Genomic DNA, 70,772 nt, shown 5'->3' with positions numbered 1-70,772 from the left:
AGTCCCCTCTCACCCTGGCAGCCCAGTTGGACTCGAGCGCTGATCTGATTAAAATTCTGAGAAGTGGAGGAGCTCACCTGGATTTCAGAACCAGAGATGGCATTACAGCATTGCACAAAGCAGTGCAGACGCACAATGACGTAGCTCTTACTGTGAGTTAATGGTGAAATTCCTTTGTGTGTCTAAACTATGTGCATGTAAATGGTTGAGTGGGCCAAATTTCCATGAAAAAAAAAATAATGTGCTGAATTTAATTTGGAAAACAAGATTCTTTCTGTATTTTACCAGAAGAGCTATGAAAACATACATTGTTCTTATTAAAATCTTTCGCTAATTTAATGTGCCAGTTATGAGTGTTATTTATGAATGGACAAACATTTTAATGGGAAGACCAAAATGAAGTTCCCTTCATTAGTCTTTCTGTATATTTGATCTTATCGTAACTATGATTAAGGAGGTCAATCTTAACACTCTGTCCTGTCACCTACATTAATTCTTATATCTTATTTGTTTATTTTTAAAGTACAAGTTTTGGGAAAATCACTAGAATGTGCTCAGTGTCCTCATGCTATTAGTATAGCCGCCATTTAGCTATTTTTGTTTTTGCTAATTCCATGCTAAAAACTCAATCATGTTACTTTTAGTCCTGTTACTCAATACATAATAATAGGTAACAAGTAACAGGAATGAGTACCAGTAACAGGACTGAGTTCCAGTAACAGGACTGAATGCTAGTAACAGGAGTGGGTGCCAGTGACAGGAGTGAGTGCTAGTAACGGGAGTGAGTTCCAGTGACAGGACTGAATGCTATTAACAGGAGTGGGTGCCAGTGACAGAAGTGAGTTCCAATAACAGGAGTGAGTGCCAGTAACAGGAGTGAGTTCCAGTGACAGGACTGAATGCTAGTGACAGGAGTGAGTTCCAGTAACAGGAGTGGGTTCCAGTAACAGAAATGACTATTGTCCCCTAGTTGATTGATTGATTTAATAATGTGAATATTAGTTAGTGTAAACCACCTTTTTACAATACAATGTGCATGCATATATATAGTGATTTTATATATATATTTTACATGCAGTCAACCGTTTCTTTAAAAAATATATTTTCTTGAGAGAAAATTAAAGGAAGTAGTGGACTTTTAAAATGTCACATGAGTTTTGGTGACAGGACTGAGAGAAATGTAACATTCTTTGGATTAGAATCCTTGTAAAAACTAAAAAGTAAAGCTGCGTAAATTTGATCAGTACACGTTTTGAATAGTTAAATATATGTGTTACTAGATTCAGAATTGAAAAAAGGTTAAAATGTATTAATAAAGTTTAATTGTAAGAGTAACAACAAGCAAGTGGCACCCAATTCTGAGAAATGGCCTGTAAATTGAAGTTCACTATTAAATCTGACAAGTTTATTTTGGTTTCTGAGACTACATCTATGTCTGTCAACCTATTTCTCTCCTTCTCCTCCTCCTCTGCAGACACTGCTGGATCTGGGTGCATCTCCAGACTATAAGGACAGTCGTGGGCTGACTCCTCTGTACCACAGTGCCATGGTGGGGGGGGATCCATACTGCTGTGAGCTCCTGCTGTATGACCACGCTCAGCTGGGCTACAGTGATGAGAACGGCTGGCAGGAGATCCACCAGGTAGCGCATTTATAAACTTATGCATTCTCCTCATTTTATCCGAAGCGGAGGGCTGATGCCTGGGGGTGTGTTCGGGACTTTGCTTCTCAGGCTTGTCGCCATGGGAACGTGCAGCACCTTGAGCACCTGTTGTTCTACGGAGCAGAGATGAGTGCGCAGAATGCCTCAGGAAACACAGCACTGCACCTGTGTGCTCTCTACAACCAGGTACACACATACTCTCTCCCTCTCTTTCTCTATCTCTCTCTCTCTCTGTCTCTCTCTCTCACACACATACACACACAACAATATGTAAAAGTATGTAGACAACAATTCCAATTATTGGGTTCTGCTCTTTCAGCCACAATCATCCTTCATTCAACAGGTTTTATTACAGACAAATCAAACTTACAGCTCTGGAAAAAAAATAGAGACCACTTCAGTTTCTAAAATAAAACAGTTTCTCAGATTTTGCTATTTATAGGTACATGTTTGAGTTAAATGAACATTGTTGTTTTATTCTATAAACTACAGACAACATTTCTCCCAAATTCCAAATAAAAATATTGTCATTTAGATCATTTATTTGCAGAAAATAACAAAAAAAGATGCAGAGCTTTCAGACCTCAAATAATGCAAGAAAACAAGTTCATATTCAAGTTTTAAGAGTTCAGAAATCAATATTTGGTGGAATAACCCTGGTTTTTAATCACAGTTTTCATGCATCTTGGCATCATGTTCTCCTCCACTAGTCTTACACACTGCTTTTGGATAACTTTATACCACTTCTGGTGCAAAAATTCAAGCAGTTCAGGTTTTCAGTTTGGCAAAATCAAAGAAATTCATAGATTTTAAGTGGTCTCTTATTTTTTCCCAGAGCTGTATAACCATATCTTGCACTAGAATGGGTCATACTGGAATTTTTAATGACTTTTACCCTGGCACTCATATGGAATAGCAAATAAATGCTAAACAAATCAAAATCAAGGGCTACCACGCAGAACATGACCACTGAGTAATGCATAAAATGAATGGAAAGCAACATTGTCTGTCTATTTGTCTGTTTATCCTTGCTTGCAATACTTATTTTAAATACTAATCCCAAATCCAAAACTGTATTTGAAATTTCTGATGTGAAACCCTCATGGATTGAGTTCCCATAGCCATGGAATTCAAGCACAATATTAAGCATAACTGGAGTGGTGTAAAACACACCTTCATTGGAGATGTGGCGATGTGTTCTCCAAAGGGATGAATCACAGAATCACACTAAACCATCTGGCTGTCTGACGGGCAAATCTGGTTTTGACAAATGCAAGGACAGTGCTTCTTGGAAAAATAGAATTGTGCCAGCTAAAAGATGAAGGAGGGAGATGGAAGAATTGGGGCATAGGGCTAATTTAGGCCCCTTACAGTTTCAGCTATGATTTAATGTTACTGCTGCTAAATCTATGTTTCTGTGCGTAATGTGAGACCCATGGAAAACCACCAAAAGTCGCCACCAAAAAAAAGTCACACACTCTAATATTTGGTTGGACCGCCTTTAGCATTGATTGCGACACACAGTCACTGCGGCATTGTTTCTATAAGCTTCTGCAATGTCTCAAGATTTATTTCAATCCAGTGTTGCTGGATTAATTTTTCACCAATAGCAGCAGCATTGATAATGGTAGAGTCTGACCGCTGCACAAAGCAGCTCTTCTCCATTCAGCACATCCCAAAGATTCTCAATGAGAATAAGTGACCTCTTTACTTAATCATCTGTATGTCCAAATCAGTCATGCTTATACTGTACCTGTAAATGCTCTGTACACTTGAACACCCTTTCCGTAATTATGCTGCATTTAACAAGATGTATATACATGTCTTCAACCCTACACCAGTATACCCTTTCCTCTCTCTGTGGCCTGAACCCGGCCCTTTTCTCCCTCCTCCTATTCCCCACCTTCAACCCCCATCTCCTCCCTGCAGGACAGCTGTGCCAGAGTGCTGCTGTTTCGAGGGGCAAATAAAGAAATCAAGAACTACAACAACCAGACAGCGTTCCAGGTAGAATTTTTAAATAATGCTTTTATGTTTGGTAACACTATTAGGGTTAAAACCTAAATTAGTACAGGCATGTGAGAATAGTGACATTAAGTATTATATGGTACGTTTTCTTGCCAGAGTGCAATGTGCATTACTTAATATTTTTTTATTACACTGACATGCCAAAAGTCATGGAACAGGAATTTGTATAGCAGGGGTTCTCAACTGCTCTCAGCATGGGACCCACATTGTCTCATGGTCATTAAGTCACAACTCACTTTTATAGAATACAAACAAAACACATTTATTTAAAAAAATAGCCTTCAGAAGCACATTATACATACATATGCATGCAAAGTGAATTTGCAAGCATTTATTTAAGAAGCTGAGGAGTTACTACAATAAAATTAATAAATCAACAAGGCCACAAAATGAGATATTTCATTTTCTTTTTTTTCCTCCCAATATAAAAGATGAGTACAAAATCAGATGAGCATGATTTTTTTTTGTATTTATTTTTTAAAAGCTGTCAGCAACCATTTTGGGTCCCGATCCACCTGTTGGGAATCGCTGTAGTATAGTATGCCATGACTTTTGCCATTCCCCAACAGAAGCTGCACTGAGCTGCGTGTAACATACTGTATCGTATGCATTTATACAATTTTATTAGATTTTTTTTGCAGTAGTGTATTCTTGAAAAAAAAAATATTCAGTGTTTTACCATATTGGCAAGAGTATCGTTATCAAGAAAAAAAAAAGAAATGTGATATTATTTTGGGGTCATATCGCCCAACCTTATTGCTGTTTCATGATTTTTCATTATATATGCTATAATACTAAAGATATGCATTAACTTTCAGGTGGCCATTATCGCAGGGAATTTTGACCTGGCGGAGATCATAAAGATCCATAAAACCTCAGATGTAGGTAAGTAAGAACTAATTTGGCCTTCTTATCTTTAGACCTTACATTGTGAGGTCAGGATATATTTACTAATGAACTCCCATATATGGCTCTTACAAGTGGTCCTTTCAGCATCTTTGGTAAACCTGACTCACATGCACAGGTGAAAGCAATCGAAATGCTGCTTTTTGGCTGAGTTTGTTCCATTAAGTGGACCTGAACAGGGAACCTTTTAACAATAATGGAATCGATGAGCACATAAAAAACACTCAAACATGTAATTGACTGCTTGGATTGCTGCATTATTCCCTGAGAGAGTGAAACTCCACAAATCATTATCAGCTTTACTATTAGAGATACTGTAAAAATTCGTACTCAGGATTGAATGTTTCTAAGAATAATAATCCCTATACAGTATAATTTTGTCAGTAAAAGAGAATACTGCTTTTACAAAATTTCCTAACAAGTTTACATCTTATTAACTAAATCACATTTATGTTAAACGTGCCAAAGAATTAATTTACTGATAATCTTACTGTTATTTTACACTATAAGGTGCACTTAAAATCTTTTAATTATCCCAAAAATTGCCAGTGCATCTTAAAATCCTTTGTAAGGAGCAGTAAAGCCACTCTGCTGTAGTACAATGTTATATAACCTCGGCTAGCACTGCTGGAGCAGCATTAGCATTAGTCGCTAACCGCGCTAAGCGCTAGCTCTTTAGCCATTCAGTGGTGAGTAGATTGGGTTGTAGCCTGCTGCTAACCCCGGCTAGCAATGCTGGAGCAGCTTTAGCATTAACTGTGCTAAGGGCTATCTCTTTGCTGTTAAAACACTTCGGGTTTGTCAGTGTAGCGCTGTCAGGGAATTAGAAACTTACCACGGCTTGTGATAGCAGTTAGCTGCTAATGATAATATTGTTGCACCCAGCTATAGTGAAAATCTTACTGTAAATAAACAGAAGCGATTTACTCACCCAAATAAACAGTTTTCAGGAGAGATATCTGTGTAGATTAACATCCTGCACTCGTTTGAAAATGGCTAGGACTGCTAACTGCAGCTGGCTAGCGGTGCTACCTGGTGCTGGGAATTGCTGCTAACTGGGTCTGGCTAGCGCTGCTAACCATGGCTGACTAGCCTAGCACTGCTAACTACAGCTGGCTATGTTGCTAACCGGGTCTGGCTAGCGCTGCTAACCAGCGTTGGGAATTGCTGCTAACCAGGTCTGGCTAGTGCTGCTAATCGCAACTGGCGAGCACTGCTAACTACAGCTGGCTATGTTGCTAATCGGTGCTGGGTAGCACTGCTATAGTCTGTAAAATATGGTATTAAACTTCACCAAAATAAATAAATAAATAGTTTTTCTTTATGAAACACCTTTAAATTTGATATATTAAAGACTAAAGGTTTCTCATTGCTCCAACCCAGCCAGAATAAAATGAATTAAATAAATTAAATTTACAGATTTTTTTTTGTAACGTCTTTATAATCTGTGTGTGCTCTCCTTGTAAATCTCAGTGCCCCTCTGTGTGATCTTGATGTAATCTGTGAGTCATCTGTTTGTAATCTCTATATGGTCTGTTGGTGTGGTTGTGTGGGTGTGTGTATGTGTGTGTTAAATACTATACCTGTGTTTCTGTGTATTCTCTGTATCGTGAAGTTTTTACTGCTCAATCTCTGGGTTGTCCATGCATTTTTTCTGTAACACCTGTTCCGTCCCTTTTCGCATTTTTTTGTTACCCTTTTGTGTAAACTTTGACTGCTGAGTGGGTATTATTCTCCATGCCTTAAGTTGGTATCAGACAATTTTGTTTTATTGAACAGGTTAGCATACTGATACTAATAAACCATACATATCTGATTTGCTTCTTATCATTTGAGGCATGCAGAATAATGCCCCAAGTATTTCACATCTATGTCCACTCCTGTTTGTGAGTGTGCAGTTGATGTGGGTGTGGGTGTGTGCGTTGTGTGTACATCTGTGTGGTGTAAACTCCTTGTGACCTGCATGTTTGCCCCCTTCTACAATTGCTCGGTGTTGTGCGCCGGGATCTCAGAGAATACACAGACATCTGACTCTGTGTAAACGTACGTGACCCTGGGTCGATGGTGTGTATGTGTGTGAGACTGTCTCTCTGTCGCAGTGCCTTTCAGGGAGAGCCCCTCATACTCATCACGGCGCCGCGGGGTGTGTGTGTCGCCACGCCGTTCCCTGATGCGTTCGGCCAGTGACAACGCTCTGGACGAGAGTCTGCCCGCGCCCTCGCCAGCCCCCTCCTTGCACAGCCTGCCTCCACTGGAGCCTGACGACACATCGCCTGTCCAGCGCAGCCCACAGGGGGTGCACACACACACGCGCAGCCTCAGGAGACAGACCCGTGGACACCTCAGGTGGGCCTAACCTGCCTTGTTGTGTTCATAAACTCTTGTTGGTTTAAGAATTTTGACTTTCTAAATTTGCAGAGTTTCTGCTGGTCTTTAAAATGTCTTATATTGTCTCAAATTTACTGTAAGTTTGCTGTAGGTATTACATTTTTAGGTGGTGTGTTTAATGCCGGTGAGAAAACACATACATTAGCTGTGAGTTACCAAGGAGAGAACTAAGGTTAGCGTAGAGCTAGCTAACGTTACTGGGGAGAGAACTAAGGTAAGTGTAGCGCTAGCTATCATTAGCAGCGAGTTAGCTACGTTACCGGGGAGAGAACTAAGGTTAGAATAGAGATAGCTAACATTAGCTGTGAGCTAGCTAACATTACCGGGGAGAGAACTAAGATTACCGTAGAGCTAGCTAACATTAGTGGTGAGTTAACTACGCTACGGGAGAGAGGGGAGAGGGTTAGCAGAGAGCTATCTAACATTAGTGACGAGCTAGCTAACCTGCTAACTTTCTACATCACAATGGACGAAAAATTGGAAACATTAAGTTTTTAAGTCTTAAATTATATTTATTGAGGTCTTTAAAACATAAAGAACATAAAGAACCCTGATTTGACTACAGATGTATAAGTATGGTGTCACATCAATGTCAAAAGTCGGGGATGCAGAAATATCAGGTGAAAAAAATGAACCTGTCTGTTTTAACATTTTGTGTGTGTAAATTTACTTCTCACAAGCGCAAATTTGAAACGGGAGCAAAAAATGGAATCGTGTGCGCGCTGAACAAAATATCGCTCCCGAGCTTCACTTTTCTCCCTCTCGGGTGTTGTTTTTTTATATAAGGCTCGATGGCCTTATATATATGATTCTATTTATTTCGAATTTTCAGATTTCACGGTGGCAGTTTAATAGAAATGTGTGTTTGTATGTGTACATGTTTATGTGTGTTTTGCAGCCCTGGTAGTCCTGTGCAGAGGGAGCCCAGTCCCCCTGCTGTATCGCGAGGGACAAAACGTAGACTGTACAGTGCTGTTCCTGGTCGTACCTTCATTGCTGTCAACTCACACACTCCGCAGGGTGAGGGTGAGATCACACTCAACCGCGGGGAGAGGGTCAAAGGTCAGTCTGTCTTCCAATATGTTAGGAGCACCCATCCTGAGTGTTCCAAAACAGGTTGCCACACAATATACATACATATACGTTTTGTAATAAGGATCTCATTACTCATAACATCAAATTAATATGCTTGAATATATACAATAAGATATACTGTGAGTAAACATGAATTAATCGGATCATTTCAGAAGACTCATGATTCATGCCTGCATGCTAAACATTAGGTTTGTTGATCATATTTTTGAAAAAGTATTTAAGTGGTCCAGCAGGCTACGCGCTGCCACTATCAAATCGCTGGTTCAAATCCAGATCATGCAGCTTGCCATCAGCTGCCTTAGTCTTGAGAGAGCACAATTGGCCTGGCTCTCTCTGGGTGGGTAGATGGTGCTCTTTCCCCTCATCACTCCTAGGGTGATGTCGATCAGCACAAGGCTGCGTCTGTGAGCTGATGTATCAGAACCGAGTCACTGCGTTTTCCTCCGAGCACACTGTGATGCTACTCAGCAATGCTGCATCAATGCTGCAATGCTTCACATGTGTCGGAGGAGGCATGTGTTAGTCTTTACCCGCCTTGTGTTGTGGCATCACTAGTGATGGGGGAATATACAGCTGAGTAGCGGTTGATTGGGTGGGACAATTGGCCTAGCTAAATTGGGAGAAAAATGGGAGAAAATTAGAAGAAAAAAAAAAAAAAAAAAGGATTTAAGGTTTTCATAGAACTGTGGTAGAAACTGACTTAAATGCACAAGAAGTAGAAATTCAAGTAAAACAATGCAAGTAAGAATATAACATCACATTCTTCATGCATTATCATTATTCATGCCACAAACCAACAACATGCAACCTGCACGTGTGGTAAAAAGTTGTCTAATTGTGAAAAATTAGGTGCCACATTGCTTTCAAGCATCTGAAAGGAACCGCTTTAAATTTTGTAAACAATGTTTGACGATTCTATTTATCTTTCAGTGTTGAGCATAGGTGAAGGAGGTTTCTGGGAAGGCTCAGTTAAAGGAAGAACTGGATGGTTTCCTGCCCACTGCGTTGAGGAGGTCCAGCTGAGACAGTATGACCCACGGCTAGGTCAGAGCACAGACACACACGCACACACACACACTTTTCTCTTAATGTCTTATTTCTTAAGGGATTATTAAATAATCTCAAATCTCAAACAATCTCAAGTATTCAATGTTTTGAATATATATTACTTAAATTATATTTAACTGATTTATTGGCTTATTCCATTTACATGTAAATTGAAACACATTCTATAACATTTTCTTTTCATTATTTTCTAATATAAGGTAAGTCTTGTGATAGAGTGTTCAAACAGTATATTATCCCTCATGCTCATGCAGAGACGAGAGAGGATCGCACCAAGAGGCTTTTTAGGCATTACACTGTCGGCTCCTATGACAACTATACCTCCTACAGGTACACTATCTCTCTTTGTACCTCACTCATCATCTTTGTCATTGTTCTTGCTTGTAAGAGAATGAATTTAAGGATAATTTAGGAATATAAGCGATAATAAATGTTTGTGTTATTGCTGACTTGCACCCATCTCCTAGTGATTATGTGATCGAGGAGAAAAGTGCCACGCTACAGAAGAGAGACAGTGAAGGATTTGGCTTTGTTCTACGAGGGGCTAAAGGTGAGCTACTCCTGCAAACATGCACACATACTAATACATACTAATAAACATGTGTCTATCACATGCTGAGAGTGACAGTATGTACGTTCTCTCTTTTCAGCTGAAACTCCTATTGAAGAGTTCACGCCGACTCCTGCATTTCCTGCCCTGCAATACCTGGAGTCAGTGGACTTGGAGGGGGTAGCATGGAGGGCAGGACTACGAACTGGAGATTTCCTCATAGAGGTGAAGAACCTAGTAAAAGAAAACACCTAATAAAAAAGTGTCTGTTTTTAAGAAAATTTAATTAGGGTTTTCTCTCTCTCTCTTATCCTTTGCTCAGGTGAATGGGGTGAGTGTGGTAAAAGTGGGACACAGACAGGTGGTCTCTCTGATTCGGCAGGGTGGGAGTCGTCTCCTTATGAAAGTGGTGTCAGTATCACGCAAACCTGACACTGGGGATGTTGTCCGCAAAAAGGGTAAATATTTATATACTTTTTTCAATTAAAAATAGTAAGGTCGACCAGAAACAATGCAACATTTGCTCTAAATAAACAGGAAAATGAATATTGTTGGTTTATTCTATAAACTAACGACAACATTTCTCCCAAATCCCTCCAAAAATACTTCCATTTAAATAATGCATGAAAAAAACAAGGTCAAATTCAAGTTTTAAGAGTTCAGAAATCAATATTTGTGGAAAAAAACTTTTTTAATCAGTTTTCATGCCTCTTTGCATGTTCCCCTCCACCATTCTAATGGACAACAGGTCTCAGTCAAAAAAGAATACACAAGAAACAAGACACGCGATGTCCATTACAATGTGTGCAGGGTCTAAAAGGGTTAAACATAACCTTTCTGAGAGGTCGCAGGCCGAGACAGAGTACATAGGTTCGAGTCTATTCGGCCTTTCAGTTATGCTCTGGTTCAGCCTAGGAGACACTGGAATAGGACAGATAGTTTAGAGTAGATCAATTAGGTGGAAAATGGGCGGTTTTGTCATTAAAAAAGAGCTGCAATCTTACTGCAAGCAGCCAGCAGGCTTCACCAGTAATGGCTTCACTTTTAAGAGACATTGCACCGTCCATTCTTTCTATAGTTATTTATGTGCCTGTAAGCTTTAATCCCTTTTTGATAATTGTGTTAAACTGCAGTGTATCTGTTAATGTCTCATTATTTGCCTGATGACAATTTAGCACCTCCACCTCCCAAGAGGGACCCCAGTACCAGTCTTACCCTGCGTTCTAAAAGCATGACTGCAGAACTGGAAGAGATGGGTAAGATACACACATCTTTTTGCACACTCACATACACACACAGACACAAACACATATACACACACTCACACACTCCTTGTAATTTGACGGTGCTCCCCTATTTCTGTGTTTAGAAGAAAAACAGCCTAAAGGATGGCACACAGGCTTGCAGAAACATTCTTCTCTTTAGACAGTAAAGCACAAAGAGCTGCATTTATCTTATCTGAGTCTGCTGGGTGACTGAATTTGGTCCACTGGGAGCAATGCAGCTTCACAGGAAAACCCTAAGTACTTGCAGGTGGCAATTTTGACAAATTAGCTTAGATACCGAGAGCGACACCTTAGCAGAGAGCATTAAAGTGGCAAATTGCATGTGAGATCAGCGGAAATGATCTGTGAATGCTTTTATTACTGGTCTAAGACGTGTGAATTGGGTTATTTTGGGTTTATTGTTGTTAATAATTTTATAATGTTAAATGCATTCTTGTATGCAGTTTTGCATACAACTTATAGACATATTTTCATATTGTGATATTTTATCAATAACGGGCATATTTTGCCAAATCTGTGCCATTTCTGTCCCCAGGAAATTACATGCATTAATGTGCACACAAAATAACTGTAAATATATTGTATTATTAAGCATATTGTCTTGTACACTGAACTAATTGCAAAAGTAAGATAAGTAAATTAAAAACATTAATAAAAACTACTTAGAACACTGAAAAAATAGCTTTTGTTATCTATCCCACTCTCTAAATACAAACTTTACCATGAAATGTTTCATAATAAATCCAAAATATGTACGTTAAAATACATATTTCAGTTTTGTCTCTGGGTTTCAGAGACTGTAACACATCACCACATCTGAAAAATCAAGTCACACCTACAACAGGAAATCACATCAGTTGGTTCTTCTGAAGATCATGGGAAGACCAAAATTAAGTTCTCTTATTTGTTTTTCTTATTTCGTATTGTAACTATGACTGTTACCCAAATAAATTATTAAATTTTATTTGTTTATTTTTATAATGCAAATTTTGAGAAAATCACTAGAATGTGCTTAGTGTCTTTATGCTTTTTTTTTGTCATACATATTAATAATTTAATTTGAACATGACCATTTCTTTAAAATATTTTTTTAGGGAAAATCAAAGAAATGAGTGGATATGCTTTTAAACATGCTTTTTAAATGTCACATGCGTTTTTTAACAGGACTAAGAAAAAATATTATAAAATAAATATATAAAAAAGATTTAATTTTTATAAAAAAAAAAACACTTGTGCATTTAAAAACGCAAGAAAATCAAAAACTGTGTATCAGTGCTTTGTTATTAATGAAAATGGGAACACCTCTGTCCAACATCTGTTTTTAACTGTAACACTATTCTTTGCCAACACTGAACTGAGCATCAAGGACACAGATTGTGTTGATTTTACAAGCTAAATCAGGCACTGTAGATTTGTTCCTGCTTCTTATCCACAAGCGTCAAGGAGAAGGAGGGGAGGTAAGACAAGACATTATCAACATGTCTTGATTCTGAGACTGGTTCTGTGGACTGGTGCTACATGTTGTTGTTCAGCATGTCATGTTGTGGGCCTACTTCTTCTCTTCATTTTGCTTGTGGGTGGTGTCATGAATTGTAAGTGTACAGTGTCTGTGTACAGTATTCCTGTGTGGTGTTTCCTGAAACATGAGTTGTAATATGTGTTTAAAAAAAAAAACATATGTGCCTGTATTCCTTGTTTTTGTGTGTTTATTACCGGTACTTGCAAAGGGAATTGAGAATGTTCTGTGTTTTTTTTTGTGTGAAATTTGTGACTTAATGAGTTTAGTTTATGGGGTTCACATGGGGTTCACTGGGGTTGTTTTTGAGAGTGTGTTTGTGTGTATTTCTCACAGAGAAGTTGGATGAGATGCTGAGCTCACCGAAAGAATCCGTAGTGGTGATGAGGCAGCGGCCCATGGAGGCAGACTCCAGAGCAGCCACTGTGAAACAGAGACCGACCAGCCGACGCATCACACAAGCTGAAATCAATGTAGGACATGCCTGAAATATATATTTTTTCTCTTTTTTATTAAAGTTTGTTTATTGTTATTACTAAGTATTATATTCTGTGTGTCTGTGCAGAATTTGTTTGAGAGGCAAGGGTTGCCAGTTCCTCCAGGAGTGACTTTAGGTATAGACAAAAGTCACATGCAGCTGCCCAGAGGAATGTCCAGGACCAAATCATTTGGTAAAACAGAATATAGAAACCTTGAATATTCTCCTATATTTAGAACCCAATTGTTGGTCACACAGTGTGCATAGTTTTATTTACTTTATAAATACTTTATAACTTGCTTTTTTTAAGGTGCACCAGAGGATGAGAGAATATCTGCTTTGATTGGGGAGCATCGTTTCCCAAGAAGCTCTTCAATGACTGACAGCTTCCGACAAGACAGCATCCCTCCCCCTCCTCAAACTGCTCCACCTCCACCTCCGACACCTTACTTCCTGGACTCAGGTCCTCCTCCATCTTTCTTGCCACCTCCACCCCCAACACGCACATCCAATCAGAGCCGTTCAAGCTTCCGGCCAGGGGCAGAACCCAAGATTCACGGTCCAGTCACGACAGACCGTCAGCGCAAAGCTCGCTCTATGATTATTCTTCAGGACACAGCCCACCTGCCAGTAGAGCCAGCTCCCATTCCCCGGCCAGCGACACCTACCTCTGGGGCTGCTCCTCCTGAGCGCGGTCGTAGACGCGGCCAGCCTGTCGAGAACCCTTACGCCAACGTGGGCCGCTTGAGTGCAGTCTATACCCCTGCCAAGCCCCAACGCAGGAAAAGTCCGTTGGTCAAACAAGGCCAGGTGGAGGAGGGGGCGTCTGCCCAGGCTGGTCGGGATCCCTCTCCTCTAGGAGGACAACGAATCCCGCACAGCAGCCGAGCCGAGCTGTTCCAGCAGCAGGTGCTCTCTGAGAGAGCCAGGATCACACCTCCAGGGGCTCGCCGAAGGCCCAGCGTGTTCCTCTCTGTGGAGGGGAGCACCACAGAACCTCAGACTACCCCCTTGCTATCACAGTCGCACTCTGTGGACGAACTAGCAGAACTGCCTCCACCAGCACCCATGCTTTCCCCTGGCCCTCCACCAGGGGGTTCGACCTTTATTCACCCTCTCACAGGACGGCCTCTGGACCCCTCCTCCCCATTAGCACTTGCACTGGCAGCACGAGAGCGTGCCCTTAGTGGCCGGACCACGCCCACTCCAACGCCTACACCTTCGCCATCACCCACTCAGGGTAGAGCAGTGGAGAGACCAGAGACAGAGGGAGGTGTCACACCCCCTGCTGCTCTCGAGGCCCCATCCTCTGACACCTGGAGGGAGGAGCCTGTCAGTATCACTACGGAAACGGCTAGTCAGGTAACCAGCGGCAGCCCAGGATCTGGGCGAAGTTTGGAAGAGACGTTGGTTCCACCCACCGTGCAGATTGTCCAGCCAGCGCTGATGGACACAGAGCACAGCCAACCTGCAGTTCCGCCTTCCATGCCTTCACCCGCCCCGACCCTCTCGACTTTAGCAGGGCGGAGTATGACCATGAGCTCTGAGGAGGAAGCTGAGCCCTACACAGTTACATTACCCCCTGCACTTCTCTCATCCAGCGATGAAGAAACCCGGGAGGAACTCCGCAAAATTGGCATCGTTCCTCCCCCTCAACCCTTCGCCAATGGCCTTCTAATGAAGGAAGCACCCAAAGCCACTCTCAACATTTCTCCAGGGGCATCACGGCCTTCCATAGCCAAGACTTCCTCTGGCAAAGCAAGCGATTCCACGGCAGACTCCGGCGTCGAGGACCCTCACATGGAGACCACAAGTACTGTATCCACGGTCTCTAGTATGTCCACTTTGTCTTCGGAAAGCACTGACTCTGCCCATGCCAGCAAGCCACGTTGCGGGGTGGGGCGTGGCCGCCCCGCCCATCTCAGGGACCCACTGCTTAAACAGTCATCAGATAGCGAGCTGCTTCCGCACCCACCCAGCACAGGCCCTGCCCGCCCACGTTACCTGTTCCAAAGACGCTCCAAACTCTGGGGCGAGGAGCCCAGGGCTCAAGTTGGCCTAGGCGATGATAGTAGACCTGCCGCGATGGGAGCGGAGTTACTGAGTAAAGATACACATTCTCTGGGAGAGGAGCCACCAATGGGAGCACCCCTGGACCCTGGCAGGAGATCACCAGTGGGCGGCGCCAGGTAAGATATTCCTGTGAGTCCCACAAATACCACAAATATCCTTCACATTTGGCACAGTTGCATGAAGCACAGCAAAACTTCCTACACCTTAGTAACACACCACCACTGTACACAGCTGTTGAACTCACATCACATCTTGAACACACATCTTGTCCACACAGCCCGTTTTATTGTGTAACACACTTGTGTGTGTGTCTCTATATGTCCTTGCAGATGTGAGGAGAATGGAGAAGAGAGTAAATCGTAGGTTTTTAGCTCTGTGGGTAAAAACAACTCTTCGTCCAACTAACGTTCTGTTTCACTAAAACTCCTTAACTCCTAACTAAGCTGAAGTAGATAAGCACTGCTCTCACTGCAGGACTCATTAACCTGAGCTCTTATAAAAATAAATGTATAATGTGTATCTGCAACTTACTCTAGTAGATCTTTGTGCTTAGACTTGTTGCACTTTCAAAGTGCAGTATTTCACCTAAGCTCAAGTTAAGGTGGGATTTAACTTCTAGTTAACTTTCGTAAGTTTTTAAATTGTATGTGTAGTTCATTATATATTAATCAATAGAAAGAACTGCATACTAACTATTACAGAACTAATTATATGGCCTTTGCACAAATGATGTAAGCAACTAAAGCCCAATCCTATTTCACCACTTGGCCCTACCACTTACCCCTACTCCTCCTTGTCGAGTGTAACCCTTCCCCTTTAGAACATAGTTACAAAGGGAAAAGGGTGAAATACTCCCACTAAGAATTGAGACAACCCTTCAAGCACCTGATACGTCATCAGGAGCACCAAAGTTTAGTAACTGAGCTGCTGCTGGTAAACTACTTTAGGGCTTTATTGTATATCTTTAAAAAGGGGGGAGGTGGTGCAGAAATTAATTATTATTGTCCATTCCTTAATTCCTCTGTGAGGAGGAGCTAAAATGAGCTTTTATTTTATTTTGTTTTATTTTTCCATTCTGCCTTAAAAGCTGCAGCCCCTGCCGCCTGTTGCATCATTTAAGGTGGAACGGAAAAGTTGAGACAAACTACAAGCGATCTTTTTTATGCTTGTTATGAAGAATTTGGCTATAAAATATTGAAACTACTCATTAAACTTTGGTAATAAATGTGCTAATGATTTTTTTTGTTCGCTTGTTCCACCATGTTACCAGTGATTCTCATACCCCTCGTTTTGATGTGTTCATCTAAAAAAAAAATCACTGTATGAAGGGTTATAAGCCCTATTCCTTTCCCTTAATCTACCCCTCCAGCCTAACAGGAATCGGAAAAACTGAGGGGTAGGGCCAAGTGGTGAAATGAAATCCTAAACCTGTTCTTAAATGTCAGTCTTTCCGCTTCCTGCATTTTAAATGCCTTTAACTGAGATTTTTGTTTTTTGATGGTCACACTTAAACCACTTTATTTCCACACCCTCATTTATGCCTGTCAGACTCTTCAGTAGCCTTGGGGAGCTCCACACCATCTCTCAGAGGAACTACGGCACCACTTTCACCATACGTCCTGGTAGCCGATATCCAGTGACTCGCAGGACACCCAGTCCCGGAGCCACCCCAGAGCGGAGCGAACCCCTGGGGCCCGTTCGCACTTTTGGCCCTCACCACCACCATCACCACCATACTATCCTCAAGTCGTCCAGCCTGAGTCTGCCGCAGGAGCCCAAGGAGGTGCGTTTTGTCATGCGGAGTGCCAGCGCCCGTGCCCGCAGTCGCTCACCTTCCCCTTCGCCCTGCGCCTCCCCCTGTCCTTCCCCAGTACTGGGCGCCCCCCTCCTGGCCTTGAGGCCCTTCAGACAGCGTCCCCTGGCACTGTGGAGTAAGTATGATGTGGGCGAGTGGTTGGAGAGCGTGGGACTAGGGGAGCATCGCGCCCGCTTCTTGGAGCATGAGATCGAAGGCGCCCATCTACCTGCCCTCACCAAGGACGACTTGGCGGAACTGGGGGTGACGCGAGTGGGCCACCGGATGAACATAGAGCGTGCACTCAAACAGCTATTGGATAGTTCAGGAGCATGATGTGTTCTAGAGTATACTGTTCAACAAAGTCCTTGCCAAATTGTACCACTTTTACTTGCAGGCCACTTCCAGATCTTCTACTCTTCTACAAACCTCAGCTAAACGTGTCCTTAGCTTCACACAGCCCCACGTTTGCTCAGTTTACAGATTTTACTCTCAACCACCACACACTACTCTCCACTACTGAATATTCCAACCCACTTACTAGACTTGTTTTTTTTAACATAACACTGACATCCAAGCACATTTCCGAATCTTAAGCCCTTATTTAATGTCTGCAGGCCTGTCGTGCTGTGTTGTGGTCCACAGCTGCAGATGGAAAATCATTAAAATGATTAATGGGCAGTGAGAACCAGGGAGTATTAGGAGTTTATAATTTTGATTTTATAGTAAAACAACTGAGATTATAGCCATTTTTAACTACCATCATATATATAAAGTCAGGAATTGTAAGTGTGTAATCATGCTGAACAAAGTACAAATTACACTTAGATACGTGTGGGTGCTGTACTGTAAAGAAGACCATTATGGATATTTGTACCTCACACATATGAATTGGGAGCAAAAAAGCCTGCATACTTTTTAATGCCAATGCTTCCAAGTGCCCAGGGTTTACAGTTTATGATATTAAGTCACAGAAGTGGTGGTCACAAAATAATGCCATGCCGGTGGCTTCATATACAGAATCTAGACTATACATTTAGTGTACAAGTCAGAGCGTGAAAGAGTCAAGCGACAATCTCCCCTTAAAGGTGCACTATGTGGAGATGAACTTCTAAGCATCCTTTTGCTTCCAGAGTCAGCCATTGTTGTTGATACACTTTTCTTGTGTGTTTTTGATTGAACTGATTTGATATTAATTTACCATTCATCCATGATATTCGTAACAATGCACATGCTTTTGTAGCATTGATAAAAACGTGTGGTAGGATCTTAAAAATTAAGAGCTCTTGGTTATTCTTTTGACAGTTTATGATGTTTAGTAAACTTTAGTTTAGTAAAAAAAAAAAAAATCCAACATAATGCACCTTTAATCCTGACACAACCTTTCATAATACAAGCGTGGCCTTGATATAATACTGCCGCCATCTAAATTTGATAAAGAAGAATATTTTCAGTGAATTTTATATGTATATGATATATATGGGCTTATATATTCAAAGAGGAGAATGTATGAGTGTTAACTGAAATATGTGTCTTATGCCCTGTGCGATTGTGTTCATTTGGTCATATTTTATCTTTGTTATATTAAATATTAAGTAACGACTTAAGCCCAAACCTAGTTACTCTCTTCCCCATAGTATTTCTTGTGATTTCTTAGAGCTAACATATCTAGAATAAAGCAAAAACACATTTCTTCATTATAGAAATGCATAAGTTAAAAATGTTGAAACACCCTTCGGTTTTTGTTATGTATGAATAAATGTGAGGTGAGATTGTATATTGACTATTTATTTATATCAGAGAGGCATTTAAATACTATGGGGAGTAGGTAGCACTTTTTATGTTACCTTTTGTCTTCTATATGGAATAACAAGGTAATTCACTGTCATGATTTAATGATGATTTGTAACACTTGATTAATGGAATGTTATTTTGTGTAATTGCTAAATTTGGAATTTCATTTCAATATAGGCTTTGGTTGAGATTTTGGTTCAGATATTACGTACAAAGGTTCTGCTACTTTAAGGGCTTAAAAAGTAATAATTAAAAACCATGGTAGTATTACAGTATTTTTTATGCAGATGTGAATTAATACTTGGGTAGTAACATCTCAGGAGAGAGGAAGAATGTATGTATGCCATATTATTGGGATTTATTACCAAACAAGAAAACTAGAGTCAATTTCTAACTATCAGAGCAATGAAATATATAATATATAATGCTTGAAAAGAAATGTGAAGCTTTTCGGTTTATGTTTGAAAAGAATCGAATTGAAACTGTGAAAATCAAGCTTCTTGTAACGATGCTGTGTAATTTAGAGCCATTGGAGTCTAAAGTTAAAACACTATTATCTTTGATATTTCTGTGGATGGCCCTGAACTGTCTGACACTATTTTAGAAAGGTCCAGCGCAGCGATGTGCTTAGAAGTTCTCCAGTCTTTTTATAATAACCAAAGTTCTTTAAGAGCTGCTCTTTAACCAGAGCGATTTAATCGTAGTGCAAAACACAGGATACATTTTACTAAAGATTCTGTTCGACCGTCAATCTGGCTTTAGGATTCTACCATGGAAATCAGTCAGACCCACACTTGTCTGTCATCCAGATGATAAATTTGCACAACGTGGAGGGTGCTACTTTTTATAAGCCATCTGCATAGAACACTGCTGTTCTCTCTCTCTCTCTCTCTCTTCTGCTCTCTCTCTGTCTCTCTTCTGCTCTTTTCTCTCTCTCTCTCTCTCTCCCTCTCTCTCTCTCGCTCTTTCTTCCTGTCAGATGCTCAGTCTGCTAAAGCACAGAACGAGACAGGTTAGCTTCATCCACAGCACCAGTCAGTGGTTTGAACTTCTAATTATCTAATTAAATATGTTTTTCACCATCTTAATGAAAAGGCTTGTTATTGAATGTTTGAAACTTTTGAGTTTTTCTAACTTGAATCATAAACGGCTGTGGTTAGAGGTTTACATACACATACAATGTTTAGATATATATATATATTTTCCCATTTTCTTTCCAATTTACACAGCCAATTACCCAACCCACTCTTCAGGGCTCTATCACTAGTGTTGCACAAAAACCAGAAAGGTGAAGACTAGCACATGCTTAACACCTTGCTATGGTACACTGTTCTTATGAATGAATGCCTTTACCTTTACGTTCCCAAACATAAAATCTGACCATAAATCATTCCTCCCGAAGAGTGGTTAAACTTTAGTCAAGCATAAAGGTGTTGATTTTGGATCAGGGGCTTCTTCCCTTGATGCAATTATTTCAGTTAATGGTGATATTAAACTTGTTTGTTTGTAGGTAGCGACTCTGATGTTCCAGCAGCTTCTAGTTCATGGTGGGTCTTTAGTGGTTCAGTGGTTCTTGGGTTGTTTCTCACCATGCGATCCAGTTTGGATCTTCTTCCAGACGTTGAGTGGCTACACCTACCAATTAACTTGTACTTAAATACAGTTGCTGGAATTGATGACCTTTGGAATCTGCAGTCGTTTAGAAATGGATCCAAGTAAAATTCCTAAATCAAAGATCAACAGTAGTGCAACATAATTCTATAACACTTCAATAAATACAACAAAAGCCCATTGTTTTGGTCAATCCGATAAATGGTTAAAACTATTTTTTTCTGACAACACAGAAAAGCAACCAGTTGTAGCCAATCATGATCACTAACAGGAATATAAGCAGAGTTGGTCACAGTGGAGTAAAAATATTTTTTTATCACTGAATATCACTGAATTAATAAGAATAAAGTGGGGGTGCTGATTAGTCCAATGGTCCAAAGCACAGGCACTATGATTGGGAGATTGCTGGTTTGAATCCTGGTCATGCAGCTTGCCATCAGCTGCTCTCTCTGGGTGGGTAGATGGCGCTCTTTACCCTCATCACTCCAAAGGGTGATGTCGATAAGCACCGGCGTCTGTAAGCTGATGTATCGGAACTGAGTTGCTGCGCTTTCCTCTGAGCATGCTGGCTAAACAGTAATCCTGCATTAGCAGCAGTTTGAAACAAGGCGGAGTCTGACTTCACATGTATCAGAGGAGGCATGTGTTAGTCTTCACCCTCCTTGTGATGGGGGATATACAGCTGAGCAGCAGCTGAATGGGTGTGACAGTTGTGCTAAATTGTGAGAAAATGGGAATTATATGCACAATTTTGAGATTTTTTTCTGTTAAAACTGTATGTTTTACATTAATTCTTCCCCTGAAGTCCAATAATTCCTGATCCATGGTGAGTGTATGTAAACCTTCCACTACACTTGTAAGAAATGACGAGTTTATAAAAATACATGATTTTTAAAAACATCACAGGTGGCTCGGTGTAAAGCCTTGTTGGGAGAAAACCAAAACATGTTTGATTTTGTCTTTTTGTCACTTCAATGGGTTTTGACTATTACTGTTCACTTACAGTACATTTACAATTATTATTAAATCTAAACTTCTGACTGGCACTGTATGCTTGATTGCACCCTGCCAGTGATAGTGCACAACTGCCCACCTCTGTATTTTTAAGTATAATGCAGGGAATGACAGATGTCCATTGTGTGCAAAAGCTGAAAAAGCTGCTGGAAAAAAAACATACTCAAACTTACTACGTCCTACAACTCAAAGGACCTCTTCATTTGGACTTTAGAATTTTTTATTGAGATTTTTTTGTATTTGCTGTACAACTTCTGAACTTTGTTTTGTTTTTAGAGAATATTGGCCCATATTTATCAGACATCCTGGAGTAAGAGTGCTGATCCAGGATCTGTTAAAGTTTACTGAGTAATCTAGTAGATAGTAGACAGCTGATGAGAGGTGATCATACAGCTCTGAAAAAAAAATAAGAGACCACAAAAAATTGTGAGTTTCTTTGATTTCTCTGGAATATAATTAAGAGGAAGGTGGATGTTTGTTTGTTTTTGATTTTTTGCACCAGGAGTGGCATAAAGTTATCCAAAAGCAGTGTGTAAGACTAGTGGAGGAGAACATGATGCCAAGATGCATGAAAACTGTGATTAAAATCCAGGGTTATTCCACCAAATATTGATTTCTGAACTCTTAAAACTTTATAATTATGAATTTGTTTTCTTTGCATTATTTGAGGTCTGAAAGCTCTGCATCTTTTTTGTTATTTCAGCCATTTCTCATTTTCTGCAAATAAATGCTCTAAATGACAGTTTTTTATTTGGAATTTGGGAGAAATTTTGTCTGTAATTTATAGAATAAAACAACAATGTTCATTTTACTCAAACATAAACCTATAAATCACAAAATCCGAGAAACTGATTTAGAAACTGAAGTCTCTTATTTTTTCCAGAGCTGTAGATCAGTACTTTTATTCTGAGATGCTTGATAAATGAGGTCTGTTGTACCCAACAATAAGCTGTTTTATCACTGAACATTGCTCAGGCTGTGAGATTATATTAGGTGATCTAGCACCCTCTTGTGGGTGGAGTAAAGGCGTCAGGTCCATTTTGTGTGTGTTAATCAAATTCCAAGGTTTCAATCCTGGAGCACCACAGAATTGCATGGTGTTTGAACACACCTGATTCAGCTAATGAAGGGCTTGATAATTAGCTGATGAGCTGGACCTGGTGTGTTAAAGCAGGGGGAAAAACACTTAAGTTCTGCAGTGTTCTGAATGGCAGGAGTGGAACTAGAGAATCATTATCTAAAGCAATCGAGGCAAACATGCAAAGAGTGAAATTGATGTTAATGATAACGTCTGTGAACTGTAGTTAATTATGATGTTAGCTTTAAAAGGTGTTGGAAGGTCAGTCACTTTTATTTTAAATAGATCAAATGTTTTTCTTTTTCTTTTTTTCTTAGAACCTCCAGTATGTGAGCGTGAGTAAAGACATCATGGCCTTCAAGGACCGTTCAGTTTCTATCCATTTATCTGTTCCTACTTAATTTATGGCTCACAGTCCAAGGGAGGTGTTTATGTTTCCCACCATGTAAAACAGTGTTTTTGATAAAGGAAACATGATGAAACCTTGATGAAAAGTCTGAATGCATTACCTTCTCATTTAAAAAAAAAAAAAGACCATTGAAGCTGCTGGGCAGAGTGTGTCCATGATGATGCATTATGAGTCACTGCTTGCTCTGCTCTGGTGACGTATTTAAGTATTTCAACCAGTGACTGAAGAGTGCTTCATGTTCAGTGAAATGGGCAGGATTAGCCTGCATTAACACTTACATACTAGAGCAGGATTTTTTGAGCACCTTAAAATATAAAACACTGGTCCAGAATCAAAATCAGCACTCCTGAATTGACGTGCTTTGTGAAATACCACATCTAATCTGGTCTCAAAACCAAAATACTCTGAATAGTTAGAGCTACACTGTTATCAATTAATCCACACAGACCCTTTAAAAGATGTGTAAAGTAACATTCAGCTCTGGAAAAAAATATAGAGAACACTTCAGTTTCTGAATCAGTTTCTCTGATTTTGCTATTTATAGGTTTATGTTTAAGTAAAATTAACATTGTTGTTTTGTTCTATAAACTATGGCCAACATTTCTCCCATTTGTCAAATAAAAATATTATCATTTTGAGCATTTATTTGCAGAAAATGAGAAATGGCTGAAATAACAAAAAAGATACAGTTTTCATGCCTCTTGGCAAGTTCTCCTCCACCAGTCTTACACACTGCTTTTTATGCCACACCTGGTGAACAATTCAAGCAGTTCAGTTTGGTTTGATGGCTTGTGATCATCCATCTTCTTCTTGATTATATTCCAGAGGTTTTCAGTTTGGTAAAATAATAAAAAAACTCATTTTTTTATCTAGAGCCGTATATTGGGCATCCTGAGAGCAACATGTGAAGTTCAGAAATTCAGAAATTATTTTATTAATTTTCCCATTTTTGTTTGGATCATCAAATAAAATGCAGAAAATACAAACCGTTTTTTTGTTTTTAAATTCAAAAACGAAAAACTTTTTTTTTTCGATTTTGATTTTCAATTGAATATCAGATGAACGAATGATACACAGATTTATTCTAGCTACACTGCAAAAAATCCATCGGCAAAAACTAGACAAAATATATGCAAATAGGACAAATATATGTATTTTAAGTTAAAAAATCTGCCAATGGGGTAAGCAAAATTTTCTTAGTAAGATTTCTTACAAAAAGCAATGGCAAGGTCTCAAAATGAGTGAAGTAACACCTAAATTAAGCCAAAAGTCACTGTTTTTGGACACAAGGATCAGATTGATTGCTGCTTGATTGTGCTTATTGTAAATTCGAATTACTTAAAATATGGTACAAATTCTAAGTAAGAATAATTAAGATAATTATCCATAAAATGAGCAAAATAATCTAACACTTACACAATGCTTAGTAAGACAAAAAGTCTTATTAGAGAAGAAAATAAGATTTATTGCCTTAAATTGAGAAAATTATTTATCCATGTGTTGCCACATGGATAAATGCCACATGCCACATCCAGCAAACATGCCCACACTGGGCCAATGAGGGCCCAATGTGGGCCAACACATCGGCCCCGTATGGGCAGCCCACATCGGGCCATTGGGGATTTGCACATCGGTGCGATATCGGCCCCACGCCATCGGCCCCATATGGGCAGCCCACATATATCCTACACTGGCCCTTCAGGATGTAAAATGGTGCAGGCTGAATTTGGGCTGACCCACACTGGCTCTGCATGGGATTTGTGTAGGCATGCTAAAGTGTTTTGCCCACATATATCCTACACTGGCCCTTCAGAGTGTGAAATGGTGCAGTGCACTGGCTCTGCATGGAATTTGTGTGGGCATGCCAGAGTGTGGGTTGCCCACATTTAACCCACACTGGCCCTTCAGGGTGTGAAATAGTGCAGGCTGAATTTGGGCTGACCCACACTGGCTCTGCATGGGATTTGTGTAGGCATGCTAAAGTGCAGGTTGCCCATATATATCCCACACTGGCCCTTCAGGGTGTAAAATGGTGCAGGCTGAATTTGGGCTGACCCACACTGGCTCTGCATGGGATTTGTGTGGGCATGCCAGAGTGCGGGTTGCCCACATATAACCCACACTGGCCCTTCAGGGTGTGAAATGGTGCAGGCTGAATGTGGGCTGACCCACAGTGGGCCTGCCTGGGATTTGTGTGGGCGCATCAAAGTGTTGGCTGTCCAAATAATTCCCACACTGGGCCTACAGGGGCATTAATGCACTGGACCAGTTCAGGCTAGCCCACAGCGGCCTTTTATAGGATTTGAGTGGGCCAGCCAATGGACAGGCTGCCCACAGAAAACCCATGTTGGGCCTGTTTGGAATTTTAATGGGCTAGCCCCTGCCCACAGTGCCCGCACTTAGCCCACGAAGGGCCAATGTGTAGCTTTTTGCTGGGATGACATGACCACAAATAGAGCAAAGCATAAACCACAATACAAAGTCTTTTAAAAATCAGCTATTATCAGAATAGGGCTGCTCAGAGTGGATATTCTATGTATTATACATGCATGGGGAAACCTGAGGAAAACAAATTACAATGGCACTCCAGTAGTGGGGCCTCTTCCACAATTTGGCAACCTCTCTTCCCATCATTCTTCCCTCAGCTGACCTAAGAGCCTAATTCAGTTTACCAACAGCCAGAATCAAAAGATCAAAATTATGAAAACGAAATTAACCACTCATTTTTCTATGTTTTCTTTACAATGCTGTTTTTTATATTTAAAGAAATGTCCACAGAAATGTTGCCTACCTCCCTGTCTATATGGTAGATCCCAACCATTAAAAAAATCCTCCCCTCAGGACGCAGCAGTGGTACAGCCGCTCTGGATGGCAGAACAGGCAACGTTATTCGACTATTTGACACTTTATGTTTTCTACAAAATGTTCTGTTAAAACTTTGTTTAGACTTAACCCAGAATAAAATACAGACTGTATGGGTGTTTTGGGAGGACGCCTTTTGCTTTAAGTGAGAGTTAAAAGCTTCAGAATCGAATCTTTTTCCATAAATCGACGGAATCGAAGAATCGACTCTTTTTTTAATCAACTCCCTGCTGCTCTACTTTGCAGAGAAGTGGCTACAGAAGGTATGTACACGCAACAACAACGTACAGCAGTTTAAATACACACAAACCACAGTAAACAGTAGTTTAAGCAGTCAGTGTGTGTGTGGGTGTGTGATGCACACATTTAATTCCCCATCCAAGTGTGTGTCACTACAGATTCACTAGACACTTCTTAAAGGTCTCATTCCATCGTTTTTTCATTCATTTTAAAAGTGTCTAGAAGTTGTGGTCTCTAGTATAAATGAATGCCATGTGAGCTATTTTTTGTATAAAAATAAATTAATTAAAAAATAAGTTCTCAGGTGTTTCTATTTAGCTCTGCTTTAGATCACTGAATTTGTGGTCTCTGAAGAAAGACAGGATTTCGGCTCTTGCTTATGAATATTCATATATGCAAACATATCGCCTCTGATTGGCTAACAGCACTGCAGCAGAGAACGCTACCTGCCTCCCCCCACAGTCAATTTTACAGCTCTAAAACTCTAAAAGGACAAAATGTTTTCAGAGATACAGCCTTAGTTGTAAAGCTATAGTACTGAGCGCTAGGTTAATTTAACCCTTAAACTTAACTTAATGTCAGACTCTCAATGTTGTTTAACCAAGAGAAATATTATGAATGCCACATTAATACTGTTTCTTTTAGCTAAACTAATGCTACTAAACTCTAAAGTACCTCAGACTTGGTGATTTGGTGCTTGGGCAGTTTCACCACGTCAAGTCCGCTCTATATCATACAATTCGACGCAAACCGCGGTGTCCTGTCGAGTCATTGTATGCTACCTTATCTGTGCTTTCCTAGTGTATATTTAAGGTCTTGGTAAAACGAGGAATCCACCGGAGATCCGATTTAAACTTATTGTTACTTACACAAGATAGCTAACGCTAACTAGCTGGTGTAACAGAAGCTGTAAGCAGCCTGGCTTTAGCGTTATCCTGTGGACCTTAGCCGAGGTGGGAGAAACCATGAACTCACAGGTTGACATGGACACAATGTTTTTCCTAATCTACACGTTATTCTGAGTATTTTCTTTTCTAAGCTACTGCAGACAATGGAGGTTGAAGAATAGTTTCATATGCAACATCATATACAACTTAGACCTATAGTATTTGACAAAGAACAAGAAAAAGTCGATTTTAGCAGAAGAAGAGCTTTAATGAGTGAGTAAATTAATGTCATCTGTAAACTGCACTATGCAAGATAGTTGGACCGTGTGCAAGACGTCCTTTTGGTTTATTTAATCTCTTCCATTTATTATTAAGGCTTAAAGGTTGTCATTAAATATGCAATGTGTACTTGTACAATGAGGACAATGAGTCTGATATCCTAAAAATAACATCATGCACTAGAGGGTTAAGCAATTTGCAAAAATGACCTACTCCAGTTCATTATCCTTTTATAAAGTATAATAACAATTGCATTATGAGGCTATTATATTTGTATTAGTATTAATGGTATTAAATTGTACTATTGTCTAAAATTGAGAGTAGTAGGCTTGCCACAGTAATTACAACTTATCAACTTATCAATTTATCGTACAATAAATGGACATGACCTCAATAATTAGTGATGTGTGCTTCCATACACACAGTAATGATTAATGATTAATGATTAATTAAAGTATGATTAATTATAATTGAGTTGTATTTAAAAGTGTATAATTTCTTTTTTATGCTATTTTATTATCATTATGTCAGTGGCACGTAATGCTCTTAAAATGCTCTTCCAGTAACACCGTCAATCACAGCCACAAAATAATGAAGCATCAAATGATATCCAGTATACCAAATAAGAGATATCCAGTATTTTTTTTACAATGCTGACAGGAGGCCAGTCATTTTTTGTGTGTAACTTTCCTAGGGTAAAATCTATTTACAACTTAGCAATGAGCAATTAATATTCAAAACAGGCAGGCATGTTTAATTAAAAGGTGTATCTGCCTGCAACACAAAGCCTCAAAGAAATGTTGCTTAACAAGTCCTACAAGACTGTCCAGTTACTTTAAGAAGCAGCAAGTGACCTTAACCTTAAAATTCTGGAAATTTTGGAAGAGTCTTCTTATAACTACATTGCCGAGTAGCATCACAGTGCTAACGCTCAGAGGAAAGCACAGCGATTCAGTTCTGATACATCAGCTCACAGACTCCTTGTACTGATCGACATCACCCTAGTAGTGATGAGAATAAAGAGTGCCATCTGCCCACCCAGAGAGATGGGTGTGCTCTCTCAGGGCTCTGATAGCCATTGGCAAGCTACATGAACAGGATTCGAACCGGCAAACTCCTGATCAAAGTGGCAGCCCTTAGCCTGTTAGACCACTCAGAGCCCTACCCACATTTTAATACCAGTCAAGCTAGCTTTTAATTAAAAGGTGTATCTGCCTGCAACACAAAGCCTCAAAGAAATGTTGTTTAACAAGTCCTACAAGACTGTCCAGTTACTTTAAGAAGCAGCAAGTGACCTTAACCTTAAAATTCTGGAAATTTTGGAAGAGTCTTCACTTTTATATCAGCTGCCAGTGAGTTCAACACAGCAAGAAAAGTGTGGAGGAGTTTCCCTGCTTCTGGGAAGTATTTCAAAGCAGACTGAGACTAGATCTCACAGTGATGCTGAAATGAAAGAAAGCACATGTAAGTTAAAAATAAACCAATGTAGGTTTTGTGTTGGATTTGACATATATGAAGGATGTTTTTTGGGAACTACACCTCCTTTCTTTGAAGCTGCAGAGAAAAGATCAAACATTCTGGAAGGAAAATCAACAAAGCGGAAATATATCTTATCGGTAATGGGGGAGTTAGTGATAAGACATGTGTGATTACCTTGTCCACTCGTCAAGGCCCTTTAAAAAGCTCAAATAATCAAATCACCTTGAGAAATTTGCTTGAATTGGTTAAAATCACAAGCACACATTTATTGAAGCTTTGTGCGGAAAAGCCACAGTCACAAGAGACTTTATTTTAGTGATCTATATGGCGAACCATCACCCTCGAAACTGCACAGCTTGATTTAGGGCGTGTCAGTGAGTCTTTGCTATCGTAACGACAGGAAAAGTATGCCTAGCACAGTTCAAAACACACAAAAGGCATGTACTAATAATCTTAATTAATCATGGGTGTGTTTTGGGCGTAATATGAAGTGAACCAATCAGCACATCACTTACAATTCCCTTTAAGAGCCACATGGGCTCTGACTTTGGGGATTGCTATTTTAGCGGTGCAGCGCTTCTGTGCTTTTTAGCAGAGGAAAGTGACTTACTCGTTCACGGTGTAAAGGTGCGCCAGCAGGTAATTTATGAGAACAGCAATATTATTTTATTATGTTTTCTGTTTATTGTTTATGTAAAAGTTGGGTTTGTGTACTGCTGCATGTCCGTGTGTGTCTGTTTGTAACAAGCGGAGGTACAGCTGCCTGAGTTGGTGAGATAGCAATGACTGTCTGACAGTTGACTGTTGTCAGGGTTTGAATCAGACAGCAACGCACCTGTGTTTTCTATTGCCAAAATAGCAATACGCCAGAAATTCATCTGAACACAATTGCAGGCTGCCCCTATAGGCCCAATTTGTCACTTCCATATGGCAAGATTCACAGAAACTAGATCACTTTAGGGGCCACAAACACACGACCTTGCAGGTCACATCAGATAGTGAAGTTATAATAAGATATAGAGCTTTATGAGTGGGAATAAAAAGAGACATGAGGAAATATCTGAAAGGCAGTTAAGTGATCAGGGATGAAAGCGTATAAAGGCTGAATATCTGACCTTCTAAAGAAGAAGAACAAAAAAAACATTTTTTAAGCTGACGAATCATTTGACAGGAGACTGTAATCACTGTATAATATATGAATCAATGCGATCATTTTTTCAGCTACCTTGCTAGATGTTGATGCTAATCATCAAGATCAAGTCTTGTTCAGTTGTTGCAGTAACACACAGTACAACGGCCCAATTTACCCAACCCACTCATTAGGACTCCCTCTATCACTAGTGATGCCCCAACACCAGGAGGGTGAAGACTAGCACATGCCTCCTCCGACACATGTGAAGTCAGACTCCGCCTCTTTTTGAACTGCTGCTGTTGATGTAGCATTGCCGAGTAGCAACACAGCGCTAACGCTCGGAGGAAAGCACAGCGATTCGGTTCTGATACATCAGCTCACAGACTCCTTGTACTGATCAACATCACCCTAGTAGTGATGAGAATAAAGAGTGCCATCTGCCCACCCAGAGAGATGGGTGTGCTCTCTCAGGGCTCTGATAGCCATTGGCAAGCTACATGAACAGGATTCGAACCGGCAAACTCCTGATCAAAGTGGCAGCCCTTAGCCTGTTAGACCACTCAGAGCCCTACCCACATTTTAACACAAAATACCAGTCAAGCTAGCTTTGAACACACCCTCTCATTTAATATGTTTCTTAATTTTCTACACTGTAGATAATATTAAAGATTATTAAATAGTATTAAAATAAAACAGTTAGGGGAGACATATGGAATTATGTAGTAAACAGTAAAAAAAGCTGTTTGCCTCCACAATTCCCTAACCTAAACCCAACTGGGAGATGGGAAATTTAGCTAACTTCTAGGGGTGAATGGGGGCCAACACTTTTTTACACAATATTTTTTCTCCCCTGATAATGATTAATTTACCTTAATTTAAAAACTGCATTTTCTGCTTACTTGTGTTGCCTTTGACTAAATCTTTCATTTGTTCGATGATGTGAAACACTTTGGAGTGACAGACATGCAAAATAAAAATAAGAAATCATGAAGGATAGGGCTGCACAATACTGGAAAAAAATTACATTGCAAATGTTCTCCTAGTCTTTCTTTTTTTATTACTGTGTTATTACTTGCCAAATTCAGGTTTTGTAATCAGTGATCACTTCAAAAAGAATATAGAGACCAGCGACATGTATTTCCACTTATGTTCCCATACTGCAAAAATATCTTACACTAAATACATTAAATCTGAAGTTCACGATGCAGGCAGCTCATGCTGTTCACTAAAGCCTGGTTTTATGGAAAGCTGTACCTGCAAACTATTTGCTTTGTGTACTGTACAGTAGCGGTGTGTGTGTGTGTGTGTGCATGTGACCCCAGAGAGCCAAGGAGTGGTTGACATGGTTAATGTGTGACGGACAGGTGGGCCTGAAAGTCACAGATGATTGGACGATAAGCCTCTAGGGTTAGCACGTGGTTCTGAACTTGAGAATGTACAGTCCTGTAGTGCACGTGTTTTACAGCCTCTCATATAAAGCTTATTTTGGTTACTCCCTGAGTCTCGCTGCTTCTCAAGAAAACTAAGGTGAGTCTAAAACTCTTTAAAACTAACTTTTTTGGTATAATATGAAAAAAAGTAAACAAGCATCAGGAACAGATTGCTGATTAATTCCAGCTGTTACAGCTTTGTATTATTATGACTATTTGTAATGTGATGCTTGTGTACTGTTATAGTCATTATTGCTTTTGTGTTGCTTTTATAGTCAGTATGCAGAAATGATATAGATGAAACACTGATGCTCAGTAAAGTAGTAAAATCCGTGATTGGTTCTCTGCTGTATCTTGCTTTGTGTTATACACAGCTGTTGACTCTGTAATGTAAGGATGGCGCAGACGGAGAGTGTTGTCAGCTTCCAGGAGATGATCAGACGGAAGAGGGATGGTGGTCAGCTCAGTTCAGAGGAGATCCGTGCTTTTGTACAGGGAGTTACATCGGCCACAATTCAGGAAAGTCAAATAGGTGAGTTTACACTGAGCAGTGATGCTGCCTACAAGTTTTACAGTCTTAAAGGAGAACTCCGGTGTAAAATGTACTTTTGGCGTAGATGATAAACATGATAAAGAGTACTAACTTTTGTTAAATAGCCCACCTCTGCTCTCCTGCAGCTTTCTGAGATACAGTATTTTGTGCTTTTTGCCCAGAACTCTTTACAACAGCTGCTTCAGGGCATATTTTGCCCCAATAAATCGCTTTTTACATTGTTATCCAGGCTCAAAGTAGTTCAACAACTCATTGGTAGAATCTGGAAAGCCCTGACATTTAAAACGATGCATTACAAACTTTAAAAGTGCACAAGAAGCTTATTAAAAACCACTGTTTACAGCCCGTGCCGCTAGCTTCAGCTCTGGGCGCCGCCATCACTGTACTGATAATGACATAGACTTATATACATAGACTCTGCATAGCCTGCCTCCTGGTGTAGCAGCCAGTGCCCAGTGCATTTATTTATTCTAAGAAAGGCGTTTAACACACCTATAATAATCACAACTCTACAAATTTATACCCGATTTTGACATGGTTTGGTTTGTTACAAACAGCAGAGATGTAGTAATGATTCAGGGTGCTTTCACACTGAAATTTTTATGCACTAGTGTACTCCTTTAACCCAAAAAATATGAAGGAAATATGATTCAAAAGTAATTGCATCCTGCAATCTCAAACCTCATTATGCAGAAATGTTTAATTGTTGCATCATATTACTGACTTTGTGACTCGCTGGTTCAAATCCCGGTCATGCAGCTTGCCATTATCTGCTGGAGCCCTGAGAGAGCACAAATGGCCTTGCTCTCTCTGGGTGGGCGCTGAGATGGCGCTCTTTCTCCTCATCACTCCTAGGGTGATGTCGATCAGCACAAGGCATCTGTGCGCTGATGTATCGGAACAGAGTCGCTGTGCTCCGAACGTGCTGTCATGCTACTCGAAAAGCAGCTTTTTGAAAAGTTCAGCGGTGGCTGACTTCACATGTATTGGAGAAGGCATGTGCTAGTCTTCACCCTCCTGGTGTTGGGGCATCACTAGTGATGGGGGGGGGTCCTAATGAGTGGGTTGTGTAGTGGGCCTTATTAATTAGGGAGAAAATGGGATAAAAATAAAATAGAATTTTTAAATAGATTGAAAAAAATGTATGTACATTTAGTTCCATTTTTTACAGTCCAACTTATGACATTTGAGGAGAGTGCAATTTTTTCAAATCAGAGGAAATTTAAGAAGATTAATTCAATAATAATGTTTTTTAAAGGTGCCATGCTCATGGCCATGTGGATGAAGGGTATGGTGGCAGAGGAAACCCTTGCTCTAACGAAGGAAATGATGATGTCAGGGGAAGTTTTCCACTGGCCCGAGGAGTGGGCAGGGCTTGTGGTGGACAAACACTCAACAGGTGGAGTTGGAGACAAGGTCAGCCTTCCACTGGCCCCTGCTCTGGCTGCCTGTGGATGCAAGGTGAGAAGGGTGATTTATTTATAAGTGTATTTGAAATATATGTTTATTTAGTATAACTACTGTATTTTTTGAACTACAGAGCCACTGGTTGTGCCACCCCTTTGTCTGGTCTGGTCTAAACCCCTATCTGTTTTCAGTGCAGTCTTCTATTAATTTCCCATGTATAAATCTTGGGTTTTCCAAGGTCTTGGTCTCAGACTTACCTCCTACCTGGCAGCCATTACCTGCCCTATTCTATTCCATTCTATAGTTTAAAAAACGCAGAATCTCGGCTGCTAAACTGATGCCGGCACTTCGTTGAAAACCTCCTCGCTCCATTTCTGTTGGAACTTCGACCATGTCTTAAAAAGACATAATGTACATTGAACTCTCCAAAACTCAAATTAATGGTTGCAATGTTGGCATCAGCTGCCAGAGCCCTGAGAGAGCACAATTGGGCTTCTTCTCTCTGGGTGGGTAGATGGCGCTTTCTCCCCACATCACTCACATTATATTATTTTTTTATTTTTGTCTGGATCCTTCAGGTTCCTATGATCAGTGGACGTGGTCTAGCACACACTGGAGGCACACTGGACAAGCTGGAGTCCATCCCAGGGTTCAACATCCACCAGACTGTGGAGCAGGTACAGATCACACACCTTGTGAGAAACTGTTACTGTCAGTTAATCTGTTACTAACTTTAACTGGTGCTGCTTGTGGGCAATGCTGGATATTACATCTTATGTACTGACCTCTTGAGCACTGCTCTTCCTAGAAGCTGTATCCAACCAGCCTGTGTTTGTGTGGGTAGGTGAAGCAGATTCTGCAGAATGTGGGCTGTTGCATTGTGGGTCAGACAGAGAATCTGGTGCCTGCAGACAGAGTTCTGTATGCTGTACGAGACGCCACTGCTACTGTGGAGAGTCTTCCACTTATTACGGGTAAGCAGTGCAAGTTTGCGCTTGATTCCCAAAGAAACACTATAGGTGAAGATGCATACAAGCATTTGAACATGCAGCTCTGGAAAAAAAAATAAAAGATCACTTAAAAATTATGAGTTTCTCTGATTTTACCAAATTAAAAACCTCTGGAATATAATCAAGAGGAAGATGGATGATTACAAGCCATTAAACCAAGCTAAACTGCTTGAATTTTTGCACCAGGAGTAAAGGCATACAGTTATCCAAAATCAGTGTGTAAGACTGGTGGAGGAGAACATAATGCCAAGATGCATGAAAACTGTGATTAAAAACCAGGGTTATTCCACCAAATATTAATTTCTGAACTCTTAAAACTTTATGAACATGAACTTGTTTTCGTAAGATATTGTGTTTTATTTTACAGTATATTAATATGACAAACTATCTGAAACTTTTAAACACCAGTTAAAAAGAAGCATGTGTGTGTTTTTGGTGCAGGCTCTATCATCTCAAAGAAAGGAGCTGAGCGACTGTGTGCACTTTTGTTAGATGTGAAGTTCGGCAGAGCTGCTCTGTATAAAGACCAGGACAGCGCCAAGGCCCTCGCCCAGTCTCTGGTGAGACACATTTGACCAAGTGAATTTGTGTGTGTGCGTGTTTGTGTGTATGACAGTACTATACTTATTTAGTGTACTAAATTTGTAGGTTACCGTGGGAAACAGCTTGGGTATGAAGACAGGGGCGGTGCTTAGCCGAATGGATGCTCCCATTGGCCATTGTGTGGGAAATGCTCTGGAGGTATGTGAAGCCTTGGAATGCCTCAAAGGGCGGGGCCCTGATGACCTGAAGGAACTGGTTATATCATTAGGTAAGAAGATCCGTGCATGATAGCAGACAGAACAATTACTCAAATCTACTCATTAAACATCCTAACTAAATGATTCACACTGATACCAATATACCAACTCTATTGATTAAATTCCAAATCAGTTCCCTCTGATGTCAATATACCAACTGTTTTTGTTAAGCTCTGGCCCGATATCAAAAACCATTGGTACTGATATGCCACCTGCACTGGTTAATCTTTAGGCTGATACCAATATGCCAACTCTACTGATAAAGCTTCAGACTGATACGAATTTCTATCAATACCAATATGCCAAATCTAATGCTTAAGCTCTGGCCCAAATCCAGTTCTTATTGCTACCAATATGCCAACTGTTAACGATTAAGCTTTGGCCCAAAACCAATTCCTATTGGTACCAATAAACCAACTGTAATGGTTCATCTTTGTCCCAAAAGCAATTCCTATTGGTACCAATATGCCAACTAAGACTTTAGACTGATACCCATTGATATTGATATGCCACCTCTACTGGATAGGCTCTGACTTAATACCAATACTTATTCATCCCAGTTTGACACCTCTACTGGTTAGCTGGCTTTAGATAAGTTTCAAATAATAATAATAATGTTTGTTTGTTTTGTGATGCCATTCTTTTCTTGTCTACAAGAACAAAGGATCAAATAACTATTTTAATAAGCAATAATACACATTAATGTGTCAGGCGATTTAGGGGGCTCAGAGTGGTCATGTGGGCTAAGCGCTGCCACTATGATCAGGAGATTGCCGGTTTGAATCCAGTTCATGTAGCTTTTCTGAGTCCTGACAGAGAAAAATTGGCCTTGCTCTCTCTGGGTGGGTAGATGGCGCTGTTTCTTCTCATCACTCCTAGTGGGATGTCTATCAGCACAAGGCATCTGTGAGCTGATGTATCAGAACCGAGTCGCTGCGTTTTTTTCTCTGAGCGTTAGCGCTGTGATGCTAAAAATATTATATATAATGCTCAAATATAATCTTCTTCACAGGAATCTTTTTTTATGTAACCGAGTAAAGCCTGTATTTCATCATCTTGATCGATTAAATAAATTCAAGAGGATTACACTGAAAACTGTCTTTGCAACTCTGCCTAATTTTGTGAGGTGCACAGATGTGGGAATTATATGCTTTTTTAAATATCTGCTATCTATTGATATGTGATAGATATCTGACCTGAAGTATTATCCAAAAACATTCCTAAATGTTTTTTTTCTGCAATTACTAATACAGTACTGTGAATATAAATATGGTGCTCATCAACAGATTACAAGTTCTTTAAGTTCAATCCAGCCATCTGTGGCCGCAATCCCAGGAGACATTGAATGTCTGAGCTCTGTGTGAGTGGGTAGGATAGTCCTATCGTTTCAGTGATGCTGAAGTGGCAGCAGCTCAGTAAAGGTGTTTTGACCGTCTAAGAACTGAATGGCACAATTTAGCCAAAAATGGTGCTCCAATATTGTGCACCAACATAAAACATCACTAGTAGAAAGCACATAATGACCTGTTGTTGTCTTGTTTTAGTAGCGTTCAAAAATTGGCCCCAAATTTGGACAAAACCTCAGGTGCGCTTTTATACATACTGTAGCACAGGATGGAGCCGTGATTGCTCACAGCATGTGGTTTGTGTGTAGGCGGCTTCCTGCTGTGGATGAGCAATCGATCACCTACTCCAGAGAAAGGACAGATGATGATCGCTGAGGTCCTGAAGAACGGGGCAGCCCTGCACAAGTTCCAGGCCATGCTGGAGGCCCAAGGGGTGTCCACAGATATTGCCCGCTCCCTCTGCTCAGAAACCACAGATTACTCCAAACACCTGAGACCTGCAGAGTACCAGACTCAGCTTCAGGCTTCAAGCGATGGTGAGGTTTAAAGAGTACTTAGATTTATTTGCTGTTAATCTATGAAAAATGATCTCACAGTGTTTAGCCTATACTGTTCATGCCAAATCCCATACAGTGTTCACTAAGAAATTAAGCTGGTTGATGGATGATGGTTGTAAATAAAATGACATTTGGTCCTTAGCAGTTTAGTTATTTAGTTTAAGTTTATCATCACTACAAAAAAGTCAGTCAATATCAGTTTTAAGTGTTTATTTGATTTATATTTAAAAATATATAAATTGATAAAAATGGAAATGTAAGCTATAAAAAAAATAGACCACTTAAAATTGATGAGTTTCTTTGATTTTACCAAATTAAAAACCTCTGAAATATAATCAAGAAGAAGACGGATGGTCACAATCCATCAAACCAAGCTGAACTGCTTAAATTTTTGCAGCAGGTGTGCAGGCATAAAGTTATCGAAAAGCAGTGTGTAAGACTGGTGGAGGAGAACATGCCAAGATGCATGAAAACAGTTTTTATTCCAACAAATTTTAATTTTTGAACTCTTAAAACTTTATGAATATGAGCTTGTTTTCTTTGCATTATTTGAGGTCTGAAAGCTCTGCATCTTTTGTTTTTGTTATGTCAGCCATTTCTCATTTTCTGCAAATAAATGCTCTAAATGACAATATTTTTATTTGGAATTTGGGAGAAATGTTGTCTGTAGTTTATAGAATAAAACAACAATGTTCATTTTACTCAAACATAAACCTATAAATAGCCAAGTTAAAAAAAATATGACTTTAAAGGGTTAACGGCACAAAATTATACAAAAGAATTTTGTCAGATTTTATAACTTGTAAAATCAGTATATAAGAGAATTTAGTCCATATAAAGTATATTTTTCTATATATTTTCTCAGGTATCAGTCTGACACTATATATGATTTACAGGGACCGTTCTGGACATTGATGGCATGGTCATAGCCACAGTGCTGCACAGACTAGGGGCTGGCCGTACCCAGGCTGGGGAGCCAATCAACCACAGCGTGGGGGCGAAGCTTCTAGTACACTTAGGTCAACAAGTACAGAAAGGTGAGTAGTAAGATCTGAATGTGTAGTTGTGTTAATGTTCACTAAACACGATATATTGAGGAATATTGATTTGTTTTGCAGGTCAGTCCTGGATCACGATTCATCACGATTGTCCCGTACTGAGCCCAGAACAGCGTTCTGACCTGCAGGGAAGTTTGATTGTTGGTGAAACAGACAGATATCAGCCTAATGGCCGAGTGGTGGAGTTCATCCAACCAAACTGACCCTTGTTGAGTCCACCATATCCAGCTGGAGACCAGTGGATATAGTTGACCAATTAAACAGAGGAATAATGAAAGAGATAGAGACAAAAACGCAAAAGAAAAGTACAAAAAACTCTAAACGGTGCAAAGTATAGTTTTTTTGTATTCATCTATACAGTAGTGCTTCAATATTTATAAACTCTTTTGAATTTTCTATATTTCTGCATGAATTCACATAAATGAAAGAAAAAATATTAGACTCAGGTATTTACTTATTTAGGAAAATTATGATTAGCAATATTACATACAGTTCCTGTGAGAGGTAAAAGTGTTTGAACCTTTGCTTTTTTAGTATCTGGTATGTCCCCCTTAATCCTGAACATTATCTTTTGATACAAACAGAACAACTTCAATTCTGTTATGTTGGTGCTTTTCCTTCCATTAACTGTGGCTTCAGGTCCTTCCATAACTTTTACATTTTCATTATTGGATTCTTTTAAGGATTAAGGTCTGCACTTTGAATTGGGCATTGCAACACATTAACTTTATTCATATTTAACCATTCTTTGGTAGAACAGCTTGTGTGTGCTTAGGGTCGTTGTCTTGCTGCATGACCCACCTTCTCTTGAGATTCAGTTCATAGACAGTTATAGAGTGTTATTTTTCTTAAGAAATGTTTGGCGTAATTTATAATTCACTGTTTCATCAATAATGGCAAGATATTATGGCCCAGATGCAGCAAAACAGACCCAAACCATACCAAACCACACTACCACCACCATGTTTCACAGATGGGATAAAGTATTTGTGCTGGATTGCAGTGTTTTCCTTTTTCCCAAACATAACGATTCTTCTGGGGATGGATATAATGTGCTTATATTTCCTCCATTTGTTTTCCAGCTTGATTTTTTTTTAACTTCTCAGAAATCTACTTTTTTTATACAGTATAAATTAAAATATTACAAGGTAGTCGCATTTTATTTTAGTATGTTTTCAGAAAAATAAGTTCTATATCTACTGTTATTAGTATTACTGTTGTTCTTATTGTTTTTTTTTTCTTAGTGAATATGGAATCATTTATAGTCCATCATCCATGATTTTTTTTGTTTCACATTTTTAATGAGTAAATGAGAAATTTGTATTATATAATTTGTTATATAGAATTGTAAGATTGTAGGATCACAACAGTATAAAATAATGAATCTTCAACAAAAGTTTCTGTATTATTGCAAACTTTGGTGTGTTTTAAGTATTGTTTCAATACTCTGAACTGTTACGGACACTGAAATTAAAGAGTGCTATGGCGCCACCTGGCTGTAATGTTTAATTATTCCTAAAACTATGTTTTTTTTTATAATGACGGTTATATCATTTTAATTTTGTTTATACTGTAATTAATATTTTAATGTCATTTTTGGTGAAGTTTAAGCATAAAATATTAATATTAGCATGTTCTGCTGTAAGTGTTCGATTATAAATGTCATATGGCCAAAAGAATGCCCTGTGCTTCTTTGTTACATTTGACCCAGTTCAATTTAAGTAAGTCACTTTTTGACTGTTCTTAAACATCTGCTGCCCATTTATTAACATTAGCTATGATGTTACGTCTTACATCTAATGTAGAACCTACATTAGAAGCACATATAATTGCCTAGTAGTTACCTCAACCGTAACTTTGCCTCAAATCATCCTGATTGTTGCATCTCTTACCTTTTTCCCAGTGTTTTAACCATCTTTAGGAAGGTGGGTAACACACTGTCCACTTAGAATTGATATGTATACATATACACTAGTATATGCCAAGTATATTCAATTTCTACATCAATAAACTGAAACAAAGATTTGTAGACCAAATTTCCATTATTTATCCAAAACTTTACGGGGTTTTTTTCCCCCAAAACTTTTCCAGGCCCAGAAATGGCTATTTTCAAATGACACTTTACATTTTCATTTTTTTATTACCTTTTCAAGTATAAAAAACAAAATCAGGAAGGGATATATAATCTGTTCTGATCTTTCCCCAGCCTCTCCCAAATTCCAAATAAAATATTGTCATTTAGAGCATTTATTTGCAGAAAATGAGAAGTGGCTGAAATAACAAAAAAGATGCAGAGCATTCAGACAAATAATGCAAAGAAAACAAGTTCATAGAGTTCAGAAATCAATATTTGGTGCAATAAGCCTGGTTTTAATTACAGTTTTCATGCATCTTGGCATAATCTCCTCACCAGTCTTACACACTGCTTTTGGATAACTTTATGCAATCCAAGCAGTTCAGTTTGGTTTGATGGCTTGTGATCATCCATCTTCCTCTTGATTATATTTCAGAAGTTTTCAATTGGGTAAAATCAAAGAAACTCAATTTTTAAGTGCTCTCGTTCTTTTCCAGAGCTGTATGTGCAGAACTGAACTTCCTACACAAAAGAAAGAAAAACAGCATTACACCAAAGACTTCCACATTTTATTTTCTTTCATTTCCACACATATAAAAAGTTAAGCATTAAAGTCTATGCTCTACAAATAAAAAAAAAGCTAAATGAAAATGTTTCTGCTCCACTGGGGTAATCCATGGGTGCGACGTTCAGCTGAAAGGAAGAAGAGTCACTCAGGAATATATTTCCATTTTCTATCTTCAAGGGAATGAGTCTTTTCTTTTACACGCTGTCTGCATCTTTGTGCTTTGGGGAAAGTTAGTGCACTACAGAGTTCAGTGGTTCTGCCCTTATGTTGCCGAGATCCAGTGCCGAGTCTGTTTCCTCATCGATCTCACCAATCACGGCCCTGTAACACATGCACAAGTGTTATTGCACTCAATCTCACTTGCTGAAGGAAAAGTCAACCAACAGGAGAAATCAATGGCATTAAAATAAGCAGATAGTGAATATAGCTTTAAGGTACACTACTAAGTTCTCTGGAATATCTGGACTCACGTGAATAGCTCTAAGATGAGCTGGAGTGGTGTTTGAGATCTACAATCAGTTATTTAACATCTATACAACATTTGGCCTCATGCAAGCTCTTAGGGTTGAACACAATCAAATCCTTACAGCAGTTCTGAAGGGCACTTCAGGGGAATGTTTGGCATGTATCCAATCAAAGACTGTATATAAATATTTTGTAAAACAGAAAACATATGTTTATCTGTAAAGAGGTTGTATACAGTTATACACAGATGTTCATATGAGAATAGTGCAAGCTGCTAAAGGAGACATTTTTAAAAGCTGGTATCCGTAAGTTTTGGGATTTAGGGCCCTCTCTGGTGAGAATAGGTAATTGCACTGAGCATGCGGAAGAATCATTTGAAACTGGGCGGGTGTGATGAGGTCTTCTTTCAGAACGAATGAATCCGATTCCAGGTTATGTTCAGTCAGAGCGAGAGAGAGAGAGCGCGCTCAGTCAGAAACTTCACTCCTCCATTTCTGTTGGTTTTACTACGAGTGACTGAGCTACTGAGCTCTGAGTTTCCCCTTCTGAAGTCTCAATTGCTCCATCAGCTGCTTACATTTAGTAAGTATATAAAGATGCATGACATTTTTTAGAATGAATACATTAGGCTTAGCAGTGATGGTCGTTCCAGACTGGTACCATTAGACTAAATATTTTGTCCCTTTTCCACAACAATGGATTAAGGTTACAGGGAGATGAGAAGAAATTGATGCTCAATAAAGCCCTAATTAACATTGCATTTACAGAAGGAAGTTGCACCATGCTGACATTTCCATGGTCTTGTTTCTTTTCTTATTTTGTGTTTTCCTACTGAAAACATCCAGTTTGTTTCAGCAGTGGCTCATCAATTAGTTCATTAGTTGTATCAGGTGTGTTGGAATTAGTGGAAACTGTAAAGCCTGTGGAAATTGGCTTGAGAACCAGTGGTCTAGTCTAAAACCTCAGAAAAAGTAATGATAATTAAAGAAGGAACACCCTCCTTTTCCTTTTTATACCCGTGATTTTAGAGGAGATATTAGATGAACTGTTGTCTACAAACCTTTGAAGATATAAATGAAGAACAAAGCAATGCGGCGGCAACTGCTTTAGTTCATTTTGTCTAAACATCCCCACCCTCTATTAGCCTCTATTCTCCTGCCTTTATTACAGCTTTAGAAAAATGACTGACACCAATGTTCTTTGAGCTATAGCTCTTCCTAATCACCATTTTATAAACAGATTTACTGGAAATCTCTGTTTACCCTTTTGGTGTAGAATAATACCTGCAGATTTAGGGTTAGAGCTATGTAAACACGGGGCAGAGTTCTTTCATTATAAATGACTTACACATTATCTCCTCTAACAATGTACAGTCCCAGCACGACCTGCTCCACTCCCTGGGACGAGCTGAATACACGCTCATGGCTTTCATCTAGAATTAGGTTGATCGTCTGGTCGAAGCCCTTCAGTGTTCCCTGAAAAGGAGAGGAGAATAATAAGTCTGACATTGTCCAAGAGAGATGTACTGACAAATTACTAACACACCCCTCTACCACACACCCTTGCAATCTGCAAACTCTTTAAAGCTGTACATCAGCTTTACGTCACAAGCCTTATGGCTCAGTTTTGGGATTTTCCTCAGACCTGATCTTTACAGGTCATGTTTGTGTGGGTAGGTGACTTTGTCCCTATAATTAGCACTTTCAAGCAACCAGCATGTGCACTTCCAGGTCAACAAAAATGAGGTAATAATTTGTGAGTCATTAACATCAACAAATAACTAACAAGCAGCACAAGCCTTCATAATGACGTAATTCACTTTGAACAACTCTTAGTGTCAAGGAGAGACACATTTCTAATAAATAATAAGCAATATGAGTGAGCAATGATATGAGAATTATATCAGAATTAGAATAAACATATATTTTTTTCAAAGTATATTATATATGCACATAAACAATTCTGTATATTGTACATCAGTATATAAATATAAGTTATTATTGGCAGTTCTGAAGGGGAAGAAGTGAAGAAATCTAAATTAAAAAACATCTTGAATCCACACAGCTTTAAATAGATTAATCTGTGTCACATTAAAGATAAACAAACTGGATTTGCACGACTTCAGTCTGAGACTATCAATCATTCTTTAAATAGACAACATATATTTGTGTGTAAAAAAAATAGTACAGTTGTACACAGTTGTTTATATGAAAATTGTGCAAGCTGCTGCAGGTGACACATTTTAAAGGGAATAAAGAGATTAAAGTTACACAGAGATGAGAAGAAACTGATTTTGACAATAAATGCCTGCATGCGCGTAATTATTTAGTTTGTTGATGTACAGTAATATTACACATGCTTAAGAAAGTCAAAAGATACTAACCACAATCATTCGTCCATCTGATGTAATGATGGCCACAGTTCCTTTAAAGACGAGTTAAGGATGTTTAACAGATGTCAGTTAACAAATTCATATTTATGACAAAATAGAAAGTTTAAGCAAGTTGCAAACTGTGAACAAAAGACCCAGAAAAAAATAACAGCTGGCAAATATAAGGATATTGAGGTCAGAAAGTTGAATGATCACATCACCAATGCTATACCCCTCTAGCCCATGGCTGTCATTAGGTAACCTATGATGTCCCTAGGACATGAGTCAGCAATGGGTGCAACTAAAAATAACTTAATGCATTCATTAGTAAGGGTGTTAAGGGTGTCCACAAACATTAGAACATGGTGTTCACTGACTCTCTTACTCTCTTCTTTCTCCAAATTTCTTTCTTCTTTCTTCCCATCTTTCTTTCCCCCTCTCTATATTTTTTCCTTGTCTACCTCATCTCCCTCTTTCACTCTTTTTTTCTCCAAACTCCTTTCTCCATTCTTCCTCTATATCTTTCTTTCCCTATTATTTTTTTTCCTTTTCTACCACACCTCCATCTTTCACTGACTCGCTTTTTTCTCTTTCTCCATTCTTCCCATACTTCTTTCTTTCCCTCTTTATGTTTTCTTGTCTACCTCATCTGCCAATTTCACTGAATCTCTTCTTTCTCCAAATTTCTTTCTCTTTTCTTCCCATCTTTCTCTCCCTCTCTCTATATTTTTTCCTTGACTACCTCATCTCCCTTTCACTCTCTTTTTTTCTCCAAACACCTTTCTCCATTCTTCCCATACTTCTTTCCCTATTTGTTTTTTCATTTTCTACCTCATCTCCCTTTTTCACTGACACTCTCTCTTTCTCTATTCTTCCCATCTTTCTCTCTTTCCCTCTCTCTATTATTCTTTCATTTTTTTTACTTCATCTCCTATTCACTGACTGTCTTTCTTCAAATTTCTCTTTCTTCACTGCTTCTCTCTAACCTTTTTCCCCTTTTACTATCTATCTATCTATCTATCTATCTATCTATCTATCTATCTATATATCTATCTGTCTCTCCCTCTTTCTCCAACCTTCTTTCTTTCTCTCTATTATTATTTTTCCTTTTCTTCCCATCTGTCTCTCTAAACTTCTTTTCCCATCTATCATCCATCTATCGTTCACATAACGCAACTGCTATTTCGACTGCCTAGCTAACTAGCCTGCTAATAATCTGGGACTATCGTGGCTAAGTTAAGCTAACCTACGTTACATATTGAAGTGAATGAAGCCACAAAAATGCAGAATTAGCAATATTTGATATATAACACACATATTTAGATAGCTAGCGAACCTCGTACGTCTCAAATACTTGTTATAAACAGGCGCCGGCTACCTAACATTAGCGTGCTAGCTAAGATTAGCAGGCTAACTAACATTAGCAGGATAGCTAGCGAAACCCAGTGCTGAACAGCGCTGCAAGCGGTTCAGGAGGCTAGCTAGCAGAGCTAGCTTAGCTTTGCTAATAAAGATGATGTGCTGAGGCGGACTGCGCCAAACTAGCTCCTCTAAGCTAGCGTCGCATTCCTGTGCTAATAAAGAACAGTAACGCGTCTGAACAGTAAAGGATACGGTTGATGTAACTCTCCAGAGCGGTAGACATTTCCACAGGCTTTATTCCAGTTCAGCACAGCTCCTGCTTCTTCATACACAGCGCATGCGCGTCTGCAGCCGCTGATTAAGATCACTGAAGAGACTGTAGTAAAGGATAACAGAGCGGCGGCTGTGAGCTGAGCGCAGTAAACAGTAGGGGGCGCTCTGAGCCTGCGGACTATGGGCTTTCTACCTTTATCAATTCAGCATATGAAGGAATTACTTACCGTAATTAATTACTACCGTGTAAAATGTAATTACAGTCCAGAAGATTGTATTTCTTTTCCTCACTAACATGCAGAGCATGTGCATTTGATCTCTTGACCTCTATATATATATATAAAAAAAAACATAAATGGAGGGCTGTAAACCCCCAGAAAATTCAGTAGTGGGTTCATCCTCTCAAAAAAAAACTTTGGACTTACCTTCTTGTTTAATGTTTTTATTTTTTAGTACATAGTAAAATAATCCTGAAGTCATCTAGACTATGAAGGAACACATAATGAATCAGAAGCCTAAACTATAGCCCAAAATAAATGAGTGTACGACTTAGTATTTTGTTTATAAGTGATTTATTATCAGTATTGCTATTTATCTTATTTATCGTAATATTCATCCCGCTACTGTTTTTTTAAACAAGCCCAATTTGGCTGGAAAACCACAAACCTGGCAACTCTGGAGGCTTGTAACTCTGACGAACTTATACTGTGCAACAGAGGTAACTCTTGCTTTGCCTTTCCTTGGATGTTCCTGATGAGGGCCAGTTTCATCACATTCTTGGGTCGAACAAAAGCTTTGCTTTAAATAAAGGTTGAAGTGATTAATTAATAGAAGGAATGTTAAGAAACGTAAAATGTATAAAAAAATTCTGCTTGGATTTTGAACTCTGTATTTTTTTTCCAAAAATATGATAACCCTCAAATTTTATAGCATGGTATTCCAAACAATATTATACCATTCCGACCTCTTACACAATGTGCTTTCTCATTATATAAGGAACTTAACTACAGAAGTCACATCATTTGTAAAGTGCCTTGTACAACTTTGTGTCACAATTTACAGAAATAAGAAAAAAAATAAATAAATAAAGCAGAAAACCATAAATACATAACCCCAGGCCAAATGGCAGGATAAACTCATTCAAAGCTGGAGGAAAGAAGGAAATCTTTGAAAAGAACCCAGACTGTATAAGGTCACCTTAACACTATATAAAATAAGTTATGCCCAGGTGTGTTGATACAGTCATTGTTGTCCTCAGCAGTAAAACAGCAACAATGAGTCAGACCCATCACACAGTATATACAACATGTGTGGGTACATCAGAATAATGCAGATATGAAGTAGTTTGAAGGTGTGTAGTGCAGCAGATGCTGGAAATGGTGGGTAGGCAGAAATAAATATTGAATAAAATAATTGAAATAAGCTATTTTTTACATGCCACAGTAACACCAGACCTTGAAGGTTGTTCTTTTTTTTTTTAATCACTTTCTCTGATTTTGCTATTTATAGGTACATCGTTGTTTTATTCTATAAACTATGGATTTAGAGTATTTATTTGCAGAAAATGAGAATAAAAATGCAGAGCTTTCAGACCTCAAAAAATGCAAAGAAAACAAGTTCATAATTATAAAGTTTTAAAGGTTCAAATCAATATTTTATGGAATAACCCTGGTTTTGATCACAGTTTTCATGAATCTTGGCATCATGTTCTCCTCCACCAGTCTTACACACTGCTTTTGGTAGAGGTGGGCGATACCGGGAATTTTGGTATCGATCCGATACCAAGTAAACGCAGGGCCAGTATTGCCGATATCGATACTGATACCGATACTTTTTAATATTTAAGCTTTATAGATCCAAATGATCCAAAAACCTAGGATATAATTTCACCAAACATTGTAAGTGATAACAAAATACTTTAGTATCACAATCAACATTTTTTTTAGAAACAATGGAACAGTAACAAAACAAAGTTTAAATATAAAAAAATTCTCCCCTCACTAGACATCTTTTCTAGTTCTTTGTTTCTTTGTTTCTTTTTTTAATAGAATTGTCATTTGGAAAAACAATAAAAACTAAGGAATTGTCTTCCTTTCAGTGCAATTCAAATGCAAGTTTTTCTTAAATAAACAGAGTGTAAAAAAATATCACTCAACACTAATCTCCTGAGGTAGAGGCGTGTCGACTCGAGGAGAGCGCTGAGTGGGCGGGGCCAGGCTGAGCCTACCTGCTGGCTTTGCTGAGCCATGTGACGCATGTGCAGCAACAAGAGACCAGAGAGTAGACTGTGGTGAATCTTGTGCGAAGCAGTCAGTGCGTGCGGCAGAGAAAAAAGCTTGAATATCGATATTTTTACACGAGTATTGCTCAATACCAATACCAGCGTTGGTATCGATATTATCGATATTTGGATCGATCCGCCCACCTCTAGCTTTTGGATAACTTTATGCTTTATACTCCTGGTGTGAAAATTCAAGCAGTTCAGTTTGATTTGATGGTTTGTGATCATCCATCTTCCTCTTGATTTTATTTAGGGTTTCAATTGGGTAAAATCAAAGAAACTCACCATTTTTAAGTGGTCTCTTATTTTTTTCCCAGAGCTATGTATCATATACAATGGTGAAACAGTTGACTCAAGGTTGTCGTTTCACACTTTTAGATTTTGAAAATAATTAATTAGGACTGGAAGTTCTTACATCCATGTTTGATTTCAGTTTTAAGTCGTGCTGTAGTAAATTACCCAACAATAGCATTTGGATAGCAGTTTATACTGTTTTATTCGTCATAATATCATAATAAAAACTGTTGTTTTTTTTTTGAAAAGCAACAAAAATGATCTCCATAGTGCCATATCATATTCTTACATTTTAAAACTTGAGTACTGTATCTACTTAATTTAATATTATAGTTAAGGAAAATACAATTTTATTTTGTTTTATTTTTTCCAACATGTTACATTTAATTTCCCAACATTTTCCTTATTTATATTCTAGTTTCCTGCCTTTGTAGAGGATCTATTCACTTGGAAAAGCCACAAAATGGGTCACTTGACAAGAAGTAGTAAACCTTTTGCATAAGACTGTAATACTGTGCATGATTGTGTAGTAAATTATATATGTACTGTTGAAATCTAACATAAGATTCCTTTACATTAACATAACTGTAATGTTGCTTAAAGCGATTTATTACTTAAATAAATAGACAAATAATAAAAAGAAATATGTGTAAGAAAGATTAAGTGATGATTCATTATGAAAAAGAATGATAAGAAATGTAATTTTGAGGTCACAGTCATTAAAATCTGTGCTTACAGGTACATACACAGTGTGAGTGATGGTAAGAGGTTAATGATTGGTTTTGTTATCAGGAAGTGAACTTCAGTCTTCAGCTGTAGTGGAGGGCTTCTGGTAAACTAAGCCACAGAAACCGGTGAAGACGTGATAAGGAGAATGAAAGCTAAGAAAACATAAACTTTTCCCTCAAAAAATCAGTTTCACTTGGACAGACTCCAGGGCTAAATCAGCCAGGTAAACAAATCAATACGTTATAATCTTTTAAATATAAGGAATAATAATTTAAATAGACATTGTTTCTCACTTTCACTGCCTGGGTTTGATCTTGGTTACCAGTCGTTGGTCTCTAACAACATGAAGGCAGAGGATAAACTTCAGATACTGATATTCCTGTTAATGCTGGTCAATTCCCTGTTTGTGGTAAGAGAGAATATATAATTTATTTTGTATTTATTTATTTTCACTCAGAATCCAGTGTGATTTATTAATTTATATTTATTAGATGACATTTAAAATGCATTAAAATGCAGTATGTGAGATAAATTTAGTGACATAATGAAATATAGTGAAATTTATAGTGAGATATACTTTATCTCATTGTGTTTCTATTAGCTTTTTCTATTTAGTTTATGTTAAAATGATTCTTAAAATACAGTATACTCTCATACTGTATGCGAGATACATTTGTGCTGGGATTTGAACTCAATTTGTTTCTATTAGCCTTTTCTATTTAATTTAGATTTAATAATATGCTCAAAATACAGTATATTGTGATACTGTATGTGAAATGCATTTGTATTAAGATTTAAAGTGAGATATATGTGAAACTCTGTGTGTTTCTATTAGCTTTTTTTCAAATGAAAATATTGTCATTTAGAGCATTTATTTGCAGAAAATGAGAAATGGATGAAATAAAAAAAAGATGCAGAGCTTTTAGACCTCAATTAATGTAAAGAAAGCAAGTTCATATTCCCTCCACCAGTCTTACACACTGCTTTTTGAAAATGTTATGCCACTCCTGATGGCTTGTGATCATCTATCTTCCTCTTGATTATATTCCAGAGGTTTTCAATTTGGTAAAATCAAAGAAATTCAAAGAAAAGTGGTAAATCTAACATGAGATTGCTGTAGATTAACGTTGCTGTAATCTTGCTTAAAATGATTTATGGCTTAAATAAATAGATAATAAAAATAAAGAAATATAGAACAATGTTTTATGAAATGAAATGATTCAATATGTTTCTGTAAGAATATAAATAATAAAGCAGATATTAAGCTGATATAACTTTTATGGTTCTTCCAGCTCATTACACTACATCTAAGTGCCATAAATACAGTACATTTTACCTACCTTCTGCACACCTAACAGACGTCAACACTCTTTACAGATTCTCGGCCTCAGCCTTTTTGGATGTTCTATATGGATCATATTTGACAAAAACAACTTCATAACTGTTTTAAGCACGGGTAAGCCTTGTTTATTTAGTCCTGTTTGGTAATAAGGAGGCTGGAATGTGGTAGTGTTAGTACTGGGTTTTCTCATGCTCAAGAATAAGTGAGTGAATGAGAGCCTGAGGGAGTGTAAGCTGATCGCTATTGGCCGGGTTTGGAAAAGTCACTTTGTGTGTGAGTAAGGCTGTGTTGGTATGAACAACTGCATGCTGGTTCACATCATCATGTTTGTGTGTGGTCACTAATCTCACAGAGGATGAAATCGAGGTGGTGGCTGGAGGGCTGTTTGTCATCGGCCTGGTGATCGTGGGGGTCTCCATGCTGGGCTGTGTCGGGGTCTATCTAGAAAATAGATGTTTCATTGCAGTTGTAAGTATGGTGGTGAAAGGAATTTTAATATACTTGAATAACTTTAATATACTCAATGAAAATACGCATTAAATATACTTTCTTTATATTTCCATTAAATGTATTTTTAGGCAAAATGCTTTAAATTCAATGTTGTGTTGACAGAAAATATATATGTAGTGGCATTAAATTAAAATTAAAATTTAAAGCGCACTTTAGTGTATTTTTTTCCAGTAGCATTAAGGTCAACACAATATGTGCATCAATCAATATGCAAAGTTGTATATGTACAATATAATAAAAATTGTACGTTTAGTATGTATTAAGGCAGGGGTGTCCAAACTTTTTTGTTGGGGGCCAGAAGGAGAAATATATTTGAAGTTACGGGCCACACTCTGTAATAAAACAAATAATGAAATATACCACTTTAAATAATACATTTTCCTGATTATTTCATTTACACACCATTTTACTTGACTTACTATCTTTATCTTTGACAGTGTTGTGTAAACTAAGATTTTTCAAATTGATGTTTCATTTCATGATGTCTCTTAATATTAAACTCCTTAATTACGGCAACTTTTAGACTCTTTGGTCTGTTTTTCTGTGCTAGAAATGCGCACTCTCTCCGCTTTTAGACTCTTTTGCCCCGTTTTTTCTGCGCTAGAAATGCGCACCCTCTCTGCTTTTAGACTCTTTGGCCCGTTTTTCTGCGCTACAAATGCGCACTCTCTCCGCTGGGGGGGGGGGGGGAATGGACACATTTGCTAAAATGAATCAAAGCCCACCCTATAGTGACTTAAAACAATCAAATACATTTTTCTGTACTTGTGTTTATTAGTTAAATCCAACCAATCCAAAGTGACTTTACAACCTAAACATGTTACTCCACATTACATTCACTGTGGTTAGAAAATATCATGCGTGCATGACTGAATTGTCTGAATTGTCTGAATTACATACATATGACAAATACACATATGACAAAAAACTGATTAGTTATCATCTAATATTTAAAATAATATTTTATTTGGGTTAAATTTGGCTATATTGTTATTGTTGCGAATTATTGCTCTTGTAACTGACCTCGCGTGTAAAGCTGGAGTTGTGCTGAATTCAGCACCCCTGCCAGGAAAAGCACCCTCTCTCAGGTGCACGCACTTACGTGTTCTTGGCTTTAACTTTAGTTAAAAAACAAAAGGAAATACCCAAGATACTGTTCTAAGCTATACTGACTCGTAAGAAAAAAGGAAAAAGAAAGAGTGGGGGGTTTTTCCTGGCGGGGGTGCTGAATTTAGCACTATAGTAGTGCCTAAATCTGCACCCCTGATATTTGACTTATCTAACTTTAATTAGAAACGCTCTCCCGAGAGGGGTGCTTTTCATGGCGGGGGTGCAGATTTCTGTTCGCTTTCAAAATAAACGTTTATTTTAAAACAATTTTTTCAACTTTTTCTGCTGTATCATTTTGTATTTCTGATAGTCATCCCCCCGGTTCCTACGCCAATGTATTTGAGTATGTATTAATTTTACTGTTAAAAGTATGTACTTTTCCATGTTAAGTATACTTTTAAAAATATACCTAAATGCACTTTTCGTTTACAAGGGTATGGTTGAAAGCACCAACAGTTTCATATAGCATTCAATAAACCCAATATAATCAGTCACAGTGTAGGTCACATGATACAAAGTCTACACACAGTAAGCTTGGTAGGAATAAAGAACATCTTAAAGGTAAAATACAGTAAATTAGTGTTTTAGAAATAAATTGTGGTAAAATAATAAATGGTAAATAATTTTTTTACAGTTACCACGTTTAAGTTACAGTTTCTATATGTACATATTTTATGTATTCTATATATATAACACATATAAATGTGCTAAGTTTATGAACTCACAATCTTCATTTCTTTTTCAGTACATGGGCATGTTATTTGCCATTATCTTGGGTCAAGTTTTCATCACTTTACTGCTGTTGGTGAAAAGAAACAAAGTAAGTTTTAAAATGTAAAATATAAACCCTGCTTATTATATATAAACACAAATGTGTCAATTTTAATGTTTATTTTATAGTTTTTCCCTGTTTCTTGTGTGTATTCTATCTATCTATCTATCTATCTATCTATCTATCTATCTATCTATCTATCTATCTATCTATCTATCTATCTATCTGTCTGTCTGTCTGTCTGTCTGTCTGTCTGTCTGTCTGTCTGTCGTTATTTTGTGTCAAATTTAACTTAATATCTTTTGGAAATCAGGTAATTTTTACTCACACAGCTCTTCACAGAAACAGATATTTTGAGCAGGGGCGTCCACATTTTGAATGCCACTGTATTTAATATTTAACTACCACAGAATGGCCTGGGAAAACATGAAAGGAGACTATTCCTAAACCAATACTGCTTTCTGCCAGATTAGTGTCACCACATTTCCCTGCTGACACTTCCTCACGCACCCTGCAGCATGTGTTTCTATTACTCCATGCCTGATGTTTAAACATTTCAGCCAGTTTCACACCAAAAGTAAGCCAGAAACAAAACGTGTTTTTTTTTTTTTTTGCTTTAACAGATTGAGGCGTTTTTGACTGAAAGTTTCGATGCCATCATCACTGGGTATGGCGTCAATGATACACAAACAACTTGGGATCTTCTGGACAGTGTGCAGCAGTCTGTATGTATTATATAACAGTGATATTGACCTGTTTATTTTAATATATTGATCCTTTTTTTTTCATTTTTAATAAAAAAAGGCACAGCTGGGTTTTTTATGATCTGCTAGTTTGTAATGAATTTGTTTTTCTCTACAGGCTCAATGCTGCGGTCGAAGGAACGCCAGCGACTGGGAGATGAATTTTCTCATTCAGACCCTGAACAGGATGGATGTGTACCCGTGCTCCTGCTTTAATGGCAGCTGCCCTGTAGTCTCTGAACTGTCTAGTGAGATGTACCCATTTGGAATGGGCTCAGAAATATACTCAACGGTATAATAACACTTTGCACTATGATAACACTGACACTGTAATACTGTGGATCATGAAATTATGTTAAATACCTGCATTAATTCAGAAACTGAATGTCCCATCCATCTAAACACACACTATCAGGACTCGCTTAAACTCTGATAAATCATGCCACCTTGCCATGAGCATGCTGGACAGTTTTTAACTGTAATTAATAAAAACTACTTATAACACCAAACCACCCCACTCCCTAAATATAAACATAATTATTAAAATCATTCACATATGTAATTTTGTTGCATTGTTGTGTGACTCCAAATCCCATCTATGCTTTAGGTATATATTCATAATAAATCTGTAATATTTAAGTTTAAATACACATTTTAGTTCCCTGGGTTTCACTCAGTCCTGTTACCTGAAAAATCAAGTCACATCAGTTGGTTATTCTAAAGACCATGAAAAGAACAAAATCTCAACACTGTCCTGTTACCTAAATTAATTTTTAGGTTTTATTTGTTTATTTTTTAAAATACAAATTTTGGGAAAATCACTAGAAAGTTCTCAGTGTCCATTTAGCTATGTTTTTCATGTTTTTGCTAATTCTATGCTAAAAACTCAGTCCTGTTACTTTCAGTGATGTTACTTAAAACATAAAGAGTAACAGAAGTGAGTTCCAGTAACATGAATGATTTTTTGTCATAAATATCAATTATCATTTCTTTAAAATAAAATTTAAAGACTTGAGAGAAAATCAAAGGAATTAGTGGACTTGCTTTTAAACATGCTATTTAAATGTCACATGAGTTTTGTAACCATTTTCGGCTTAGAAACCTTGTGAAAAATAAATAAAGCTGCCTGAGTTTGACCAATACATGTTTTGAATAGTTAAATATATGTGTTATTGGATTCAGAGTTGAAAAAAGATAAAACTAAATAATAATCAGTTTAATTTGGAAGAGTTACATCAAGCAAATGACACATATTCGGTGAAATGGCCCGTATACAGAAGTGGACATTTCCAAAGTATCCCCTTAGATATCACTTTACTGTTATACCATTGATGTTTGGCATGTCAGTCTATTTGCAAAATGCAGTTTACTCCCCTGGAAACTCTGAGCTGTGTGAACTAAAATGTGCTGTTTATTCTTGGTGCAGGGCTGCGGGGTGAAACTAAGAGACTGGTCCGAAACTAATATATTTGTGATAGTAGGCATGGACCTTGGACTCGTTGCCATTCAGGTAACTGTATGACCATGAGGGAGAGTGTGTGAGTTTAAGAGAGGGAGAATGGTGGGGGGAGAGTGAGACCTTTCAGTTTAGGCAACATGAGAGTAGAAATGCCTTTGAAAGTGATGTTTTAATTGCAGTTGTGACAAAATCTTTAGTAAAACTTGGCCTCATGTTTTTTGTACATTCAATCACCAAGCAGTGTATAATCATTCATGCAATCATCTAATCTGCCCGTCATTTAGCAGCAGTACAGTGCACATGTTCATGCAGACACAAGTCAGCAGCTTCAGGTAATGTTAAAATCAACCGTCAGAATGAGGAAGAAACCTGGTCTCTGATTTTAAACATTGCATGATTAATATTACTGGTTTGAGTATTTCTAAACCTGCTGTTTTCCCAAGATTTTAAGCATAACAGTCTGTAGAATTTAACCAGAATGAGTATTTAAGTATTAAAGAAAAAAAATCTAGTGAACACACCCCTTATATTTCTGTAAATACTTTATTACAATATTAAAACACTATAGAAATTACTCTTGAATTATTAGAGTAGTCAGGGTACAGCTTGTATAGCAGTACTTAATTTGATTGTAGATATATGTACAGCAAAAAAATAAATAAATAAATAAGAGACCACTTGAAAAGTATAAGTTTCTTTAAATTAACGAATTGAAAACCTTTGGAATATAATCAAGAGGAAGATGGATGATCACAAGCCATCAAACCACCAAACTGAACTGCTTGAATTTTTGCACCAGGTGTGGCATAAAGTTATCCAAAAGCAGTGTGTAAGACTGGTGGAGGAGAACATGCCAAGATGCATGAAAACTGTGGGTTATTCCACCAAACACTGATTTCTGAACTCTTAAAACTTTATGAATATGAACTTGTTTTATTTGCATTGGTTGAGGTTTGCATGGGAAACTCTGCATCTTTCTTGATGTTTTTTCAGCCATTTTTTATTTTCTGCTAATAAATGCTCTAAATGACAATATTTTTATTTGGAATTTGGGAGAAATGTTGTCTGTAGTTTATAGAATAAAACAACAATGTTAATTTTACATATACCTATTAATAGCAAAATCAGAGAAACTGATTCAGAAACTGAGCTGTATATATATATATATATATATATATATATATATATATATATTTTTTTTTTTTTTTTAACATGACAGAATCTGCACCAATAATATGGTGTTGGCATACTCTGCTGTAGAGAAACCTAAATATTCAGAACTGTTCACTGTAGTGATGTAGTCTCTAAATAATAGTAACATATTAAGGTACCACTTTAAAATAAGGCTCAATTATGAAGGGATTATAAATAGTTTATTAAGAAGTTTATTAATGGTTATACATTAAGTTATATTAGTAAGCACTTACAACACATAAATAGTAAGAACAACAGTGAAAATAACTTCTTTTTGAACATATCTAATACAGTAATATAGAAAGTCAGCTTAGTCATTTAATATGTTATTATATATATATATATATATATATATATATATATATATATATATATATATATATATATATATATATATATATATATACATGAATAAAGCTATTTACAGAAAAGTAATATAAGCATCTAGTAATATCTTAGGTTAAACAGTATAAATGAATTTAGAATAACTATTTGGTATACAACATGCCACTGTTGCCCTGCCTTGCTAATTAAGTGTTAATTAATTAATAACTATTAATAAACTCCTTTATAAACTATTTAAAAACTCTTTATAAAGGAGCCTTATTTTAACATGGTACTAATATTAAAAATAAAATAAATAAATAAAATGCTGGCAAATAAAATAGTTACATATGTTTTATAAGCATTGTGACCCCTGTTTCCCATTACTACCAGTGTAAATAATAATAACAATCTGTTTTTATCTGCTTGTTCAGATCCTGCAGTTTGTCTTGGGATTTCACATCTACCAGAACATCGGCCTTAAAATGAAAAATCGATATCCCAAGAACCTGCTGAGTACAGTGAAGGAGACTCCAGCACCAGAGCCTGACCTTCAGCAGAGTAATCTGGAGTACCAGCAGCCTGCCAATCATGATTACGACCAGCAGCTTCACAGCAGTGATTACGATCAGGAGTACGCCGGAGCGAGTTATCAGTACCAAGATCAACATTACCAACACCATCCTGACCCTGAGGACACCAGTCACCTTTTTGACCAGCAGCATCACAGTGCCTATGCTCAAGAGGATTCCAGAGAGGCTTATGATCAATACCAGCACCACCACCACCACGAGCCTGAGCCCACCAGCTACGACTACGACTACAAACCCGACTACAATCCTGATCAGAATCATACTGGTCAGAATTACGGTCAGACTGGTCAGAATTACGACCAGACTGGTCAGAATTACAGTCAGACTGGTCAGAATTACGGTCAGACTGGTCAGAATTACAACCAGTACCAAGATTCGTACTACCAACACAACACAGACCAGCCCTATCCACAGACAGGCCATCATAACCAGGGTTTCGTTCACGACTCTGGGAATCACTTTGATGATTAGTCTTAAACCCAGAGGCTAATTGCACACCAGGGAGGGGGAGGGGGGGGGGGCACAGTTTAATGTGGGGGGGTAAAATCTATCATTAAGTGAATAAACAGGTTTGAGTAGACCGCGCTTTTGATCATCACTCCAATGTGCTTGAAGCTATCTGGAAGATGCCAGATTTACCCTGAAGACTGTTTGTGTACCATAAAATTAACAAGGTTTCTCACAAGACTTTTGTATGGAGTTATGTGGAAGGGGTGTGCGATGTGGCCCTAAAATAATACCACAAAATGTTTTTTTCATGATAACAACACTACTTGTTGATGATATAACAAAACACTGAATATTAAAAATATTAATTTCAAGAATACACTACAGCAACAACAAAAAAATTAAACTCTATAATTGCATACGATATGATATGATATAATATGATATGGCACACCCCTAACTGAGATATAAAAAAATACAAGAATTTTATCAGATTTGTAACAGAAGTCAATGATCCAGAATGCCAGGTTACTAATAATAATGCACTCCAAATATCTCCATATATCCAGGATTAAAGTAAAATAAATGATACTGTAGTACTAGATACTCTAGTTGATTGATTGATTTTGCTATTTATAGGTTTATGTTTGAGTAAAATGAATATTGTTGTTTTATTCTGTAAACTACAGACAACATTTCTCCCAAATTCCAAATGAAAATATGGTAATTTAGAGCATTATTTGCAGAAAATGAGAAATTGCTGAAATAACAAAAAAAATGCAGATCTTTCAGCAAATAATGCAAAGAAAACAAGTTCATATTTATAAAGTTTTGAGAGTTCAGAAATCAATATTTGGTGGAACAACCCTGGTTTTCATGCATCTTGGCATGTTCTCCTCCACCAGTCTTATACACTGCTTTTGGATAACTTTCAAGCAGTCCAGCTTGGTTTGATGGCTTGTGATCATCCATCTTTCTTTCATAAAATCAATGAAACTGATCATTTTTAGTTTTTTCCAAGAGCTGTATTTAATAGGAGCAGTAAGAATTTTTATGTTGTCATGTATGTATAACTCACTCCGAAATATATTATTTAATTTACCGTCTTTGTGGCTGAAATTTAGCACTATTTAAAGAATGCAAACACACTCATAGTGAAAGCTTGCCAGGCTAAAGTACAGCTAGGTTGTACATTAGCCTGGTGTGTTAAACTAACCCTTCAGCCAGGCTTAGCTTAAACACAGTAACAACTAAACCTCACAATAAAAAAACATTATGTCTATATCTTCTCTTATCAGTTAATCGTTTGTAATCTTTTATTCACAGATTCATCTTAAACATACCATAGATGTTTGTGTCATGTTAGTTAATGCTGATATTTGCTGTTGTATTTCATGTTGTACTGAAAAAATAAATTTCCTATGTTTCACACAGCCTCTTCTGTCAGTTGCATATGTTATATTTAAGCTGAAAATCATATTTGCTCCAAATTACATATAGCAAAACACTGATTATAAGTGCATCCCCAAATCAGAAAAGGTTTCAACAGTATGGAAAAATAAAAAAAACAAGAGAAAGCAAACATTTTCTGAGACATTTATTTGATTACAGACAGTATGAACCCCAGATATTTCATGTTTCATGTGATCAAATAATATATTACTATATAGTAATTACTATTATAGTAATATTGACATTCCTTCCCACAATACTTAAAATACCAAGGACCTTAAGTGAGAATACAGAAAATATCAAGTGATGAAGTGTTACAGGTGTTATTCTCTCTGTTTTTCCGAACAAATACACACTTAAAAATTCTCCACATATTCTTTGCCAATGCCAGAATCAGAATTTGGCTAATTTTCAGGCTTTCCAGCATCAATTTTTTCAATGCTTGTTCAAGCTGGTCAACCATCATGGTGAAGCTTGGTTATCATGGTTACTTGATTGTCTAGCTTGTAGATCAGCTAAACCATCAAAATCAAATGAAAATATACCCTTTACTACTTAATTTCTGGCCAGGCTGGGTTTTATTTCAGCAGGTTGATGAAACCAGATTGATAGAATAACCTCCTTATACACAGCTAGGGCATTTTCACACCAGCACTATTTGATCTGGTTACTATTTGGACTCTGGTTTGTTTGTACCCTTAATGCGGTTTGATTTAGCAGGTGTGAAAACAGTAATCACATATGGTGCGGATTTAAACAAAGTTTGGAGCGGTTCACTTGTGGTGAGAACGTGATCCGGTCTCAATCTGACCCAGCTATAATATATACTACTTTTATTTGAGTTAAACTGCTGATAAGGGGCAGTTTAATCTGATATATTAGCCATAACATAAAACTAATCTCCACAGCTTTGAACCAAAAATGTCTCTGCTGCTCCATGCTGTTTACACTGAGCACAGTATATGCTGCGTTCACTGCATGAAGCCACGCGACTCCATTTACTACGTGCATAGACATCTCTGTTGCCAATTCTAATGAAAACATTGGGTTTGATGGCACAGCAGCAAAATATTTAGTGTTCAGTGTTATATACGTGCTGGAACACAGTATCTTCTTGTTATATTTAATTTCTTGCTCCAGCAGTAGACAGTTCTGACCAAAAAAGGAGACGACATGCTCATGTGGTTTATTGGTGCACATTTTGCTGCGAAAATAAGCACTCTAAATAAATGAACTCATCAACTGATTCAGACCGAAGAAATGTACTACAGGTGTGAAAACGCCCTAAATGTTAATTAAATTAAGTTACAAAGTAAAACACATAATCGGTAGGATAAATACTGCATAACGTCAAGTTTCAACGAAAACACTGTCCATGATGAATAGAGTAACAGTTGAGAGAGCTGTATATCATGCTATACATGCTATATTATCATGTTTCCTACAACAGTCTGTGTGGCAGAAAGCCATCAGTGTAACTGTACATCATTAAACTTTCCCCACTTGCACTAGGAATGAATAAATAAATTATACTGTAAAGAATGTGCCCTTTACCCACTAAGCTCCTTTGGATCTCACTTTTAGAGCGTTTACGCGAGTTTTGGTGTTATAGTGATGTCAGATGGTTATCTTTGTGAATCATCAGAGTTCTTTCCCTCCTCAGCAACACGCCCTGACTCAGGAGGTACGCGGATGATGTTAGGATCATACGGTTTTGATTGTAAGTGTCTGCAGTGTGAGAGTACAGGCAGTGAGTGTGTGTGTGTGCCTTTCTTGTGTGTGTAGCCTCGCTGTTCGGAGCCGAGTTGGTGTGTGGAGAGTGGGCTTAGCCTAAAGTATGACTAATGACACTCTCTCCACCATAAAAAGCGGCAAGTCTGTGTGGATGAGAAGACCCTTTGTTAAAGTCTCTTTGCGGTTGATGATAGCCAGTCTGCCATTACTGACCTCATATATCGAGAGCTGGAGGTCAGGCTTTACGACAATAGGGGACAGCGCTCGCATTGATCGCTCCAGAGGGCGAGCGCTGATGAGTTACAGAGGAAGGAGATCTTCAGAACTTCCCCCACCTAAACCTGAACGATTAGTGGGGAGAGAAAGCAGCTTTCTAATAGCAGGACTTGCACGTCTCTGACTCAGTGAGCAGTCACTCAGCACAGCTTTGTGCGCTGGGGGTCTTTACAATACAGTAGATACAAAAAAATCACTACTGGGGGTTTCCAGTGGAGCTTACATGTTTTCCAGACGCAGACAATGACTAATCCTGGAATATAAAGAGTTTTCAGCAGAGAATCTGACACCTTTACAAAATTGACAACTTGTAATAAACTGTGAAAAGAAAACAAAGGCTTTTTGTTTTCACACCAGCACTAATTGGTCTGGTTAAAATGTACTCTGGTTCATTTGGGACCTTTAGTGTGGTTCAGTTGAAAAGGTGTGAGACCTGCTAGAGGAGGTGATCTCGGTCTGGTCCCAAACGAACTCTGGAGAAGTTGTAGTGAGAACTTCTGATTAGGTGCAGTTTAATCTGATATATTAGCCAGAAAACACTAATTAACACAGCTATGAACAAACGCTGTCTCTGCTGCTCCATGCTGTTTACACCCGGGGTATGTTCTGCGTTCACTGCCTGCAGTCACGTGACTCTATGTTTACTATGTGTACATCTGCAGTCTTTACAATACATCTAGATACAAAAAATGTACTATCTGGGGTTTCCAGTGGAGCCTACTACATGTTTTCCAGACATAGACGATGACTTATCCTGGAATAAAAAGAGTTTTCGGCAGAGAATTTGACAACTTTACGAAACTGACGACTTTAACCTAGTCTCGTAATAAACTGTAAGAAGAAAACTTGGCTTTTACGTTTTTTTTTTACATACGTTCTCTGGTTTATTTTTATCCTTAGTGCAGTTCAGTTGAGCAGGTGTAAAAACAGTAAGCGCACTCGGGTACGGATCAAACCAACCATAACGAGAGCAGCTAGAGGAGGTGATCTCAGTCCGGTCCCAAACGAACTCTGGAGAAGTTTGATTGTGGTGAAAACGTGATCCGGTCTCAATCCAACCCAACTATCAAATATACTAAACTTCTGATAAGGTGCAGTTTAATCTGATATATTAGCCAGATAACACTAATTAACACAGTTATGAACAAACACTGCTGTCACTGCTGCTCCATGCTGTTTACACACACTGTATGTTCTGCGTTCACTACTTGCTGTCACACGACTCCATTTACTATGTGTACATCTGCGGTCTTTAGAATAAATTTAAATTTATTTCCAGTGGAGCCTGCTATATGTTTTCCAGACATAGGCGATGACTAATCCTGGAATATAAAGAGTTTTCAGCAGAGAATCTGACACCTTTACGAAACTGACAACTATATCCCAGTCTTCCAATAATCTGTGAGAAGACAACTAGGCCTTTACTTTCCACATTATTCACAACAGACCCTGCACACTGTAAGATCTGGCCTGATCTCTGGGACCGAAAACATCATCAGAAGCAGAGACAGACACACAAAGTGAGAATTAAATTATGGGATATGACTCATGTTGGTATGACATCTTTATCATGTGACCTCGATTCTCAGGCTCTCCGACTCTCCGCTTATTGTCATGAAAACAAGCAGCTCTTTCTCCTCCTGCCACAGATGTCTGTGGGATTGTTTCTGGACAGTTAAGTGTGTTTGCTAGTGAGTTAATCGGATGTAGGCCCGGACAGTGGCTATCAGGCTGGCTGAATGACAGTGAGGCGTATCCTCCACTTCCCCTTCTGCCTAATGTTTGGTGTGTTTCTGAGCGGGAGTGAATTTCGGGTTAATGGGCAAATGATGATTTGCTTTGGGTTGTTTTTATTACTATGTAACAATAATGTTCAATATTTAAGGAGCTTCCCTGCCCTTTCATATAAGCTGCACAATGTAGTATTTTATTTATTATAAAACCTTGAACTCTACGCTTGAACTCTGAACTTTGAAAGTTTGTGAACCCTTTAGTATTTTCTATATTTCCGCAAAAATACAGTTGCAAGAAAAAATATGTGAACCCTTTGGGATTTCTTGGATTTCTGCATTAATTGGTCATTAAATGTTTCCAGTAAAAGTTCCGCACATTGGCTTGAAGGCATTTTAGCCATTTCCTCTTTACAAAACAGCTTCAACTAAGGGATTCTGGTGAGTTTTCTCACATTAACTGCTTGTTTCAGGTCCTTACACAACTTTTCCACTGGATTAAGGTCTCAACTTTGACTTTAGCCATTGCAAAACATAAACTTTATTCTTCTTTAACTTTTCTTTGGTAAAACGACTTTGGGTTATTGTCTTGTTGCATGACCCACTTTCTCTTCTTCTCTTGAGAATCAGTTTATAGACAGATGTTCTGATATATTGGCCGAGATGCAGCAAAACAGGCCTAAAGCATGGTACTACCACCACCATGTTTTACAGATTAATTACACTAACATTAGCCAGTGTAAGAGATGGCCTTCCGTTGTTAAATTTCTACCTTTGTACACAATCTGTCTGACTCTGGAGTCCAAAGTCTTAAGAGATGTAATTTGTTCCAGCCTGATGAGCATCAATTACTTTTTTTCTGAGATCCTTAAAAAAATCTCCTTTGTTCGTGCCATGATACACTTCCACAAACATGTGTTGTCAAGGTTAGACTTTTATAGATCCCTGTTCTTTGAATAAAACAGGCTCCGCCCACTCACACCTGCTTGTCATCCCACTAATTGAAAACACCTGACTAACAAACTAACTGATAATCCTCTTCACATACTTTTCCCACTCACAAATATGTGATATTGGATCATTTTCCTCAATAAATAAATAAATAAATAAAAATGACCAAGTATAGTATGTTTGCTCATTTGTTTAACTGGGTTCTCTTTATCTACTTTTAGGACTTTAGGTGTGAATATCTGATGATGTTTTAAGTCACATTTTACAGAAATATAGAAAATTCTAAAGTGTTTACAAACTTTAAAGCACCACTGTATTTGCTAATATGTAAGATATGTAGTTATGAGAGTGATAAACTACATTGTGGGTCTGCTTAGAGTTATACTACCATATTTACATCCCATAATACTGTTTTATTATTTATACAATTTTACTACAATGTATTTTATTGTACTGCCTCATTACTAGCATGTAAGCTTATGTCACCTTTACATAACTAGCATATTATCTTTTTCCCTGAAATGTTAGATTGGGGAACCAGTTTTATTTTAAATATTGTTAAATTCTATATACCAAAAAAAAGACGTTTGTATATAATTATATATTATTATTAGGCAGACTGACACATGAACTTAAAGGTGCCGTATACGATTTTAAAGTATGATAGCAGATATTTTCATATTTCCATCTGTGCTCCTTTAAAAGCCCCCCACTCCCTCAAATTCATGCATCCAAAACACAACCAAGTAAAAATGAGTAAGTTTTTTTTTTCTTTAACATTTTTTAAACAAAATTAGAGTAACCAATGAGAGGACTGTGGGTAACTAAGCTGCCAAGGAAGACAATGTAACTAAGCATAGCATTTCAAACTATGCATGAATACAAATGATCCCACTGTTTTAGCATCGGGGGGGTAAACAGCTTTTTTAAATTGGTGTGATCATAAAACCCATTGCAAATGTATTTATTTCTCACAAACATTCCCAAACAGTAAAACTGCATTACAAATCCTTACTTATGTCTTAGCCCCCAGAACCAGGGCTCAGTATGAATATCTGAAATCATTTACAGCACATTTAATCATTTATTTCTGCAATAGATAACATACTATAGAGTACATATGCTAAATTAATTCAATCATGCATCACATTTCCATTCATTTTAACACAATAGAGTCAGCATGATCAAAATCTGTTACTTCAACTTTAGGTTTAATTGTTGATTAAACATTATAAAAATATTTCAATTGCATTTACATTTTCATGGCATTTAGCAGACTCTTATTTAGAGCAACTTACAGTTGTGTAGTGTTAAGGGTCTTGCCCAAGGACTCTTATTGGTGTAGTGCAGCATTAAGTCACCCAGGCCATGAATTGAACCACAGTCTCCCACGTGATGTGGATTGTATGCAAATAAATACTACTGCAAATAAATAATACTCATTTTTTTTTGTTTAATGTAACATATATTTTATTTATGTGTGACCTAATATGAGCATGAATACTTGGCAGAATCCACAGCAACTGTAAACATTAAGTGGATGAATAGTTAATAAAACTTACAAATTACTTTATACATTATAATAAATAAAGAAACATTATCTTTTCTCTGACCCTGCATGTTTTATAGTACTGTCCACTCATGGGATGTTGCTGCTGCTACTTTAAAGTATGTATGTACAACTATTGCTGTTTTGCATTAAGATTTAGCATGTCTTTATAGAAAATATTAGATTTAATAGATGATTGAACTTTAGATTTAGAGAGTCAGTCACATATTGTTATAAAGCAGACCCATTACTATTTTGTACCTTTTTTTTTTTTTTTTACAAATAAAGAAGCAAATTTTGAGTCTCTAAAAGTGCACACAAACACGAATATGAAATTTGTTTAATTTTCAGGCTTTTAAACATTTATTTTAAAATTGTATTTATTTTTTAGGGCTTGGCAGGGGGTAATCCAAACATGATTGTGTTATGCCTAAAAACTACCACTGCAGAGTGTGGGATCAATAATGTTATTAACTAAAAAACTAAATACCATCCAACATTATACTTACATACTTGTAAAATCTTAAATATGAATTTAATGAGTAATGCCCAGCACTAATAATGCCCAGCACTAGGTTCACACACACTGTCCCACAGGGTTTAAAGGGTTGCCCTGCTCTGTAAAACACTGCATCCTTCACATTTACACCTGAAAACCTCCTCTCCCTCACAAAAACATCCAAACATCCTGTAAATCACAATGCAAGCATCCTCACATGCCATCTCATACACACAAACTCCACACGTGGGTCATCAGTGACTCTGTGGCCACAGAAATCATTCATAAAACTCAATGAAGGAGTTGGAATCCCCCAGAAGACCGCGGAGCTGCCGTCCAGCGCACCCAACCGCACATACCTCAGGACAAGCACGCTCTCTGTTCTGCAGCAGTGTTTTGCTGCAACGCGAAGTGAGCCCCGAGCCACCGCGGCCGTGCGGGACGGAGCGGGACACAAAAAAGCCATTTATCCTCTGAGCGGTGGCCTGCAGCCTGCAGCTCCGGCGGCTGGACTCAAAGGCACAGACCTGCCGCAGGCACTGCAGTGGACATGCCTCCGACATGCCACCCAGCATCCTCTTCAAAAAGACCCGCGCTTCCTGTCCTGAAGCAGAAGCTGTCGGCTCCCCAAAGCGTTCCAGCAGGCCTGAAGCAGACTGTTTTCAAGGATGCCATGCCATCCTGTGCGTGCATTCTTTGTACATACAGATTCATTCATCATTTACTGGAAAGCTGGGGGCTTGAGATTCAGTCAGGGTTATTCAAGGGGGAACTGGAGACATGGCTAACTGCGTTAAACTCCAATTGTTATTAGAGTACAACAAAGAGGAAGCTGATGTTCTCCTCTCTTGGTAGGAAGCAGTAAGTGTGTCCCATGCTTCTGCCAGTCCCATCGCTTTACAGTCCCTTCTTTACTTGTTTATGCACTTCACAAACGTTCAGATCAACTCCTGCAGGTGTGCTGGATTAAACTCCTGTGTCTTCCGACCCCAAACTATCCTGCTGCGCCCTGAGGGGAAGCAACAGGAATCAAAGGAGAGGCATCTGTCAGGTCTTGCTTACAACACAGAAAACAAACACTTGGGCTGTTGTTAATGAAAGCATTAGCTTCCGTGATGATGTTTCTACAGTAAACCCTACCTGCATTGTTTGTGTAGTGGAGATGATTCAGGGTCATTGTGTGAGGCTATGCTTCCATCCTCAGGGTCACTTTGTGTCTCCGATCTCTCAGGTCCGGGAAACCTGTTCACGTCTGTTTCGTATCTCCTCTTCGCACAGCACGCTTTCCGGAGAATTACCTACAAGAATGAGAAAACTGCCATTGAAATCAGATGTGCAGGCCATGAGCACCCGAGTGCATGAAACTCCAGCTTTCAGCACACACCAGCATACAGTGAAGAGGAATGCTTAACTGTTCTGAGAGCAAGTGCCAGCGTGGCAATGCAGGAGATGACGAGCAAAGCCAGAAGGCTGGGAACCACGCCGTCAATCACCTCCTTCTGGCTATCTTGTCCTGTCAACACACAGCAGCATAACACCCATTCAGTTACAGTGGAGTCAGTAGAGTCAAGCATGGGTCTGATGAATTATACACATAATAACCATAATAGTAATGGTGCTCACACTGTATCACTGTCACACAAGCTGCAGCCAACATTTATGACTTGGGTGTGTTTGTCATTAAGTTGGCTCAGTGTACTCGGCAAATTGCTCCTGTACAGCGTGTGCATGTGTACAAACAAGACCCACCTGGCGTAATGGGAGGAACCGTAGGGCAGGGGGGAGGGATACAATGAAACTGGCGAGGTGCCGAGGCAAACGCCCCGAGAACCTCCTTGACGTGGTCAAAATAGCGCCTGGTGGACCAGCTCTCACTCTGGTAATGGCACTTGAAGACCTGCATTGTCGCCTCCTAGAGAAAGACAAACTCAAGCTCATTCCAGTGCTGTTTCTCAGGAAGCTCAAACAATAGACTGAACGTTATGTGAGTAAACAGAAATCAGACAGCTTTGTTTACCATTTCAATTTTGTGATAATTAATTGGAGAGATAGCTGAATAACTGCAGTAAATAATTTCCTAACATACTGTAGGTCAAATATGGGCCAGCCATATAGTATGGTAAATGTATAGTTGGTTAATTTTGCTGTGGTTTTATTCTATTCTGGGTGAAGAAGTGGTTTTACATCACTGTGTTCATTCAAATTTTTTTTAAAGGTGTCATTCTATATTTTTTTCATTTATTTTATTGTATGTCTAGTTGTGGCCTCTAATATAAATGTTTGTGAAAAAAAGTGCTCCAGTGATCCGGTATAACGCTGCTTTAGTCCGGTGGAGGAGTGGACGGGGAGGAAAAACGATAAGATTTCGGCTCTTGCTCATGAATATTTATACATGCAAGCATATCGCCTCTGATTGGCTAACAGCACTGCGACATAGGAGACGGTGAGATGGACAACAGTTTTTTAAATAAAGACATTTTACCTAGTCTTAGAGTGTCTGTAAAACGCCAAATCCACTGGAGATCCTATTCAATATATATAGTTACACACAACATAGGTGGGTAGTCAAGGTAAAAATCATAACTGTTCTGGTGTTAAACAGACAACTTCTAACCATTTTTTCCTTAGCTCTGAATTACTGGGTAAAGCATATAAACACTAATGTGTTATTTGCACAAATAACACAGGAACGAACTGGCATGGCTGCTGTTCCTAGTGCTGTTAGCCCCTATCTGATGAGACGGCGTCGCTGCCTGAGGCTTTTTTTTTACAAGCTACTGCAGACAAGACAAAGGTTGAGGAACAGTTTCATGTGCAGTGTAGTTTTACCCTGTATTTACCCTAAAGAACAGTGTATATGTGTGTAGGAAATGTGTATTTAATACTGTCTAACGTAAGTCACCTAAGCTTCTCACTCCTTCACTTTCAAAGCTGTGTAAATTTGACATGATAATGAAAGTGATTTGAATTAAAGCAGCAGCAGAATGATTGTGTGTGAAGTGATGAATGGGAGTTACCAGCTCCTCGTTGTCAACAGTGAAGCGAAGCCCTTGAAGCATGGTGATGAAAATTGTAATGTTTTCTCTGTTGGTGGAAAGGTTGCCAAACTTGAGGGCTAGCGCCTTTAAACTGATCTCCAGTGGAAACAGGTTGAGATGAAGCCAGCACGTCCCTCCCTTACACAATAAGAGAGGAGAACAGACGTGAGAAAATCTGAAGAGCACCATAAGAAGCAATTTTGTGGTAGCAATGGCATCTAGCTGAGATGATATCTGATGCATTATACAATACTGTCATTGTTGCTACTTTCTACCCCAGCAAACCAGACTGTATTTATAACTGCAAGCAAAAACTGTGGGTTGCATTATCAAATACTTTCATTTCAATCAGAGTTAATGATGACAAATGATTCAATTAGTTGTCAGCACAGGTGTTAGACTCACCACGTCTTTAGAAATGAAACGAACCGGAATTTTGTAATCCTCTGGAAGATTTTCTCTCTGTCAGACGATGCACAAGACAAACGTGTGTAAAACAAACATCACTTTAAGACCTAAATCCACAAACATATTTAGTAATGTCAGTGAATGAGAAAGTGACAAGAAAAGCAAACACTCACAAGTGTGTCTAAAGTGGCCACATCATCTGTCAGAGGGCTCCCAAAAACACCAGAACAGGATACAAGGCTCGAAAACAGCAGGACTAACACACATGCACTTCCACTGATCTGTGGAGAGATGTGAAGAAACAGTTATGAGTCATATGAAAATAACTGGAGTTAAATACCAGAGGTGAGTAGTAATAACTTTCACTTAGTCAGTTCCACATACCAAATTTATATTTCAACATTCTAATGATTTTTAAACAAACAATTTTTAAAATCTTGAGCATGTGTTAAAAAATATATATATATATATATCTGCTTTTCTCAGCCCTGTTTTAATAATTCACACTAATTCCACCAATCTGTCACTGAGGTGGTCACAGCTGGGCATGAAGGATCATGTTGAGCCTTTTTCTTTTGCTGAACAAAAATGTAGCTACCTGTAAACTAGCTCTATAGTATTCTATATAAGCGCATATGCAGCTCTGGAATAAAAAAATAAGAGAGCACTTAAAAATGATTAGTTTCTTTGATTTTACCTAATTAAAAACCTCTGGAATATAATCAAGATGAAGATGAAATGATCACAAGCCATCAAACCAAGCTGAACTGCTTAAATTTTTGCACCAGGAGTGGCATACAGTTATCCAAAAGCAGTGTGTAAGACTGGTGGAGGAGAACATGATGCCAATATGCATGAAAACAGTGATTAAAAACCAGGGTTATTTCACCAAATATTGATCTCTCAACTCTTAAAACTTTATGATTGTTTTTGCATTATTTGAGGTCTGAAAGCTCTGCATCTTTTCTGTTATTTCAGCCATTTCTATTTTTTTTTTGCATTTTAGTACTTAAGTACAGTAGAAAAGTAAAATAATACTCCAGTAGATACAGATACAGCAGGGATTTTAGTACTTAAGTACAGGAGTGAAGTTAAAATAATACTCGTTAATATACTTCTCTGATAATTTGCAAAACATATAGGTGCTACTCTTTAACCCTTTTCAGACCCTGTGTCTATTGCAATGGACATCATGTTTTTTTTTTTTCAAATGTTTTGTTACACTATTTGTAACACCAATTGAGACCAGGTTTTAATTAGACTAGACTATAAACGAGCCAGAGATAAAGTTTATAAGCCAATGAAACAATAGTTTAACCCTGCCCATGCACGAGAAAAGACTCTAGAAAAAAAACTCTAGCACTGGAGCCAAAGAGACAAATTAAAAGAGCTAAATTTTACTAATTGTGTGTAAATAAGAACACCTTTTTTCGTGTTTATTTTAGTGTTTAGGGATGGCTTTTGAACAAAACGGTTAATATCAAATAAAATAAATACTAGGTAAATATTAGATAAATATTAGAGTATTCCTTTGTGTGCACTGCAGACAGAAAGCAGCATTATTATTATTCTATTTTTTTAACACTGGCACATAATTCAGGTCTGAATTAGCTTTAACTGTTTTTTGGTTTTGTTCTGTTTTTTTAACGAACTCTTCACATACAGCTATAATGTATTAGAAAGTTCTACTGCAAATGTTTAGTCTGGTAGCTGAACTCAGTTTGTTTACTCTCTCACTGTTTGTTTAATCTTTTTTCACCTGAATCCTTATTTTAAAGATACTTTTAGCTCAGAAAAGGTGGATTTAATGTTTTTCTAGCGAACACCTGTTGGTAAATACCTCCCTCAGCTCAGAAGCACCAGATAACTAACTTTTTAACTTTTTTAGAAACTACTGCTGCTAAAAAGCGCGTGCTCCAGCTGAAACAGGTCGAGCGTGTGCGTGAGAAAGCGCGCGTGCTGGCGCGGTGGCTCGCGCGGTGGCTCGCGCGCTCTCCCGCGCTCTTACCTTAGCCTTCTTCATGTGGAACAGGGGATGTCAGGCTGGTCGAGCTCTTATTCTCTGCGGGTTCTCGGTGGGCGGAATGCAGGCATGACTCCACTTGCTCATGTTAAAAGGCGAGCGAGAGCCGGGCGGCCGGAACGTGGCGCGAGCGCAGCGCGAGCTCCGCCGAGTGAGGTTCTGCCTCAAGGCGCCGCTTCAAACGTCAGTCACCCAGCCCTCGCGCGCGCGTGTGTGTGCATGTGTATGTGTGTGTTCACTGTGGGAGATGGACATGACTAATAGCGATGAGACGCTCGATTCTTTTGAACGAACCGATTCTTTTAAACTTTCGACTCAAAGAATCGATTATAGTGATACGCTGCAAATGAGTTCGACTCAGTGAGTCGAACAGTGAATCGGTTCTACCGGTTTATAACCGGTTCGAAAAAAA

General features: G+C 38.3%; 5 protein-coding genes across 20 annotated transcripts in view; 3 read left to right on the top strand and 2 right to left on the bottom strand.

Moving 5' to 3' along the window:
* shank3b (SH3 and multiple ankyrin repeat domains 3b) overlaps positions 1-19,038 on the top strand; it is a 38,167-nt gene extending 19,129 nt beyond the window's left edge. For 8 of the 14 annotated variants that reach the window (XM_022671839.2, XM_049473215.1, XM_049473188.1 and 5 more), the window contains 19 exons: positions 1-152; positions 1,475-1,642; positions 1,733-1,849; positions 3,593-3,670; positions 4,510-4,576; positions 6,679-6,943; positions 7,884-8,047; positions 9,011-9,124; positions 9,400-9,475; positions 9,613-9,695; positions 9,796-9,920; positions 10,018-10,153; positions 10,871-10,951; positions 12,418-12,438; positions 12,834-12,970; positions 13,063-13,168; positions 13,286-15,164; positions 15,378-15,407; positions 16,597-19,038. In XM_022671839.2, coding sequence (XP_022527560.2) covers positions 1-152; positions 1,475-1,642; positions 1,733-1,849; positions 3,593-3,670; positions 4,510-4,576; positions 6,679-6,943; positions 7,884-8,047; positions 9,011-9,124; positions 9,400-9,475; positions 9,613-9,695; positions 9,796-9,920; positions 10,018-10,153; positions 10,871-10,951; positions 12,418-12,438; positions 12,834-12,970; positions 13,063-13,168; positions 13,286-15,164; positions 15,378-15,407; positions 16,597-17,179 — 4,382 coding nt within the window. In that variant the 3' untranslated portion in view covers positions 17,180-19,038. Of the gene's footprint in view, positions 153-1,474; positions 1,643-1,732; positions 1,850-3,592; positions 3,671-4,509; positions 4,577-6,678; positions 6,944-7,883; positions 8,048-9,010; positions 9,125-9,399; positions 9,476-9,612; positions 9,696-9,795; positions 9,921-10,017; positions 10,154-10,870; positions 10,952-12,417; positions 12,439-12,833; positions 12,971-13,062; positions 13,169-13,285; positions 15,178-15,377; positions 15,424-16,596 lie in introns of all 14 variants that reach the window. The other 6 variants (XM_049473197.1, XM_049473216.1, XM_049473206.1 and 3 more) reach the window with 6 other exon arrangements.
* Positions 19,039-25,641: 6,603 nt separating this feature from the next.
* On the top strand, positions 25,642-38,967 carry LOC103037194 (thymidine phosphorylase). Of its 3 annotated transcripts, none has more exons than XM_049473227.1 (10): positions 25,642-25,874; positions 31,433-31,590; positions 32,870-33,072; positions 33,597-33,695; positions 33,863-33,992; positions 34,470-34,588; positions 34,677-34,839; positions 36,483-36,710; positions 37,628-37,768; positions 37,850-38,967. In XM_049473227.1, the coding sequence occupies exons 2-10, from the start codon at positions 31,455-31,457 to the stop codon at positions 37,990-37,992; spliced, it is 1,362 nt and encodes a 453-aa protein (XP_049329184.1). In that variant the 5' UTR covers positions 25,642-25,874; positions 31,433-31,454; the 3' UTR covers positions 37,993-38,967. The 3 variants fall into 3 exon arrangements, with proteins under 3 accessions (XP_049329184.1, XP_049329185.1, XP_007252423.3); XM_049473228.1 differs by lacking the exon at positions 25,642-25,874 and adding an exon at positions 30,842-31,155 and having other exon boundaries at positions 31,454-31,590; XM_007252361.3 differs by lacking the exon at positions 25,642-25,874 and adding an exon at positions 30,842-31,155.
* Positions 38,968-40,410: 1,443 nt separating this feature from the next.
* lsm8 (LSM8 homolog, U6 small nuclear RNA associated) lies at positions 40,411-45,025 on the bottom strand. The gene is made up of 4 exons (XM_007252362.3): positions 44,882-45,025; positions 43,280-43,320; positions 42,244-42,371; positions 40,411-40,752 (listed from the first exon to the last, which is right to left on the bottom strand). The coding sequence occupies exons 1-4, from the start codon at positions 44,910-44,912 to the stop codon at positions 40,662-40,664; spliced, it is 291 nt and encodes a 96-aa protein (XP_007252424.1). The 5' UTR covers positions 44,913-45,025; the 3' UTR covers positions 40,411-40,661.
* A 3,263-nt stretch (positions 45,026-48,288) lies between these two features.
* Positions 48,289-58,133, top strand: si:ch73-139j3.4 (CD82 antigen). The gene is made up of 9 exons (XM_022671833.2): positions 48,289-48,429; positions 48,532-48,615; positions 49,584-49,662; positions 49,901-50,016; positions 51,914-51,988; positions 52,564-52,665; positions 52,802-52,975; positions 54,110-54,193; positions 56,095-58,133. Exons 2-9 carry the CDS (start codon positions 48,550-48,552, stop codon positions 56,722-56,724), a joined length of 1,326 nt encoding a protein of 441 aa, XP_022527554.2. The 5' UTR covers positions 48,289-48,429; positions 48,532-48,549; the 3' UTR covers positions 56,725-58,133.
* A 5,904-nt stretch (positions 58,134-64,037) lies between these two features.
* Positions 64,038-70,572, bottom strand: kitlgb (kit ligand b). The gene is made up of 8 exons (XM_007252363.4): positions 70,346-70,572; positions 68,511-68,618; positions 68,335-68,391; positions 67,909-68,067; positions 66,641-66,803; positions 66,304-66,404; positions 66,032-66,189; positions 64,038-65,900 (listed from the first exon to the last, which is right to left on the bottom strand). The coding sequence occupies exons 1-8, from the start codon at positions 70,358-70,360 to the stop codon at positions 65,858-65,860; spliced, it is 804 nt and encodes a 267-aa protein (XP_007252425.2). The 5' UTR covers positions 70,361-70,572; the 3' UTR covers positions 64,038-65,857.
* Positions 70,573-70,772: the final 200 nt, after the last annotated feature.

The sequence above is a fragment of the Astyanax mexicanus genome, chromosome 2 (assembly GCF_023375975.1).
Source record: "Astyanax mexicanus isolate ESR-SI-001 chromosome 2, AstMex3_surface, whole genome shotgun sequence".
In the NCBI taxonomy this organism is placed as follows: domain Eukaryota; kingdom Metazoa; phylum Chordata; class Actinopteri; order Characiformes; family Acestrorhamphidae; genus Astyanax; species Astyanax mexicanus.
This window is presented reverse-complemented; position numbering and strand designations above follow the sequence as displayed.

Bases quoted from the DNA above. Each gene is read 5' to 3' on its own strand.
- LOC103037194 (XM_049473227.1), top strand. From the start codon at position 31,455: ATGGCGCAGACGGAGAGTGTTGTCAGCTTCCAGGAGATGATCAGACGG. The intron at 34,589-34,676 runs GTGAGACACATT...CTAAATTTGTAG, and splicing joins AGGCCCTCGCCCAGTCTCTG to GTTACCGTGGGAAACAGCTT. The intron at 37,769-37,849 runs GTGAGTAGTAAG...TTTGTTTTGCAG, and splicing joins AGGTCAACAAGTACAGAAAG to GTCAGTCCTGGATCACGATT.
- lsm8 (XM_007252362.3), bottom strand. From the start codon at position 44,912: ATGTCTACCGCTCTGGAGAGTTACATCAACC. The intron at 42,372-43,279 runs GTTAGTATCTTT...TCTCCTTTTCAG, and splicing joins CAGATGGACGAATGATTGTG to GGAACACTGAAGGGCTTCGA. The intron at 40,753-42,243 runs GTAAGTCATTTA...CATGTGTTACAG, and splicing joins ATTGTTAGAGGAGATAATGT to GGCCGTGATTGGTGAGATCG.
- si:ch73-139j3.4 (XM_022671833.2), top strand. From the start codon at position 48,550: ATGAAGGCAGAGGATAAACTTCAGATACTGATATTCCTGTTAATGCTG. The intron at 48,616-49,583 runs GTAAGAGAGAAT...CACTCTTTACAG, and splicing joins TGGTCAATTCCCTGTTTGTG to ATTCTCGGCCTCAGCCTTTT. The intron at 51,989-52,563 runs GTAAGTTTTAAA...TTGCTTTAACAG, and splicing joins TGTTGGTGAAAAGAAACAAA to ATTGAGGCGTTTTTGACTGA.
- kitlgb (XM_007252363.4), bottom strand. The intron at 66,190-66,303 runs GTTAAGCATTCC...TCATTCTTGTAG, and splicing joins TGGCACTTGCTCTCAGAACA to GTAATTCTCCGGAAAGCGTG. The intron at 65,901-66,031 runs GTAGGGTTTACT...GCTTCCCCTCAG, and splicing joins CCACTACACAAACAATGCAG to GGCGCAGCAGGATAGTTTGG.